This window comes from Coregonus clupeaformis, chromosome 5 (genome assembly GCF_020615455.1).
Source record: "Coregonus clupeaformis isolate EN_2021a chromosome 5, ASM2061545v1, whole genome shotgun sequence".
Classification (NCBI taxonomy): Eukaryota; Metazoa; Chordata; class Actinopteri; order Salmoniformes; family Salmonidae; genus Coregonus; species Coregonus clupeaformis.
Window position 1 is genome coordinate 11,157,378 of NC_059196.1, and position 66,923 is coordinate 11,224,300.

General features: G+C 44.9%; 2 protein-coding genes across 2 annotated transcripts; both read left to right on the forward strand.

Moving 5' to 3' along the window:
- Nucleotides 1-1,174: 1,174 nt before the first annotated feature.
- Nucleotides 1,175-35,134, forward strand: LOC121567056 (galaxin-like). The gene is made up of 8 exons (XM_041876998.1): nucleotides 1,175-1,366; nucleotides 7,255-7,286; nucleotides 7,899-8,041; nucleotides 12,099-12,199; nucleotides 13,020-13,249; nucleotides 33,745-34,073; nucleotides 34,324-34,380; nucleotides 34,535-35,134. Exons 1-8 carry the CDS (start codon nucleotides 1,196-1,198, stop codon nucleotides 34,846-34,848), a joined length of 1,377 nt encoding a protein of 458 aa, XP_041732932.1. The 5' UTR covers nucleotides 1,175-1,195; the 3' UTR covers nucleotides 34,849-35,134.
- An 11,205-nt stretch (nucleotides 35,135-46,339) lies between these two features.
- LOC121560363 (calmodulin-1) lies at nucleotides 46,340-55,675 on the forward strand. The gene is made up of 6 exons (XM_041873371.2): nucleotides 46,340-46,752; nucleotides 51,847-51,877; nucleotides 52,299-52,442; nucleotides 53,655-53,761; nucleotides 54,701-54,836; nucleotides 55,500-55,675. Exons 1-6 carry the CDS (start codon nucleotides 46,750-46,752, stop codon nucleotides 55,526-55,528), a joined length of 450 nt encoding a protein of 149 aa, XP_041729305.1. The 5' UTR covers nucleotides 46,340-46,749; the 3' UTR covers nucleotides 55,529-55,675.
- The last annotated feature ends 11,248 nt before the right edge of the window (nucleotides 55,676-66,923 follow it).

The following is a 66,923-nucleotide window of genomic DNA, read 5'->3' on the forward strand; positions in this document are numbered from 1 at the left end:
GTTATTTTTTTACCTGGAACCAAAAGGTTTCTACCTGGAACCAAAAATGGTCCTTCAAACGGTTCTCCTATAAGGGCACAGCCAAATAATCATTCTAGATAGCACCTTTTTTTTCTAAGAGTGTATGTGCTGCACATAATGCCTTCTAGACATGAAGATGAGCCTCTGCCTTGCAGGTCTCCCAGAGATCACCTCTGCGGCGGGCTGAAATTTGACATTCTAGATTTCACCTGCTGTGAAGGAGTCTGGCATAAGGGGGCGGGGCTGTCCTGCTGTGGAAACAGGGCCTTTAACCTCACCCAGTCTTCCTGTTGTGAAGGTGAGATAGACAGAGTCATGTCTCCTAGCAGTATCCCACTGCATCTATTTACTTAAACCTGGTAACTGTGAAAACATTGTTTTTCTCAGCACCTCCCAAGTTTGTTTTGATATTCTTGATATGTGTTTATCTGTGACCATTTCTTGCAGGTCGACTGACTCTGAATGTGAGCCAGCTGGTGTCAGATTGCTGTGGTTATAGAGCCTATGACCCACTCAACCAGTTATGCTGTGACTCACAGATCCTAACCAGGACCCGTCCCCATGTCAAGTGTTGTGGAAAAGGTAAGTGAATCATCGTTGATTATGTAGTTGTATTGTTTTACTGTTTCCCATCCAGGCTCTGTCAATGCCGGCCCCGACCGGGAGACCCATGGGGCGGCGCACAATTGGCCCAGCGTCGTCCAGGGTATGGGAGGGAATGGCCGGCAGGGATGTAGCTCAGTTGGTAGAGCATGGCGTTTGCAATGCCAGGGTTGTTGGTTCGATTCCCACGGGGGGCCAGTATGAAAAAATAAAAATAAAATAATGTATGCACTCACTAACTGTAAGTCGCTCTGGATAAGAGCGTCTGCTAAATAACTAAAATGTAATGTAAAATGTCTGTCTACTCCGAAAGCTGTTTGTGAGATGTTTCCCAATTCTCTCATGCTAAGTCCCTGTGACAGCCTAATTTCCCACCTGCAGCTCATGGCTCCTATGCTCACTCATTACCTTTCACAATGTCAAGCTTGTAACACTTGACCTGAGCACTTGAAAAAGTGCTTTTAAATGATAAATCTGATAAATTGTTATTACCTGTTCCACAGAGCTTTACAATGAAGACCACCAACTTTGCTGTGGAAATGTCATTAAAGGAAGGAAGGTCCTGACCAAAATGTCCATCCACCACCAGTGCTGTGGAGACAACCAGTTTGATCAGCAAAGCCACTGCTGCTGCCTCGTCTCTCAACCATCATACAAACTCATCCCTGAGCCTCTCAATGCAAGCTGCTGTGCTCCTGCAATCCAGAAAGCGCTACAGCCTCCCCCAGTGCAAACTGGTCAGGTACAAAAACAAATTTGTGCCACACGCACTGACCCTTAGGGGCATGGGGATGAACTTACTCATTTGTGAACATGCAATAGTGAACTAACTGTGAAATGTAACTAACTGTGCAATATGAAAGGGAGATTATAGGGACGTGCAATATGGAGGTACTTTGGATATTAAGGGGATGTGTAATATTGTGTCACGACTTCCTCCGAAGCTGCCTCCTCTCCTTGTTCGGGCAGGCTACGGTGTTCGTCGTCACTGGCCTTCTAGCCACTGCCACTCATCATCTCATCATTCCATTTGTTTTGTCTTGTTTATTACACACACCTGGTTCATATCCCCTCATCAGTACCTGTATAAGTATTCCCTCTGCCCCCCTTGTCTTTGTGTGTGATTGTTTATTGTGGAGGTTACTATATCTCGGTGGAGCTATTGTATTTTGTATCGCCGGGATATTCACCCGTCTGCCTTGTTTTCTCCAGTGCACCGTATTTACCGCACTGGAATGTTTTACGCATTGCTACGTACCGCTGTTTATCGAATAAACCATTTATTCTGTGATTTACCCTCCTGCGCCTGACTCCGTCCAAATCACCCGCCACAGAATCACACACCCAAACAGCATGGAGTCAGCAGGAAACTGGAATATGCCTGGAGTCGTGGAGCGGGTCTGGGAGCATTCCAACATGCTAGCCAGCATGGGCGAAGCGATGGATCGGGTTCTCCAGGTCGTCCAACTCCTGGAGAGGAGATGACCCGACCCTTCGGGACCAGCTGAGCGACTGAATCCAGCCACCCACACCCCAGCACCCAGAGGGATTCACCTATCCCGACCGAGGGAGTACGACGGGACAGCGGCCTCTATTTTTCCACCATCAGCCCTGCTCCCTAGAAGTGGGAGAAGGTGTCCGCCCCCATCTCCTGCCTCTCAGGGAAAGCCATGGAGTGGGCCAATGCGGTCTGGAGTGAAGGAGGAGACGCGTTGGACAACTACGGGGTGTTTGCTCGCCTCTTCCGGGCAGTCTTCGATCACCCGCCCGAAGGAAGAGAGGCCAGCGAGCGCCTGGTCCATCTGAGGCAGGGGACAAGGATCACGCAAGACTTTGCCCTGGAGTTTAGAACTCTACCGGCGGAGTCCGGTTGAAACGAACGGGCCCTCATCAACCACTTCTGGTGCAGCCTGCAGGAGGACGTCCGAAGGGAGCTAGCCTGCCGGGATGCCACGTTGACTTTCAACTAGCTGGTGGACATGCCATCCGGTTGGACAACCTGCTGGCTTCCAGAGGACGTCCTGGAAGGGGCCTGCCCGTTTCACCCCCCTGCAACCTGGATTACGTGCTGATGGAGCTGGGTGGTGCAGCGATCCGGGAGAACGGAGGATGACAGATCCAGTGTCACTCCTGTGGCAAGAGAGGACATTCTGCTGCACACTGTCGTCAGCATTCTTCTGGGTCTGGAGGAGGCAGGCAGGGCACTCTCACAAACCCACACTCGTTGAGAGCCCTCTGCTGTGCACTTCACCATACACGGTAAGGCGCTGGTCCATTCAGGCGCATCTGGGAAGTTTATGGACAGGTCTTTAGCTATGTATCACATTGGTTACCCTACCCATTCCATTTCCCATCAAAGCACTTGACAGTCGACCATTAGGGTCATGTTTTGTTAGGGTGGTTACAGCACCAGTCATGATGATTATGCAGGAGACCCATAGGGAGCAAATCACTTTTTATATTATTGAGTCCCCTGATTTCCCTGTTGTGTTGGGTCTTCCCTGGCTCGCACTACATGGCCCCACCTTTTCATGGCTGCAGAAGTTTCTCACAGGGTGGTCGCGAGAGTGTCAGGGTAGGTGTCTAGTTGTTTCCGTTGGTGCAACCACGGTGGAAAGTCCAGACACTACCTCCACCATGCGCATTCCCCCCGAATACCTCGACTTGGTTCACGTGTTTTCCAAAATGCAGGTGACCAAATTACCACCTCATCGGGTGGGGGATTGCGCAATAAACCTCCGGTTAGACGCTGTGCCTCCCAGGAGTCATGTCTATCCCCTGTCGCATGTTGAAACATAGGCTATGGAGACATACGTCTCCGAGTCCCTGCGTCAGGGGTTCATACATCCCTCCACTTCGCCTGCCTCCTCAAGTTTCTTTTTCGTGAAGAAGAAGGATGGAGGTCTGCGCTCTTGCATTGATTACCGGGCACTTAATCAAACTACCAGTCGCTATAGTAACCCTTTACCCCTCATCTCCTCCGTTATAGAATCAATGCATGGGGCGCGCTTCTTCACGAAATTAGATCTCCGGAGTGCGTACAACCAGGTGCGTGTCCGGGAGGGGGACGAGTGGAAGACAGCATTCAGCACAACCACGGGGCATTACGAATACCTGGTGATGCCGTACGGGTTGATGAATGCTCCATCTGTCTTCCAGTCCTTTGTGAACGAGGTGTTTCGGGACATGCTTGGTCGCGGTGTGGTGGTCTACATCGATGACATTCTGGTGTATTCCGCTACGCGCGCCGACCATGTGTCCTTGGTTCGCAGAGTGCTGGGCCATCTGTTGGAACATGACCTTTATGCCAAGGCAGAAAAGTGTTTGTTCTTCCAGCAGTCCGTCTCCTTCCTCGGATACCACATCACCACCTCAGGTGTGGAGATGGAGGGAGACCACATTTCAGCCATGTGTAATTGGCCGACTCCAACCATGGTAAAGGAGGTGCAGCGCTTTATTGGCTTTGACAATTACTATCGTAGGTTTATCCGGGGCTTTGGTAAGGTCGCAGCTCCCATCACCTCTCTGTTGAAGGGTGGGCCATCCCGGCTCCGCTGGTCTGCTGAGGCTGACAGGGCTTTCAGTAACCTGAGGGCTCTGTTCACCTCAGCCCCGGTACTGGCCCATCCCGATCCATAATTACCGTTCATAGTGGAGGTGGATGCGTCCGAGGTAGGGATAGGCGCTGTCCTTTCTCAACGCTTGGGCACGCCACCCAAGCTCCACCCCTGTGCCTTCTCTAAGAAGCTCAGCCCGGCAGAGCAGAACTACGACGTTGGTAATCGGGAGCTGTTGGCTGTTGTCAGAGCCCTGACCACGTGGAGGTACTGGTTCGAGGGGGCTAAACACCCTTTCCTCGTCTGGACTGACCACCGTAACCTAGAGTACATCTGGGCAGCGAGGAGGCTGAACCCTCGCCAGGCCAGGTGGGCCTTGTTCTTCACCCGGTTTGATTTCACATTGTCATACATACCAGGTACTAAGAATGTGAAGGCAGACACACTGTCACGGCTGTACGACACAGAGGAGAGGCCCATAGACAACACACCCATACTCCTGGCCTCCTGCATTGTGGCGCCGGTAGTGTGGGCGGTGGACGCGGACATAGTGGGCGTTACGCACAGAGCCATCTCCACCTCAGTGCCCAGCTGGGCTGCAGTACGTGCTGTCTCTTGTCCGTGATTGTCTGATCTATTGGGCACACACGTCCCCCTCCTCTAGTCACCAAGGTATCGGCCGTACAGTGCGCTGCCTGACCGGGAAGTACTGGTGGCCTACCTTGGCTAAGGACGTGAGGGTGTATGTCTCCACCTGCTCGGTGTGCGCCCAGAGTAATGTACCTCCCAGCGGGTAAGTTACATCCCTTACCAGTTCCACAATGGCCGTGGTCCTACTTGTCAATCGACTATCTCACTGATCTTCCCCTCTATTAGGGAAACACCACCATCCTGGTCGTTTTGGACCGCTTTTCTAAAGCCTGCCTCCTCCTTCCTCTGCCCGGTCTCCCCACGGCCCTGCAAGCAGCAGAAGCCCTGTTTACTCACGTCTTCCAGCACTACGGGGTGCCAGACGACATAGTGTCTGACCGGGGTCCCCAGTTTACATCCAGGGTCTGGAAGGCGTTCATGGAACGTCTGGTGGTCTCGGTCAGCCTGACCTCTGGGTTTCACCCCGAGTCTAATGGGCAGGTGGAACGGATAAATCAGGACATGGGTAGGTACCTGCGGTCCTACTGCCAGGACAGGCCGGGGGAGTGGTCGGTGTTCTTGCCATGGGCCGAATATGCCCACTCCTCCACTAACCTAACTCCCTTTCAATGTGTCTTAGGGTATCAGCCAGTTCTGGCACCGTGGCATCAGAGCCAGACCGAAGCTCCTGCGGTGGACGACTGGTTTGGCGCACGGAGGAGACGTGGAACGCTGCCCACGTCCACCTCCAGCGCACCGTACGTCGCCAGAAAGCCAGCGCTGACCGCCACCATAGTGAGGCCCCGGTCTTTGTACCGGGTGATCGGGTCTGTCTCTCGACCCGGAATCTGCCCCTCCGCCTGCCCTGCCGGAAGCTGAGCCCGCGGATTGTGGGGCCGTTCAAAGTCCTGAGGAGAATAAACGAGGTTACGTATAGGTTACTACTCCTTCCTGATTACCGTATTAACCCCTTGTTTCATGTGTCTCTCCTCAGGCCGGTGGTGGCTGGTCCGCTCCAGGAGTCTGAGGTGTGGGAGGTCCCTGCGCCCCCTCGATGTCGAGTACATCGAGGGTGCCCCAGCGTACTCCGTCCGTTCCTTCCTTGATTCAAGGAGTCGGGTGGGGGCCTTCAGTACCTCGTGGAGTGGGAGGGGTACGGTCCGGAGGAGCATTGCTGGGTCCCGGTGAGGGATGTCCTCGATCCCTCCCTGTTGCGGGATTTCCACCATCGGATCGGCATCCGGCTTGCCCTGCTCTGCGTCCTCCTGGCCGTCCCCAAGTCCGGTGTCGGCGCGCTGCTGGAGCTGCGCGTAAAGGGGGGGGGGGGGTTTACTGTCACGACTTCCTCCGAAGCTGCCTCCTCTCCTTGTTCGGACAGGCTTCGGCGTTCGTCGTCACCGGCCTTCTAGCCACTGCCGCTCCTCATCTCATCATTCCATTTGTTTTGTCTTGTTTATTACACACACCTGGTTCATATCCCCTCATCAGTACCTGTATAAGTGTTCCCTCTGTCTCCCTTGTCTCTGTGTGTGATTGTTTATTGTGGAGGATATTATAGCTCGGTGGAGCAATTGTATTTTGTATCGCCGGGATATTCACCCGTCTGCCTTGTTTTCTCCATTGCGCCATATTTACCGCACTTTAGTGTTTTACGCATTGCTGCGTACCGCTGTTTATCGAATAAACAATTTATTCTGTGATTTACCTTCCTGCGTCTGACTCCGTCCAAATCACCCGCCACATATTGAGTATAGGGGGGGTTTATGTTATGGGGAAAGGAGGTGAAAGTCCTTACAGAGGCAATCATCAGTTGCTACATCCATTTTTGGACTTATACATTTATGATACGTATCCATTGATTCTTGAAGAATGTAATTTATAAATGCCTCAACTGTCGTACCCCATCAGAACCCAAAATATAAGATTGTTTTACTCCAATGTTTGTAAACAAAGAAAATGTAAACAAACACTATATAGCCTCAAAACATGGTTAAAATTATAATGTTGATATCATGGATGGTCAATCCTTGCATCCATAGCTCGGTCTATGAATTTGAGAGCGATTACATTTCTCCAGCCCCATCCCTCAGCTTTTTGCTGAACTAGGGGTGGGGAGACGGCTTTGTTATTTTTTCTACTGCTTATTGCCGCTTTAAGCTGTCATTTCAGTTTTGTTTTTCATGAGTTTGTATGTTTGATGTTATGTCTAGCATATGCTATGTCTCTCTTTTTGTAGTGAATCTTTTCTCATCACAGTGCCTTTTCTTGTACATAAAGCAAATATCTGTGAAAAACAGAAAATTAAGAAATATCTAATCTAATCTAAACGGACAATGTTTAATGTTAGTAAAAGGCAACCTACTAGTTTTGTATGGTTGTAATGAAACTTCACATTATGATAGTTTGTCATTTTTGTGTGTATTTTGTTCTTTCTTTTTTTCAGCCCAGGAGAATTTCTCAGCGTTCTACAAACTGGTAAGGTTGCTTTTGGCCTTCAACCATATACTGAACCTCATCATGTATCACTTTCTTTATTCAATGTTCAAGTCAACCATTTCATTTACAGTCAGGTTTTAAAATAATACTTTTTAATGTCCAATGGCTCAAAGCCACAATGGGGGTGGCATCCATTTTAAATAATGCAATATCATTTATTTTTTTAACACCCACTACTTATCAGCATTTCTGAAGGTTCTATAATAGATTTCAAATTAACTGAACATCTGTAGGTGTCAGAAATTATTTTATTTTCCTTGAGGGTTTTGGCTTTTGGCCTAGGCCAGAGACATTGGAATGGTCTGCCAACAAGCACATTGATACTGTGATATGTGGGCCTTTTAACTATAAACCGTTGTCTGAGAGTGGTGGAATAATTAAAAACATAGTTATGGATAATGTAAAAAAACTAAACAAAGTAACTGAGCTTGTGCATGTGTATTTGTGTACATATACAGTAAATATGTTTATGGTTTGTTTCTGTGTCTTTATGTACATGTTTGTTATGCATCTAATTGTATGTGTGTGTGTGTGTGTGTGTGTGTGTGTGTGTGTGTGTGTGTGTGTGTCTGTTTCTCCACATGCCTCCAGTATGCCTGGGGAGAAACCCTGTGGTCAAGGTTCCTGCTTTAACCCAACAACAGAGCGTTGCTGTGTGAACCCTACATCTCGCCAGGGGCAGCGTTACTCTCGTGACCAGACCTACAGTGAGGGAACACTCAGCCACACCCCAGGTAAGACAGCACAAGGTGTACTACTAATCTCTAGTGTGTGTGTGTGTGTGTGTGTTTGCACTATAATAAACTGTGGAAAGTATTTTCCCTATTTTTCAGACTGGGAATGCATCTTTGCGAGTCTGAGAGACATGTGGATGTAAGTGTGTGTGTGTGTGATGTCTTGCGTGAAAGATGAGGTCCTCTACCACCAAATAAGATATTGAAGTAATGATAAGTATTTCAAAAGATAAATCACTTTCATTTAGCCACTCTTGAACTGTTTCTCGAACCACTTCAAATCTCTAGCCATGTGTAATTATACTGTGCGACTCCAGGTTACAGGCTAAAATGTTAAGAATAGTTGACTGAACAAATATCTAAAATAAATGTTATTACCAGACCATTACCCATGCATGAATCAGCACCATATTGTCTCTGAAACATCCCTTCATATGAAACATGGTGCAACTCTAGTGTTAGAAAGGTCACTGGTGTGTACCTTAATCTTCTAGGTAATGATCTTATCCCCCCTGGGAAGTCTGGTAGGGTAGGCGATGGTGTAACGGTAACAAATTAAAAATAGATGTATCATGATTCTAAAAATGTTAAAGTATGAGAGGTGGTCACCTTCCTGAATATAATGAAAAGAGCTGTTTTGATTGGAAATCACGTGTTGAGGAATTTAGAATGGAATGATTGTCTAACCACCATCAACCACCTCTACACCTATAACACATGGGAGGAAACAGCATTAAACATCCATGTTTAAACATGTTTCTCAAACTTCAAATGACGAAGTTGTTCCAAACGTCAAATTTCAAAGTGTTTAAGGTTAAGTTTAGGCATTAACTCCGAATTCTTATGGTTAGGCATAAACTCCGAACGGTTAAGGTAATGGTTAAGGTTTGGGATAGGCTTAAAAAATTAATAATCAAAATCATGCAACCTTTGGAACCAGAGGCAGATGCTTACACGCCCACCTGCTATCCCTGTCCACAACACCTTAGCAAAACCGAAACCTACTTGATGGTAACAGCGCTCACTGTTGCCCCTAGTGGCCCATTTCCACGTCATCTCCCGACATCCTTAGACATGGATGGACGTCGAAGACTGACTTGTATCACAGGTGACCTGCCTGTGCAAACAAACCGCTGATGAACCCCTTTGGAACATCTACATTTAAAAAAAAAGTATAATGAATCCATTTAATACACACCATCACAATAAATCCATTATTTATTTTAGGCAGGTCTAAACATTATATGAAGAAAATGTATTTCAGAAGAACAGAATAGCATATTCTGAGTTGGCCTACTGTATGTTATCTGGCTATGCACCATGCCAATGGCAGCTTAGGCTGTAGGCTAGTTCATTTAGCAGATAAGATATGCTTATAAATCCTGTGCCGTTATTTAATATCATATGATTTTATAGTAAGAAGAATATAATTGAACTTAGCTGAATAAAATAACAAGGATATTATTCCCTTTCCCGAGCGAGTGTGCATATGAAGTGGCTATGTTGAGCATAAAAGTAGTCATTTGAAAAGGGTCCTATACTCTTAATTTAGAGTTATTTCACAACTTTAGAATGTCTTAGAAATTAAAGCATTTATGTGCTGCATGTTGCAACTATATTGATGATTTGAAAACGAATTTCACATATGAAATGTTTTCCTTGCCTCAGGCTGCACATGCTGTTTTCTCATCAAGTGATATTCTCACCCATCAGTCTATTCTCAATTTAAGCTTGTCTTTACTAATATGTGAAATTTGTTTTGGGTTAGAATGGGCCATTATGAAATGGGCAGGAACCCGGGCAGGGGGGAAAAAAACCATGTCACCCATATGAACTGGAATAGCAAATGGGGGCAGCGCTTTCCCGCAATTCCTTTTTAATCATGCCGGGTAGGCTATATGACAGGTTTTCATTGAAATTCTAAATGCCTTGATGCGTTTAAAAAGTGTTCCAGAAAAGTGTTTAGTTATGTGTTCAGATCCTAAACCCTTGCTTTTACAGTGTATAGAAATGTCTGGGCTTATAAGCAGTGGTGAAGCGCAGTTTCGCAAAGGTCAGAGCAAATCTGTTCGGGAACGTCGATAGTGTCACGTGATGATTAAAAGACAGGCGCAAGAATACGTATCAGGGGTTTTATTTTCTCCACCCAACACAATGTATGTCATGAAAAACGACAGGGACGAATCCCGAAACAAACTTTTGACTGGTACAGCATGTATATTTTTTCTGTATGCAGACGATATGGTTATGTATGCCATTGCACCAACTGTTGGTCAAGCTATGTTAGAGCTGCAATCTGATTTTGTTGCATTACAGAAAGCCCTTGTTGATTTAAAACTTGTACTTAATGCAGGCAAAACTAAACATATGTTGTTCTCTAATTCACGGAATAATGTCTCAGATGGGCTACATATTCACTCGTTGGATGGCTCTCTCATTGAGCGGGTTGCCGCCTATAAATATCAGGGCATTTGGATTGATAAAGATCTAACGTTTAAAAAACATACGGATGAGCTAGTTAAAAAGCTATGATTTAATGTGGCCTTCTTTTTAGAAATAGATCTTGCCTCTCCATGAACAGCAGGAAGCAGATTGTGCAGTAAATTTTCCTGCCAGTTCTTGACTGGTGACACCATTTACCAGAATGCAGCAGCCACTACTCTTATACCATTGGATGCCATCTACCATAGCGTCCTTCGCTTTATTACAGGTGACAGTTTTAATACTCATCACTGCATCCTGTTTCAGAAGGTCGGCTGGACCTCACTAAAGTCCTGTAGATCATTTCGTTACTCCCTTCATGTTTACAAAGCTCTGCTCCACAAGCTTCCAACAAAGCTCACTTCCCTGTTGAAAATATGAGATACCAAACCTGTTGCAGGGTTGGTTAACTCTTGAGGTCCCGTTTGTCTCCACAAAGTTTGGTAAATCTGCATTTGGTTTTAACGCACCACAGTTATGGAATACCTTACAAAACAAATTACACCTGGATTACCTGGTGCCGATAGGGCAGTTTAAAACTCTGTTGTTAAATGAGTTTACTGAAGTGTGCAATTGTTTCAATTGACTATTATAACTTGTTGTAATAACCTGATGTAGTGTATTTATAGCTGTCTTGTAGTTTTTATATTTTGTTGTTGTGTTGATGGAATTTTTGTCCTCAGGGCAGCATTGCAAATGAGACACTGGTCTCAATTGGGCTCCCCTGAATTAATCAAAGTAAATAAAAATAATGGTCGTTAGCGAGATGGGGACTACCAACGCATCAGCGCCATTCATGTACAGAGTTAATAGGAGGAGATTACTGCAATGGTCACGTGGAATTTGACTGCGGTCATGACTCATGGATCCAGTCACATATAACCAGTGGTGGGAAAAGTACCCAATTGTCATACTTGAGTAAAAGTAAAGATACCTTAATAGAAAATGACTCAAGTAAAAGTGAAAGTCACCCAGTAAAATACTACTTGAGTAAAAGTCTAAAATTATTTGGTTTTAAATATACTTAAGTATCAAAAGTAAAAGTATAAATCATTTAAATGTCCTTATATTAAGCAAACCAGATGGCGACATTTATTTTATTGTATTTATTTACGGAAAGCCAGGGGCACACTCCAACACTCAGACATCATTTACAAATGATGCATGTGTGTTTAGTGAGTCCGCCAGATCAGAGGCAGAAGGGGTGACCAGGGATGTTCTCTTGATAAGCACGTGAATTGGACCATGTTCCTGTCCTGCTAAACGTTCAAAATGTAACATGTACTTTTGGGTGTCAGGGAAATTGTATGGATTAAAAAGTACATTATTTTCTTTAGTAGTGAAGTAAAAGTAAAAGTAGTCCAAAATATAAATAGTAAAGTACAGATACCCCAAAAAACTACTTAAGCAGTACTTTAAAGTATTTTTACTTAAGTACTTTACACCGCTGCATATAACAACCAGAACCTCTTTCATTTAGCCCTCTCTTCCTGGCAGCTGCTGGAAACAATGTAGCCGATACGTTTTTCCTTTCTTGAACATCACTGTCCTCCCTCCTTCCCATCTGTCTGCCCAGGTCACCACCATGGTGCTAGCTGTGGCTCTCAGGTTTACAATCCAGACATCAAAATCTGCTGTTCCGGGAAGCTGTCCAATAGGGTGCTTGGAAAGAACCTGGTGAGTCCATTAGCCCACAGACCTAAGGCCTACAACTAAAGCTTACTTCACTGAACCTCCTCCGCTACATTAGGTTTAGTTCTCCTCATGTCAGTCAAAGTCAAGTAAAACAGCTTAATCATCCATCTGCCTGTTGAGTAGTTGTTGGTCAAGGCATAAAGACAATGCTGTACAGTACAGGGATGTACAGTATCTGTCTATTTGTACATATTTAAAATGGTCAAAATAACTAAAAGTGGCAATGTAAGACAAGGCTGACACTATACGTTTTCCACAGACCCATTTCAGTCCACTCAGAATGTTTAGACAGGGAATCAGTGGGAAGTGGGTGTCCTATACTCATTGCCAATGTTCTAGAGTGCTGCCTGTCTATCAGGGAGAAATACGCCCTATGATTTGCCAGTAACAATGACTACTTATAGTGGTATTTACTTTACTTGGGCTGTATGCTGTACTATGTCAGTTTGACTGTAAGGTTAGTTATGTAAGCCCCACCCTGCAACCAGTTAGAGTAGAGCAGCTCCTTTTCAGTGTGAGAGTGTGTCAGACGACGGATAACGAGAGCTCTCTTTGGGTCTCTTTTATATCGCTTGGCACTCTGTTGGTAGAGAAGGTGTGCACAGGTCCCCTGGTAAGAAAGTTAGACTCTCTTTTCTAGCATGTGAACTTTTGTGATTGTGTGTGAATTTTGTGTATGTGCATGCTATGGTGTGTCTGCGTGAAGCTGTCTGTATTAATGTCTGTATGTGTGTCTGTTATTCATGTTGTGTGTGTGTGTGTGTGTGTTGATACCCTGCTGACTGGTGTGTGTCTCTCCCAGTGCTGCGGTACAACTCCGTATGGTGTAGAGGACCGAGGGGTGCTGTGCTGTAACCAGACCTTGCACCATGTGGTGGAGAATGGGTACCAGTGCTCCCCAGGTGGTCACTTGTATCTGCCATCCCGTGAAATGGTGTGTGGGTCACACGTTCATCTCAACGATCCAGGCAAACACTGCTGTGGAGAGGAGACATACGACCCTCAGGATGAAATCTGCTGCAATGGACACAAGTGAGTTGCTCTGTAGGGTGGAAACTGTAGGTAGTTGAACCTAGCCAGGTGGTTTATCCCAAAGATGTGGGGTTATCACTGTCTGCAAACACAGTTCAGAGTGCCTAATGGTTAATGATTAGATCACTACATCTTCAGCAGAATGTATCCAGCCTCCTTGTCTGTTGAAGAGTTGATGCAATGTCTTGAAATGTGTGAGCGCGTGCGTGTTTGTACTATAACTAACTGTGGAAAGTATTTTCCTGCTGTCTGAGACTGGGTGTGGATTTATGTATGTTTATGTCTGAGAGACATGGATGTATGCAATTGTGATAAAATAACAGTCCCACTACCTCAGACGTTGGAGAATTCTGTGGGCGGCCACTGCTTTATTGAATGCACCACATCATACAAACTACTGCTTCCCAGACATATTTCAAAGGGTGTCTACCGCTGAAGCCAAATGTCTAAGCGTACCCTCCCGTTAACTTCCCTTTTTCCAGTCAGAGGCATTCAGACAGTTAGTCAGCCAGACATCTCCTAAGAGAGGTGGTATGTGTGCTTTGGAGTCTCTAGGATAGGCGTCAGACAGTGTGTCCAGTATTTCTGTGTACTTCGCCCTGTTGTGTGACTTGTGCTTGGCCTCAGTGTCTGACTCTAGGAGGAAGCTGGTTGATTCTTGTTTGTGATTTGAGGAATGTTACTAATGTATGTTCCAGGTAAATGTTGTTCATTATTGACTGAATTCTGTTTATTGGGAATACAGAAAAATGTACCATGTCTGAGGGCACACCTGACACAGTCTGGAAGGACTTTTTTTAAAAGCACATTAATCTACTTATGTTTTGACTCTGTATAGTGTTGGTGAAACCATAATTAGGAGAGGGAGTACAAACCATCGACGCTAGACAGAGTGGAATTAGGTTTAAGCAAAAGGCAGTTTATTAAAACAGAGATAGCTGGTACTGTTAAGCTACATGCATGGACCCAACCAATTGCCTCTTAAGGAGACAGTTGAGAAGGGCCCTTAAAAAGAGTTTACAGCATTACTTTATAGAATGTAACATAAAGGAAGGGGTCCTTCTTCTAGTCCCTTGATTGGTTCCCGAGGCGTAGGAGGCGGGTCTGCTCTGTCCAGAGCAGATGCCCCATTGGTGCACGGCAGAGTCCTCTGCCCTTGGCACCCGACCAGTAGAAGGGGAGTTGAGAATGAGTGTGCGTCCACAGTGAGATGTGTGTGTGTGTGTGTGTGTGCGTGCGCGTCTCAAGGGAAACTCGTGGGGAGCAACAAGTGATTGTGGCCTGTGGCGTGGGTGTTGTCCTTGGCCACCTGGTGACAAGATATGGTCCTCTGTCCATTGTTCTTGCATAGGAACAGCATTTATTGAAAACAAGCTCCTGATACAAATGGGTCTTTGCACAACATTTTAGTCAGACCAATCTATAACATTTTATATTTACTACGACAAATTATATTTACTATGACAAATCCCCCTCTTCACGTCTTCTAGACGTGATCCATTAATTATGTTGGCATTAAGCATAGTTGAATCAGTCTTAAAAGAAAAACAATAATGCAGGAAAGAAAACAACACATGATAACGCATAATGCAATGGTAAAAAACATTCAACCCCTCTAGCATACTAATTATATGGGCAGTTAATTAAACAATGTTAGTCCCCCTCTAGTGAGTGATTATATGGCTAGTTAATTAAACAATGTTAGTCCCCCTCTAGTGCACGATTAAATACATCAAAGCTGTTATTCAAATTCTATTTCATCTTCATTTTGGTGTCAAATTTTGTTTTTTTCTGCTCAAATCAGCCCTGACTTCTGTCAGTGATCTAGAAGGAGTGGGGGCTGGTGTGCAATGAGTTAGATGGTGCCAGGGTGCGCCTGATTTACCTCTGACCTGGACTGAGTGTGAAGTAACCTCCTTCACTTCGTACGGTCCAGTCCACCCGGGTTCCAGCCACTTTCTCTTGTGGACTTTTACCCTCACCCAGTCTCCCACTTTTACCTTCAGTGGCAGCGTACTTCCCGACAGCTCTCCCTCTTGGGCCTTCTGCACCTGAGAAGAGAGTGCTGCAGAAAATTCCGTCAATTTCTTCACATAATCAGTCATTTCTATCTGTTGTACATCAAGGGAGGGCATATGACCTCCCTCCCTTGGTGGACCTATGTTAATTTTGTTCCTGCACAACCTTTGTTATTTTAGCTTTAAATGTTTGGTTGGCACGTTCCACGAGTCCCTGGGACTGTGGATGTTACTGAACCGAATCCGTGCATGATTCCGAATCTTACCTCCACCTTTTTCAGGTGTTTTTTGCTAAAATGTGTGGTTGTCAGATCTCATCTGCCTTGGTATACCGTACCTGGGTATTAATTCAGTTTGTAGCCACTTAATGACTGACCTAGCATCCTCTTATTCTGTAGTTTCTGTAGGAATTGCCTCTACCCATTTTGAAAACCTGTCTACAGTGTCTGTCATGTGAGGGTGCCACCAGATGTGTGAAACCTTTTTGGAGGGTCTTAAACTTCCCCTCATGTGTGGGCCCGTGAGCTTCACTCAACAGTTCTGGGCAGAGTCTAGCTGGTGCTACTAATCTTCCATCATGGCACCTCCAGAGTTCGTCCTGTCCTCTGCCGCCCCCTCCTGGGCCCAGACTGAGTGTTCATAGGGTCCTGCTGAGCTCTGTAACTGTGCTATATCGCCCTGGTTGAGTTCAATCTGTGATGTCGGTGGTAGTAGTATTGGATGAGGATCACGCCTTCGGGCACCTGGAGTTCAGACAGGTGGGTCTATGGTTGTTGTGGGGGTCCTCCCTTTCCTCTACAGTCTCTTTTAAAATGTCCAGTTTTTCCACAGTTGTAGCACAGGTAGTTCCCTCTTCTAGGAGGACTTGGTGGAGTGCCTTGCTGAGGCCATGGTTGTGGTTGTGGGCCAAAAGTCATGGTGCCTTTTAGGCTGTATAGTGAGGTGGGGCCAGGAGTGGTGCTGGTGTCTGGGGCGACTGTAGGAGACCCTTTCACACACATTGTGTCAGATTTTTTAGGTTGCACCCTCCTACTCTCCTCTATTTCCCATGTCCCTACTCTCAACTCTCCCTCTGCTCTCTCTGTCATTCGTTGTTCTAGGTATTCATTAAATTTGGGTATGGTTGGGTTTGGCCCTGCCATTTTGCTTTACTATCTTTATACACTTATCCCGTCCCTGGTGTTTTATTTCCAAGGATGTATTGTATGACACCCTCGTATATAAAGGGTTAATTTATATAATTTGTAATGCAATCATTATCATAAAAAATCAGAATTCCAGTCACATATACCAATGCAGTAATTTCCACAACACAGCACACACCACGCTTTAGTTATCTCACACTTGTTCTAGAATCATGCACAATTCCAATATCAGCCTCCCCAGTCCCTGGTTCCTGAAACCCTAGGTCAAATTCACTCAATTCCACAGATTGATTTTCAATGTCATAGGTCTCACTATTACTTCCCGTCCTCCATCACACGTTTAAGATATAACACAGACACGTTAAAATATTAAACACAGCAAATTCCACATAGATCTATACTATGATTCCACTATGCCTTCACATAGATTTAAATTCCACATAGATCTATACTATGATTCCACTATGCCTTCACATAGATTTAAATTCCACATAGATCTATACTATGATTCCACTATGCCTTCACATAGATTTAAATTCCACATAGATCTATACTATGATTCCACTATGCCTTCACATAGATTTAAATTCCACATAGATCTATACTATGATTCCACTATGCCTTCACATAGATTAATTAATATAAATCACAGTACGAGATATCTCCTTTAATATCTGAATTCAATTTAGGATGGAGAATTATTTAACAAGTATTCATACTCACACTCAGTACTTCTGATCAAAATTTGGTATTGGTCTATAATACAATATGCAAGATTTCGTTTTAACAGGCTCTGCATACCTTTTTAGAAGAGCGCTCTGATCAGGTTCCTGAGGCAAGACGAATAGTTGATGTCTCCTGGATTTCAGGTCACTCTTCCGTCTGTTTTTAGATCGATGATTTGCCTTTTCCTCTCGCACCAACTCTTTAGATCGAATTAGAAACCATCCTCTGCTACCAATTTGTTGGTGAAACCATAATTAGGAGAGGGAGTACAAACCATCGACGCTAGACAGAGTGGAATTAGGTTTAAGCAAAAGGCAGTTTATTAAAACAGAGATAGCTGGTACTGTTAAGCTACATGCATGGACCCAACCAATTGCCTCTTAAGGAGACAGTTGAGAAGGGCCCTTAAAAAGAGTTTACAGCATTACTTTATAGAATGTAACATAAAGGAAGGGGTCCTTCTTCTAGTCCCTTGATTGGTTCCCGAGGCGTAGGAGGCGGGTCTGCTCTGTCCAGAGCAGATGCCCCATTGGTGCACGGCAGAGTCCTCTGCCCTTGGCACCCGACCAGTAGAAGGGGAGTTGAGAATGAGTGTGCGTCCACAGTGAGATGTGTGTGTGTGTGTGTGTGTGCGTGCGCGTCTCAAGGGAAACTCGTGGGGAGCAACAAGTGATTGTGGCCTGTGGCGTGGGTGTTGTCCTTGGCCACCTGGTGACAAGATATGGTCCTCTGTCCATTGTTCTGGCATAGGAACAGCATTTATTGAAAACAAGCTCCTGATACAAATGGGTCTTTGCACAACATTTTAGTCAGACCAATCTATAACATTTTATATTTACTACGACAAATTATATTTACTACGACAATAGCGGCTTCACACGCTGATCTAAAGTCTCTATGTGGAAATATGTGGTCGAACACATCATTAACAAACACTGCTCCAATGTTAAAGGCTCTAAACATGTCAATCAAACTGTGGGACACGACTCGTAGTGCGGTTCCCAGGAAGTTGCATGGCAGTCTGAATTTATACAGATGCCATTACTCAATACTTTGACCATGAATCAAGCGAGAAGTCTGTGAGAATAGTGCAGTTGTTGTGAGTGATGCATTTTAATCTATTTTCCTTTTGAATCCAGTGGTGGTCGGTGCCGTTGTAGCTCAATTTTCTACATTGTAGAATAATAGTGAAGACATCAAAACTATGGAATAACACATATGGAATCATGTAGTAACCAAAAGAGTGTTAAACAAATCAAAATATATTTTATATTTGAGATTCTTCAAATAGCCACCCTTTGCCTTGATGACAGCTTTGCCCACTCTTGGCATTCTCTCAACCAGCTTCACCTGGAATGTTTTTCCAACAGTCTTGAAGGAGTTCCCACATATGCTGAGCACTTGATGACTGTTTTTCCTTCACTCTGCGGTCCGACTCATCCCAAACCATCTCAATTTGTGGAAGCCAGGTCATCTGATGCAGCACTCCATCACTCTCCTTCTTGATAAAATAGCCCTTACACAGCCTGGATGTGTGTTGGTTCATAGTCCTGTTGAAAAACAAATGATAGTCCCACTAAGCCCAAACCATATGGGATGGCGTATTGCTGCAGAATGCTGTGGTAGCCATGCTGGTTAAGTGTGCCTTGAATTCTAAATAAATCATCGACAGTGTCATCAGCAAAGCACCCCCACACCATAACACCTCCCCCATGCTTTACGGTGGGAAATACACATGCTGAGATCATCCGTTCACCCACACTGCATCTCACAAAGACACAGTGGTTGGAACCCAAAATCTCCAATTTGGACCGGTCTAAAGTCCATTGCTAGTGTTTCTTGGCCCAAGCAAGTCTCTTCTTCTTATTGGTGTCCTTTAGTAGTGGTTTCTTTGCAGCAATTCGACCATGAAGGCCTGATTCACACAGTCTCCTCTGAACAGTTGATGTTGAGATGTCTGTTACTTGAACTCTGTGAAGCATTTATTTGGGCTGCAATTTCTGAGGCTGGTAACTCTAATGAACTTATCCTCTGCAGCAGAGGTAACTCTGGGACTTCCATTCCTGTGGCGGTCCTCATGAGAGCCAGTTTCATCATAGCGCTTGATGGTTTTTGCGACTGCACTTGAAGAAACTTTCAAAGTTCTTGAAATGTTCCGTATTGACTGACCTTCATGTCTTAAAGTAATGATGGACTGTTGTTTCTCTTTGCTTATTTGAGCTGTTCTTGCCATAATATGGACTTGGTCTTTTACCAAATAGGGCTATCTTCTGTTTCATAGTTTTGATGTCTTCACTATTATTCTACAATGTAGAAAATAGTAAAAATAAAGAAAAACCCTTGAATGAGTAGGTGTTCTAAAACTTTTGACCGGTAGTGTATACAAAAGCATATGGACACCCCTTCAAATTAATAGATTTGGCTATTTCAGCCACACCCTTTGCTGACTGGTGCATAAAATCAAGGACACAGCCATTGAATCTCCATAGACAAACATTGGCAGTAGAATGGCCTTACTGAAGAGCTCAGTGACTTTCAAAGTGGCACCGTCATAGGATGCCACCTTTCCAACAAGTCAGTTTGTAAATGTTCTGCCCTGCTAGAGCTTCCTCGGTCAAGTGCTGTTATTGTGAAGTGGAAACATCTAGGAGCAACAACGGCTCAGCCGCGAAGTGGTAGGCCACACAAGCTCACAGAACGGGACCGGCGAGTGCTGAAGCGCGTAGTGCGTAAAAATCGTCTGTCCTAGATTGCAACACTCACTACTGAGTTCCAAACTGCCTCTGGAAGTAACGTCAGCACAATAACTGTTCGTCGGGAGCTTCATGAAATGGGTTTCCATGGCCGAGCAGTCGCACACAAGCCTAATATCACCATGCGCAATGGAAAGTGTCGGCTGGAGTGGTGTAAAGCTCGCCACCATTGGACTCTGGAGCCACGCTTCACCATCTGTCAATCTGATGGACGAATCTGGGTTTGGCGGATGTCAGGAGAATGCTACATGCCCCAATGCACAGTGGCAACTGTAAAGTTTGGAGGAGGAATAATGGTCTGGGGCTGTTTTTCATGTTTTGGGCTAGGCCCCTTAGTTCCAGTGAAGGGAAATCTTAACGCTACAGCATACAATGACATTCTAGACGATTCTGTGCTTCCAACTTTGTGCCAACAGTTTGGGGAAGGCCCTTTCCTGTTTCAGCATGACAATGCCCTGTGCACAAAGCGAGGTCCATTCAGAAATTGTTTGTCAAGATCGGTGTGGAAGAACTTGGCTGGCCTGCACAGAGCCCTGACCTCAACCCCATCGAAAACCTTTGGGATGAATTGGAACGCCGACTGTGAGCCAGGCCTAATCGCCCAACATCAGTGCCCGACCTCACGAATGCTCTTGTGGCTGAATGGAAGCAAGTCCCTGCAGCAATGTTCCAACATCTAGTGGAAAGCCTTCCCTGAAGAGTGAAGGCTGTTATAGCAGCAAAGGGGGTGTCACGAGTTGCTAAGCCAGAACCCAGAAGCAGACCAGGACAAGGTAAGTTGAAACGAAGGTGAGTGTTTATTACAAATTCAAGAGTGATGCTGAATAATCCAGGGAACAGAGCGGGCGGCGTTGATTAGTTGTTGGGGGTGCAGTGGTTGATCCCATCCTGGGTCGGCAGCCGCCGACCACCAGGCAGAGGTTGGATGAAGGTTCCGGACGGGTGATGTTCATGGCTAACGATCCGGCAGGGACTGGATGTTAGGCCAGAGCCTAAGAAGGGTGATGATCAGGACCAGGTGTGCAGATTGCTGATGGGATGCAGGTGCGGAAATCAAGAGAGCTCCCCGGAGCGTTCCCGAACCCTCGGGAAACTGGAGATCACGAACAGAAAAACTAGTCACCAGACAGGACCCGACTCAGACTGCCGGGATCGTTACAGTACCCCCCCTCCGACGAACGCCACCGGGCGGACTCCCCGGAGCGCCAGGATGGAGGCGGTAGAAGTCACTGATGAGGTCAGCATCTAGGACCTGTCGCCGCGGAATCCAACTCCTCTCTTCAGGACCATACCCCTCCCAGTCCACGAGATACTGGAAACCCCGGCCCCGCCGTCTGGAATCCATGATGCGACGCACCGTGTAGGCAGGACCACCTCCGATCATCCGAGGAGGAGGAGGAGGAGGCGGAGGAGGCAACAGAGGACTGAGGAAAACAGGCTTGAGGCAGGAGACATGAAAGGTGGGATGGACTCTGAGCGTCCTCGGTAGTTTGAGTCGAACTGCCACTGGATTGATCACCTTCTCCACCACAAACGGACCAATGAACTTCGGTAACAACTTCCTAGACTCAGTCCGTAACGGAAGATCCCGTGTGGCCAACCAAACCCTATCTCCGATGGTATAGGTGGGAGCGGGGATCCGGCGACGATTCGCCTGGAGCTGATACCGGTCCGAAACTCTAAGGAGTGCCTTTCTGGCCCGATGCCAGGTCCGGTGGCAACGACGAATATGGGCCTGAACAGAAGGCACTGAGAGCTCCTTCTCCTGAGAAGGGAACAGGGGAGGTTGGTAGCCATACAGGCACTGGAAGGGAGACATCCCAGTGGCAGATGTAGGGAGAGTATTGTGGGCATACTCAACCCAAGGCAACTGAGAGACCCAGGAGGTGGGGTTGGAAGAGACCAGACAGCGTAGCGTGGATTCCATCTTCTGGTTGGCTCTCTCCGCCTGACCATTGGATTGGGGGTGAAAACCAGATGTGAGACTGACTGTAGCTCCAATGGCCAAACAGAAGGACTTCCAGACAGCAGAGGTAAACTGAGGGCCACGGTCGGAAACGATATCACTGGGCAAACCGTGGACCCTGAAAACCTCCCCTAACCAGGATCTCGGACGTCTCCGAGGCAGAGGGAAGCTTGGCAATTGGCACAAAGTGGGCGAACTTGCTGAATCTGTCCACGATAGTCAGAACGACCGTGTTCCCCTCAGAAGCGGGCAACCCAGTGACGAAGTCCAGGGCCAGATGCGACCATGGTCGCCGGGGAATAGGAAGGGGGTGAAGTAGTCCAGAGCTGGGCCGATTGGTACTCTTATTCTGCGCACACACTGGACAGGCAGCAACAAAACCCCGAGTATCCTCGGCCATGGCAGGCCACCAAAACGTCTGCGAAGAAACGCCATTGTCCGAGCCACGCCAGGGTGACAAGCCATCTTGCTGGCGTGGGACCATTTGAGGACAGCAGGACGAACCGACTCAGGCACAAACAACCGACCGGGTGGACCGTTACCGGGACCGGGCTGAGTCCGAAGGGCCGCCAGCACCTCCTCCTCAATCTTCCACATAACTGCTCCCACGACGCAGTTCCGGGGGAGAATTGTCTCGGTCTTGGACCCACTCTCCTCCGTCTTGGAGAACATCCGGGACAAGGCGTCCGCCTTGCCGTTCTTAGATCCAGGTCGGAACGTCAGGGAAAAACTTGAATCGTCCGAAAAACAACGCCCACCTGGCCTGACGGGAGTTGAGACGTTTAGCCGATTGCACGTAAGCAAGATTCTTGTGGTCAGTCCAAACAATAAACGGTTGCTCCGCCCCCTCCAACCAGTGGCGCCACTCCTCCAAGGCAAGTTTCACCGCGAGAAGCTCCCGGTTACCCACATCGTAATTCCTCTCCGCAGGCGAAAGGCGACGAGAGTAGTAGGCGCAGGGATGGAGTTTACTGTCCGTGGAGCATCGCTGCGACAGGATGGCGCCAACTCCCACATCAGACGCGTCCACTTCAACGACGAACTGACGGGCCGTGTCCGGTTGAGAGAGAATCGGTGCGTTGGTGAATCGCCTCTTCAAATCCAGAAACGCTCGATCCGCCTCCGGATTCCACTTGAAGGTCCTGATACTGGAAGTCAAGGCAGTTAACGGAGCGGCCACACGGCTGTAATCCCGGATGAATCTGCGGTAGAAATTCGCAAACCCCAAAAATCTCTGGAGCTGCAATCTCGTACCGGGCTGGGCCCATTCCAGAACCGCTCTAACCTTCTCCTGGTCCATCCTAATCTCTCCCCTGGAGATGATGTACCCGAGAAAGGATGTCGTGTGGGCGTGAAACTCGCACTTCTCGGCCTTCACGAACAGGCGATTCTCCAACAATCGCTGCAGAACCTGCCGGACATGCTGGACGTGGTTGGAAGGTTCCTTCGAGAAGATCAGAATGTCATCCAGGTAAACAAACACAAAGAGACCGATCATATCTCTCAGGACGTCGTTCACCATACTCTGGAATACCGCTGGAGCATTGGTCAGTCCAAACGGCATCACCTGATACTCGAAGTGACCCATCGGTGTATTGAAACCCGTCAACCACTCGTCCCCCTCTCTGATCCGGACCATGTGATACGCATTGCGTAGGTCTAGCTTGGTGAACATCGTAGCACCCTGTAAGGAGTCGAAGGCAGAACTCATCAAGGGCAGGGGATACTTGTTCTTGACCGTGATGTCATTCAACCCCCGATAATCAATACACGGTCGAAGAGAGCCATCCTTCTTACCCACAAAGAAGAATCCTGCCCCCAGGGGTGATGACGAGGGACGAACGAGACCAGCAGCTAGGGACTCCTTGATGTAGGTCTCCAAAGCCTCACGTTCAGGTCGGGAGATACTGTATAACCTTCCCTTGGGGTAGACAGCTCCAGGGAACAGGTTGATGGCACAATCATATGGTCGGTGGGGAGGGAGTGACAGAGCCTTCTGCTTACTGAAAACTTCCCCCAAATCGTGATATGTCTCGGGAACCAGGGACAAATCTGGGGGTTTAGCCTCAATCACCTGACTGGGAACCGAATGGGGGCAGGCAGTCTTGAGACAGTTAGCATGACAATCAAGGCTCCAACTCGTTACCTTGCCCGTCACCCAATCGAACGTGGGATTGTGTTCCTTCAGCCAGGGGTATCCAAGGACCAGAGGAACATGGGAAGACGGCAGAATGAAGAATGAAATCATCTCAGAATGATTCCCCGACAACCGCATCTTAACCGGTTCAGTCCTCATCGTGATACGTGCCAGACTACTGCCGTTCAGAGTGGTCGCTTCAATGGCTTCCGGCAATTGCTCCTTGGAAAGCCCCAGCTGTTCCACCAACTCGGCATCAAGAAAGCTTCCATCGGCACCTGAATCGATAAAAGCGTTAATCGCTAAGCTCTGATTCCTGTTCACAAGGGTAGCCGGAAACGGGGTCTGACAGAGGTACTGAGAGGTTGAAACTGGCTCGCTAAAAGTCCTCCCAACTTTAGCGAGCCGGGCAGTTTGACGACCGCCGGGAACAAGTGGAGATGTAATGTCCCGAGCTACCACAGTAGAGGCAGCAGTTGGTCTTACGTCTATGTTGACGCTCCTCCTTGGTTAACCCGTGCCGCCCCACTTGCATGGGTTCAGAATCGGGAGAGAGGACCTCTCCACTAATCCTTTGTGGTGGAGAATGATCGACGTGTTCTGGTCCACCACCCGACCCGACTGGGAACTGAGAAGCTGATCGATTGGACGGACCCCATTGCTTCTCCCTCCTTCGCTCTCGGACTCGATTATCCACCCGAATAGACAAGGCTACCAAGCTGTCCAGGTCACTAGGCTCCGGATAGGAGATCAACTCATCCTTGAGCTGCTCCGACAGACCCTGGTAAAAGGCCGCTTGCAGAGACTCCTCGTTCCACCCACTCTCCACAGCCAACGTCTTGAACTCGATCACGAAGTCGGCCACGCTGCGAGTTCCTTGGTGAAGCGAAAACAGGCGCCTAGCTGCGTCCCTCCCTCGGACGGAATGGTCGAAGAGCTTCCTCATCTCGGCCGTGAACCCCTGGTATGAAGCCATGCAGGGGTCTTGTCGTTCCCAAACGGCTGAAGCCCACTCCAGCGCTCGACCACGCAGCAACGCAATCACAAAGGCTATCCTAGCCTTGTCTGTGGCATAAGAGTAGGGCTGTAGATCGAACACTAATCCACACTGCATAAGGAAGGAACGGCATCTTCCCAGCTCCCCCTCATATTTATCCGGCGTCGGAACCTTGGGCTCACGGAAGGACACAGCTCCAGAAGCGGCAGGCGAGATGGGTGAAACCGGTAGTGGATCCTCCACCGGAAACTTGCGTTGGTTCTGGACCTCCGTCAGACCGGTAGAAAGGTTCCGAACTGACAACGCGATCTCCTGTAGTACCGTGCTATGATGGCCCAACATCTTCTCCTGATGGGTAATGGCATGGCGAACAGAGTCCAGGTCCGCTGGGTTCATTACTGGCCGGATCGTTCTGTCACGAGTTGCTAAGCCAGAACCCAGAAGCAGACCAGGACAAGGTAAGTTGAAACGAAGGTGAGTGTTTATTACAAATTCAAGAGTGATGCTGAATAATCCAGGGAACAGAGCGGGCGGCGTTGATTAGTTGTTGGGGGTGCAGTGGTTGATCCCATCCTGGGTCGGCAGCCGCCGACCACCAGGCAGAGGTTGGATGAAGGTTCCGGACGGGTGATGTTCATGGCTAACGATCCGGCAGGGACTGGATGTTAGGCCAGAGCCTAAGAAGGGTGATGATCAGGACCAGGTGTGCAGATTGCTGATGGGATGCAGGTGCGGAAATCAAGAGAGCTCCCCGGAGCGTTCCCGAACCCTCGGGAAACTGGAGATCACGAACAGAAAAACTAGTCACCAGACAGGACCCGACTCAGACTGCCGGGATCGTTACAGGGGGGACCAACTCCATATTAATGCCCATGATTTTGGAATGAGATGTTCGACGAGCAGGTGTCTACATACTCTTGGTCATGTAGTGTATGTGTCCGTTACAATCTTTGCAAGAATCGGAATGCATGATTTGTTACCAGTACTTGAAAACGTGAATAAAACTGTAAATACATTATGCTGCATACATACATACATACATACATACATACATACATACATATATACATACATACATACATACATACATACATACATACATACATACATACATACATACATATGGTGTCCTACAGTAGAAATGATAACACGATATACAGAAACTATAATGATAACGTAATAAGGCACTTACTTTGATAGGAGTGCACGCATGTCCAAAGTTATTATTAGTAAGGAAAACAACAATGAAGGCAATTCGGGTGCCAGCCGGAAAATGTGCCAGGTGGGAATAAAGTTAGTGCAAATTCTGTCTGACTGGAGATGCACAAATGTCTGCATACTTGATCTGGGGAAGTGCTTGGGCTCTCGTCGAAGGTAGAAGTTTGTCCGACTTAGTAATGCCTCAAATGTAAATTGTCTGCAACAGTGAAATGGGCTACTTCTATGTAAAATTAATGTTAGAAAATAAAAATAATTAGAAATTGCCAAGTTGAAACATAGCCTACAGATCATTAGCAGGCAGCGAGCCTTGGTTTGAGGGCAGCGTGGGTTAACTGTCCTTTTGACTAACAATCACATTTTAGAACAAAGTTAGTGCATTCTGACATCACACGCATAAAATAACTCATGTTAGGGTGACCATAAGAGATATTTGGAACTCACTTGTGAAAAGGTTGAGGGATGCAGAAGATTTTTCAAGGTAGAAGTGGTCAGTTAAAAGATTGAGCCAGTGCAGTATGGAGAGCTATATTCTATCTTTCCAGTTTTGTAGTAGCATTTTTTTTGCAATTGTGAAGGGAAAGTACTATAAAGTTTCTGTGTTGAGGGGTATTTGTTATGGACAGTTCACCAAGGAGGGAGAGGGCAGGGGAGATAAGGATGCTGAGGCCAAGGGTCTCAGACAACTTGCTCATGACCCCTGACCTGAATGATTGTATGATTGGTTTGCAGGCCCAAACGGCATGGGGTTGTCTGTTTGATTGGGGCAGTGCTTACACTTATTGGTTTCTGAGAACCCCATGATATGTAATTTATGATTGGTGATATGTGAACAATTAAGAATTATGTACTGTATGAGTTGGGTTCTCGAATTGCCAGTCATAGAAAATGTGTTTTTACAGATTGTTTGAGAAAGCTTACGTTTTTGAAAAAGCGAGGATAGCTGATTGTTGTAATGATTGATATAAATGTTCTTCTTTACTCCCTCTAATTGAAGATATTGAAAATTGTATTTGTTTGGTATGTTATGTACACTGAACAAAAATATAAACGCAACATGCAACAATTTCTATTGATTTTACTGAGTTACAGTTCATATAAGGAAATCAGTCAATTGAAATAAATTCATTATGGATGACTGGGAATACAGATATGCATTTGGTTGGTCACAGATACCTTTAAAAGAATAGTAGGGGTATGGATCAGAAAACCAGTCAGTATCTGGTGTGACAACAATTTGCCTCATGCAGCGCGACACATCTCCTTCACATAGAGTGGATCAGGCTGTTGATTGTGGCCTGTGGAATGTTGTCCCACTCCTACTTCAATCGCTGTGCGAAGTTGGCGGGAACTGGAACACGCTGTCGTAAAAGTTGATCCAGAGTATCCCAAACATGCTTAATGGGTGACATGTCTGGTGAGTATGCAGGCCTTGGAAGATCTGGGACATTTTCAGCTTCCAGGAATTGTGTACAGATCCTTGCGACTTGGGGCCGTGCATTATTATGCTGAAACATGAGGTGATGGTGGCAGATGAATGGCACGACAATGGGCCTCAGGATCTCGTCACTGTTTCTATGTGCATTCAAATTGCCATCAATAAAGTGCAATTATGTGTTTTTGTCCATAGGTTATGCCTGCCCATATCATAACCCCACCGCCACCATGGGGCACTCTGTTCACAACATTGGCATCAGCAAACCGCTCGCCCATACGACACCATATACGCAGTCTGCCATGTGCCGGGTACAGTGAAGAGCACACTTCTCCAGCATGCCAGTGGCCATCGAAGGTGAGCATTTGCCCACTGAAGTCTGTTGCGACGCCCAACTGCAGTCAGGTCAAGACCCTGCTGAGGACGATGAGCACGCAGATGACCTTCCCTAAAATGGTTTCTGACAGTTTGTGCAGAAAGTCTTTGGTTGTGCAAACCCACAGTTTCATCAGCTGTCCGGGTGGCTGGTCTCAGACAATCCCGCAGGTGAAGAAGCCGGATGTGGATGTCCTGGGCTGGCGTGGTTACACGTGGTCTGCAGTTGTGAGGCCGGTTCGACGTACTGCCAAATTCTCTAAAATGATGTTGGATGAGGCTTATGGTAGAGAAATGAACATTCAATTCTCTGGCAACAAGTCTGGTGGATATTCTTGCAATCAGCATGCCAATTGCACGCTCCCTCAATACTTGAGACATCTGTGGCATTGTGGTGTGACAAAACTGAACATTTTAGAGTGGCCTTTTATTGTCCCCAGCACAAGGTGCACCTGTGTAATGATCATGCTGTTTAATCAGCTTCTTGATATGCCACACCTGTCAGGTGGATGGATTATCTTGGCAAAGGAGAAATGCTCACTAACAGGGATGTAAACAAATTTGTGCACAACATTTGAGAGAACTACACTTTTTGTAGAAATTAAACATTTCTGGGATATTTTATTTCGGCTCATGAAATGTGGGACCAACACTTTACATGTTGCATATATATTTTTGTTCAGTATAGTTTGTAACAAGCTATCTCTGAATAAGTTATCCAGGTGTTACTCGTCTTTGTTTCCAAATGGAGAATAACAATGTTTTTTTTATGGACCTGTCTATGAAGGGGAGGTCTTTGATAGACAGCTCCACACACACTGTTTGTTCAATGACAGGCCACAATGAATGTGTTTGATTTGTCCAATGAGAAATATATTGCAGTTGACTTGTGAGGAAATAGTGAAAGAAATCTGGTGCATCAAGGCTTCCAAGATGTTTACTGTAAGTTTCTGGAGAGTAGTCTTATTCTGGGATTTTAGTTTTTCCAGTAGAATTCTGTGATTATGGAAGGAGATATACTAGGGTCATAGAGAACAGATAATTGATTCTGGGGAGAATTTTCATTTTTACTGTGGAGATCAAAGTTAAAGAATGGGAGTAAATCAAATTTAAAATGCACTTTAAATAAACATTTATGTTCTTTAACTTTGATTGTTGTTTGAAATTGAGACGTGAATCCAACATATCAATTATTAATTTGTAGACTTTGTAATTAAACCCAGACGACCCACTGGGCATAGATGTCAATTAAACGTATATTCCACGTTGGTTCAATGTAATTTCATTGTAATGACGTGGAAATGTCACGACTTCCTCCAAAGCTGCCTCCTCTCCTTGTTCGGGCAGGCTTCGGCGTTCGTCGTCACCGGCCTTCAAGCCACTGCCACTCCTCATCTCATCATTCCATTTGTTTTGTCTTGTTTATTACACACACCTGGTTCATATCCCCTCATCAGTACCTGTATAAGTGTTCCATCTGCCCCCTTGTCTTTGTGTGTGATTGTTTATTGTAGAGGATATTATAGCTCGGTGGAGCTCGATTATATTGTGTATCGCCGGGATATTCACCCGTGTGCCTTGTTTTCCCCAGTGCGCGGTTTTAACGCACTGGTGTGTATTACGCATTGCTGCGTCCCGCTGTTTATCGAATAAACCATTTATTCCGTGATTTACTCTCATGCGCCTGACTCTGTCCTAAATCACCCGCTATAGGAAACAACGTTGTTTCAACCAGTGTGTGCCCAGTGGGTAAATCAGTGGCAAGATACATCTCCTTCAAATTAATAATTGATATGTTGTATTCACGACTCCAACTAAAAAATGTAAGTTAAATAATAGGAATAAGCCAGTGGCTCAGATGAAACTATCCAAGAATTATATATATTTTAAATGTTCATATTTGGTTGCGATGTCAACCAAACACAACTCAATATTACTTTTGTAATACAGGAAATAGCCTAAAGTTAATGCTCTTACAAACTAATGTAACATTATTTATTCAACCTTAAAATGAGTAACACATCCATGGCCACGTTTTGAGGTTAGCCTACTGTAACTATAAATGCCTTATGTAATCATAGAAAGCGTGCACGTTAAAGATGGCAGGTCTGTGGAGATCTTCACAGTTGCTATAATAACTTGTGAAGAATATCGAACAGCATTGATATTATTATTTATTTTATTTTTTACATTTTAGTCATTTAGCAGATGCTCTTATCCAGAGTGACTTACAGTTAGTGAGTGCATACATTCTTTTTTTATTTTTCATACTGGCCCCCCGTGGGAATCGAACCCACAACCCTGGCGTTGCAAACACCATGCTCTACCAACTGAGCTACATCCCTGCTGGCCATTCCCTCCCCTACCCTGGACGACGCTGGGCCAATTGTGCGCCGCCCCATGGATTCGAACCAGGATCTCTAGTGGCACAGCGGCCTTAGACCACTGCGCCACTCGGGAGACCCACCTATGTACTTTTAATGTAATCTCAACTGCTATCCAAGTCATTTAGTTGTGCTATTAGATCAAGCACGGTGATAGTACATTAAGTTGTATGAATAAAAAAATTTTTGACACTGGATTCCCATTTGAACTTTTGTGCTTATACAGTGCATTCGGAAAATATTCAGACCCCTTGACTTTTTCCACATTTTGTTACGTTACAGCCTTCTTCTAAAATTGATTGAATTGTTTTTTTCCTCATCAATCTACACACAATACCCCATAATGACGAAGAAAAAACAGAAAATATCACATTTACATAAGTATTCAGACCCTTTACTCTACTTTGTTGAAGCAACTTTGGCAGCGATTACAGCCTCAAGTCTTCTTGGGTATGACGCTACAAGCTTGGCACACCTGTATTTGGGGAGTTTCTCCCATTCTTCTCTGCAGATCCTCTCAAGCTCTGTCATGTTGGATGGGGATCGTCGCTGCACAGCTATTTTCAGGTCTCTCCAGAGATGTTCGATCAGGTTCAAGTCCGGGCTCTGGCTGGGCCACTCAAGGACTTGTCTCGAAGCCACTCCTGCGTTGTCCTGGCTGTGTGCTTAGGGTCGTTCTCCTGTTGGAAGGTGAACCAACAGGACAACGAAAACCGCTCTTGAGCAGGTTTTCATCAAGGATCTTTCTGTACTTTGCTCCGTTCATCTATCCCTCAATCCTGACTAGTCTCCCAGTCCCTGCTGCTGAAAAACATCCCCACAGCATTATGCTGCCACCACCATGCTTCACCGTAGGGATGGTGCCAGGTTTCCTCCAGACATGACGTTTGGCATTCAGGCCAAAGAGTTATTGGTTTCATCAGACCAGAGAATCCTGTTTCTCATGGTCTGAGAGTCCTTTAAGTGCCCTTTGGCAAACTCCAAGTGGGCTGTCATGTGCCTTTTACTGAGGAGTGGCTTCCGTCTGGCCACTCTACCATAAAGGCCTGATAGTGCTGCAGAGATGGTTGTCCTTCTGGAAGGTTCTCCCATCTCCACAGAGGAACTCTGGAGCTCTGTCAGAGTGACCATCGGGCCCTGACCAAGGCCCTTCTCCCCTGATTTCTCAGTTAGGCCAGGCGGCCAGCTCTAAGAAGAGTCTTGGTGGTCCCAATCTTCTTCCATTTTAAGAACGATGGAGGCCACTGTGTTCTTGGGGACCTTCAATGCTGCAGACATTTTTTTGTGTACCTTTACACAGATCTGTGCTTCGACACAATCCTGTCTCGGATCTCTACAGACAATTCCTTCGAGCTCATGGCTTGGTTTTTGCTCTGACGTGCACTGTCAACTGTGGGACCTTATATAGACAGGTGTGTGCCTTTCCAAATCATGTCCAATCAATTGAATTTACCACAGGTGAACTCCAATCAAGTTGTAGAAACATCTCAAGGATGGTGTTACGAACCCCGTGGCTTTTAAACGTCTAGGGTGACGGACATGAGACCCGTAACATAAATTCATGCAAATTATAAGTGTAGTATGGAACAGTGAGAACAAATAGGACACAACTACCATGAACTACCGTCAAACACACATGGTTTATTTCAGAACACACGGTAAGGGTTTGGGAAAAAGGGCTGAGCAGGACCCAAGAAATGAAACAATAGTGTAAAACCCCCTAAACTGATCTTGCCTGCCTCAAGAACCGCTAGGCTACTGCTACCATACAAAAATACAGTGGGTGGTCCGCTCAGGTCTAACTGGTGTTTATAGACAGATTTCTTCCTACGGGTAATGTACGCCCAAGGGCATCTAGCTTAAACTCCCCTTTTCCCAGAAACACACAAAGCTACTAAACAGGGTAATCAGCAATTAAATAAGTACACAGGATACAACAGTATCCACACTCAGGTAAATAAATATATTCTAATAAAGTTACCTATAGGGTAACCAACAACTTAGTGAGTACACACTACACAGGACACCACCGTGTCCACACTCACATAAAGAAATAGCTTCTAACAAAGTTACCAATAGGGTAACCAACAACTTAGTGAGTACACAACACACAGGACACCACCGTGTCCATACTCACATATGGCAAAAATCTCTCTCTTGCAACAAACACAAGTCTGGTTTTTATAAAATGGGATGTGTGATTGAACAAACAAGTAACAGGTGGTGCAATTCACAGGAATGTTCACTGATTGGTCCAATCAGCAGACACCTCAACGACCACCAATCAGGAACATACAGGACACCTGTGATTAGGGCAGAAAGAGTAGAAACACACAAAAACACAGGATACCTGTATCCGTAACAGATGGTCAATGGAAACTGGATACACCTGAGCTCAATTTCGAGTCTTATAGCAAAGGGTTTGAATACTTATGTAAATAAGTATTTTAAATTTTTTATAAATTTGCAAACATTTCTAAAAACCTGTTTTCGCTTTGTCATTATGGGGTATTGTGTGTAGATTGATGAGGGGGACAAAATAATTTAATCAATTTTAGAATAAGGCTGTAACGTAACATAAGATGGAAAAAGGGAAGGGGTCTGTACTTTTTGAATGCGCTGTAAATGGTTGAAAGCACAGTAATAACACATTTAGATGAAAACCAAAGAAGAAATCTGACATTGTTTTTCCATTGGAATTTGGTTGTGCTTTTAGATGGTTGAAATCATAGTGATAAAACAAAGGGAATTCAACAAACTTCTGGCTGGCTTTTTGAGTGGGTAAATAAAGGTTGAAATCTCATTGATCAACATCTTAACCAAATATGACCCCAATTTCCTCGTTGAAATGACTTGGTGTGCCCAGTGGGAGGGCATGTTGGTAGGGGCTGTTTTGGGATTCACTGAATGATGCACAGCTGCTTCAAGACGCTGATCTAATTTAAAAGTTTAAATACACTGTCCTAACCAAAAAAAGAATCTAAAAAATAGATTTTGGTTATGGATTTATCTTAATTGATTAGCTAAATGGATGGCCTTCCCTCTTGGGGACTGCAGTGTCTTCTAGTTTTGGTCATCTCTCTGCGTTGCTTAATCAATTGATTATAGTAATCAATGGGTTAAAACTCTTAAATCTTATAGCTAGACTCTGCAGATTGCATTTCCTTCAGTGCTATATTCATTGCAATAGAATGGGTAAAATCCATACAATGTTAAATGATCTGTACATATGGAGTTCACCCAACATGACACCACAATAGCATTAAAGAAAGGCAACAAATTATGAGAGATGATGTGGGCTCTCTTGGTTTTGGGAGGTAAAATAATTTTTCTCTGCACAGACACCACATGTTGGGAAATGTGTCCTGCTGTGGAGGGAAGGCCTACGACCCCAGCAGTGGACAGATGAAGTGTTGTGCAGGGACTCTGTACAACCTGCAGGTTCAGGACAGGATCTCAGAGGAGGCCCAGTGCTGTGGGAGTGTCCTGATGGAGGCCGGCTCCATCCAGACCTGCTGCTCTGCCCCAGGGCTAGACCTGCTCTACCCTACCCAGCCAGGGTTCACCTGCTGTGGGCATCGCTACCCCAACGCCTCCCTGTGGTCTTGCTGTGCGGGGGTCCTGCACCCAAGGCCTGAACCACACAACACCAGCAAGAACATGATTCCAGGTCAGTGGGAACAGGATACAATATAATCTTGATCCCCATTTTTCATCGATCCATGATTTATGTCACAGTTTGAGTTGCGTCTGTTTATCTCTGAATGGTCTCCGAAAGACCAACCTACAAGTCAGACGAGTGATATGAAGATTCTATGTGTAGTCAATATAAGATAAAGGGGGTGTCTTTTGATGGGTCCCTCCCTGGAGTCTGTCTCTGTCTCAGCCCATTTGATTAAACTGATTTCCGTTATCCTCAGGACCCAGGCTTCTACCACTGGGGGGTTTGAAGACGGAAGTCCTGTGTCACACCGAAGGTAAGGCCTCCAGTTTAAAGCACAGAATGAAAGGAAACATTACTCAATAATTTGATCTTTAGCAAGAACAGTGGGAAACACTTGAATCTACTTTGACTCTTTGATGTACAGTGGCTTCACAACGCTTATCTAAATTGTGTGTGTGTGTCTCCAGTTCTGCTAGGGACAGTCGAGAGTGTGTCTGTGAAGATGAATGAGCGGTCCATCGTGATGTTGAACACCATGTCTGTGCAGGCCTCGCGTGGCCATGTCAACGCCCTGCCTTCCCCTCACTACGTCACATTACCCAACCACTGCAGCTCCCCTGAACTGGTGCCGGGCAACACTTACATCTGGGTGAAAATACCTTTCTCAGACACCATAAGATTAATCTCTGATCTCCTCGATCATTCCTCCCCTCTCCATTCCATCCTTTCCAGGTGCTCAACCTTTTTCTTGCCCAGAGAAAAGCCCTACACAATGTTTTAAAGCTTTACAGTGTTTGGTTACAATTACAGTGTTAACAAACAATGGCGTAATAAAAACCTTATCTTGGGTTCTGATGGTGTACGACAGTTGAACTAAGCTCATGAGGCACAAGTTATATTCTTCCAAAATCAATTACATTTACATTTGACATTTTAGTCATTGGTATATATCGTTCATTTAGTCCAGAAATGCATGTTGCTTTCACAGATTGCCCCTGTAAGCTATCAGTAGACATTTAAGGCATGTTTGTGAAATGATTGTATCACATTGTGCAAGGACAGGAAATAAAGCCTATTTTTAGCCAAGCATTTGTGTGTAGGTGTGTGACTTCACCATACATCAATTAATGTTTTTTTTTTTTTTTTTGGGGGGGGGGGTTGCCTTTATGCCATCCACATATGATACGTACCACATTATCTGACACTTGATCACAGGAAGAAGCATGGAAAGAATGTTGTTTAAGATTAAAGGATCAACAGGAAACGGAAGGTCGTTACATGCTCGCCCACTCCTACAACTTGCCTCTGAGACTTGAATGAAGCAATGCAATAACATCCTAGGGCACTGAGTCTTTGGCTGCGTTTATGAGCAGAGTAAGATTATGAATAGAATATTGTAAAACTGATATATATATATACAGTGGGGAGAACATGTATTTGATACACTGCCGATTTTGCAGGTTTTCCTACTTACAAAGCATGTAGAGGTCTGTAATTGTCAGATGGCGACGGTGAAATGCGGTAGGCGAAGTCAAACGCAGGACACAGAGTTTACTGGAAACGTACTTTACTTGAAAGTAACCAGAGAAGAAAACCATCTCCATACAAGGAGGAAAACAACCTGCACACTAACACTGCCGAAGACGAATCCAATAACACACAACACACAATGCACGACAGAGGGTTAAATAGGGGAAACAATACAACATAATGGGGAACAGGTGTACACAATCAGGACAAAACAAGTCAAACACCTAAACATAGATCGGTGGCAGCTAGTACTCCGGGGACGACGAACGCCAAAACCTGCCCGAGCAAGGAGGAGGAGCAGCCTCGGCTGATTCCGTGACAGTACCCCCCCCTTGACGCGCGGCTCCAGCCGTGCGCCGACCCCGGCCTCGGGGACGGCCAGGAGGACGTGGAGCAGGGCGAGTCGGATGACTCCGGTGGAAGTCCCTCAACTTGGAGGGATCTAGAATGTCCCTCCTGGGGACCCAGCACCGTTCCTCCGGACCGTACCCCTCCCACTCCACGAGATACTGCAGGCCCCCCGTCCGACGCCTCGAATCCAAGATGGAATGGACTGAGTACGCCGGAGCCCCCTCGATGTCCAACGGGGGCGGAGGAGCCTCTCGTACCTCATTCTCCTGGAGTGGACCAGCCACCACCGGCCTGAGGAGAGACACATGGAACGAGGGGTTAATGCGATAATACCTGGGCAGTTGTAACCTATAACATACCTCGTTCAATCTCCTCAGGACTTTAAAGGGCCCCACAAACCGCTGACCCAGCTTCTGGCAGGGCAGGCGAAGGGGCAGGTTTCGGGTCGAGAGCCAGACCCGGTCTCCCGGTGCATACACCGGAGCCTCACTGCGGTGGAGATCGGCGCTCGCCTTTTGACGCCTGATGGCCCGCTGCAGATGGACGTGCGCAGCGTTCCAAGTTTCTTCCGAGCGCCGAAACCACTCGTCCACCGCAGGGGCTTCTGTCTGGCTCTGATGCCAAGGTGCCAGAACCGGCTGATACGCTAACACACACTGGAAAGGCGTAAGGTTAGTGGACGAATGGCGGAGGGAGTTTTGGGCTATCTCTGCCCAGGGAATATATCCCGACCACTCCTCTTGCCGGTCCTGGCAATATGACCTCAGAAACCTACCCACATCCTGGTTAACTCTCTCCACCTGCCCATTACTCTCGGGGTGAAAACCTGAGGTAAGGCTAATCGAGACCCCCAGACGTTCCATAAATGCCCTCCAGACTCTAGAGGTGAACTGGGGACCCCAATCAGACACTATATCCTCAGGCACCCCATTGTGCCGGAAGACGTGTGTAAACAGGGCCTCAGCAGTTTGTAGGGCAGTAGGGAGACCTGGCAGGGGAATGAGACAGCAGGCTTTAGAAAACCGATCCACAACGACCAAGATCGTAGTGTTCCCCTGGGAGGGGGGAAGGTCCGTGACAAAATCTACCGATAGGTGAGACCACGGCCGTTGTGGAACGGGTAGGGGTTGTAACTTCCCCCTGGGCAGGTGTCTAGGTGCCTTACACTGGGCGCACACCGAGCAGGAGGAAACATAAGGCAGTGCACTGTCCGACCAATACCCGGATGACCAGACGAGGGTGACGTGTGAGCCCAGTATATCAAACGTCGCGAACCTCGAGCGGCACGTTGTTCCGACCCTCTGGACACTGTGGAGGAGTAGGGTCGGAACGTAACGCCCGCTCGATTTCCGCATCCACCTCCCACACCACCGGTGCCACTAAGCAAGACTCCGGGAGTATGGGAGTGGGCTCAATGGACCTCTCCTCTGTGTCATATAGTCGGGACAGGGCGTCTGCCTTAGCGTTCTGGGACCCTGGTATATAGGTGAGCTTAAATACAAAACGGGAAAGAAACATTGACCACCTTGCCTGGCGAGGATTCAACCTCCTCGCTGCCCGGATGTACTCCAGGTTACGATGGTCAGTCAGAATGAGAAAAGGGTGTTTAGCCCCCTCAAGCCAATGTCTCCACACCTTCAGGGCTTGAACCACAGCCAGCAGCTCCCTATCCCCCACGTCATAATTGCGCTCCGCCGGACTGAGCTTCTTAGAATAGAAAGCATGGGGGCAGAGTTTAGGTGGTGTACCTGAGCGCTGAGACAGCACAGCGCCGATCCCAGCCTCGGAAGCATCCACCTCCACCTGGAATGCCAAAGAGGGATCCGGATGCGCCAGCACCGGAGCCGAGGTAAACAGGTCCTTCAGACGTTTAAACGCCCTGTCCGCCTCAGCTGACCACTGCAGGCGCACCGGACCCCCCTTTAGCAGAGAGGTAATGGGAGCTGCTACCTGTCCAAAGCCCCGGATAAACCTCCGGTAGTAATTGGCAAAATCCAAGAAGCGCTGCACCTCCTTTACCGTGGTGGGAGTCTGCCAATTACGCACGGCAGAAACGCGGTCAATCTCCATCTCTACCCCTGACGCGGACAACCGATGTCCCAGAAAGGAGATGGACTCCTGGAAGAACAGACATTTCTCCGCCTTCGCATACAGGTCATGCTCCAACAGTCTACCAAGCACTCGACGCACCAGGGACACATGCTCGGCTCGTGTAGCGGAATATATTAGAATGTCATCAATATATACCACAACACCCTGTCCATGCAAGTTCCGGAAAATCTCGTCCACAAATGATTGGAAGACTGAAGGAGCATTCATTAACCCGTATGGCATGACGAGGTACTCATAGTGACCCGACGTGGTACTAAATGCTGTCTTCCACTCATCTCCCTCCCTAATGCGCACCAGGTTGTACTAGCAATCAGAGGGAGAGGATAGCTGTATTTGATGGTGATCTGATTTAGACCACGGTAATCAATACACGGGCGTAAACCCTCATCCTTCTTCTTCACAAAAAATAAACTTGAGGAAGCAGGGGAAGTAGACGGCCGTATGTAACCCTGTCTCAAAGATTCGGTGACGTAGGTTTCCATAGCGGCCGTCTCCTCCTGAGACAGAGGATACACGTGACTACGTGGAAGCGCAGCGCCTACCTGGAGGTCTATCGCACAATCCCCCTGTCGATGAGGTGGTAATTGAGTCGCCTTCTTTTTACTGAAGGCGAGAGCCAAATCGGCATACTCAGGTGGAATATGCAAGGCGGGAACTTGGTTCGGGCTTTCCACCGTCGTTGCCCCTACGGAAACGCCTACACACCGCCCAGTACACTGATCAGACCATCCCTGGAGAGCTCTCTGCTGCCATGAAATGTTGAGGTCATGAGCTGTTAACCAGGGAAGCCCCAATACCACGGGAAACGCAGGAGAATCAATCAAATACAAACGTACTATCTCCTCATGACCCTCCTGCGTTTTCATCCGGAGAGGCGCCGTGACCTCCCTAATCAACCCAGACCCCAACGGGCGGCTATCTAGGGCATGAATGGGGAAGGGCTCATCAACAGGTACGATAGGAATCCCTAACTTATAGGTGAACTGGCGATCAATGAAATTCCCAGCTGCGCCTGAATCTACTAGCGCCTTATGCTGGGAGTGAGGAGAAACCTCGGGAAACACCACTTTAATACACATATGATCAGCAGAGAGCTCTGGGTGAGTTGGGTGCCTACTCACCTGGAATGACTCATCAGTGCATCGCCCACTGCCTCGATTCCTAGGAGACCCTCCCCAGCACCGACCAGCAGTGTGTCCTCTGCGGCCACAGTTGGTGCAGGGGACGGCCTCCCTCCTGGTCTCCCTAGCACCAGCACCCCCGAGCTCCATAGGGGTCGGCTCGGAAGTGCTGGGGGATGGAATGGACGGCCCCGAATCCGGGCGTCCGCGGGTAGCCAACAGGGTATCCAGGCGAATCGACATGTCCACCAGTTGGTCAAAGCTGAGGTTGGTGTCCCTGCAGGCTAATTCCCGACGCACGTCCTCCCTCAGGCTGCATCTGTAGTGGTCGATGAGGGCCCTCTCATTCCCTCCCGTGTTGGCTGCTAGCGTCCGGAAGTCCAGCGCGAACTCCTGCGCGCTCCTCCTCCCCTGTCTATGGTGGAATAGACGCTCACCCGCCGCTTTACCCTCTGGGGAATGATCGAATACTGCCCGGAAGCGGCGGGTGAACTCCGCATAGCTGACCGTAGCGGCGTCTATCCCACCCCATTCGGCGTTGGCCCATTCCAGCGCCTTGCCGGACAGACAGGAGATGAGGGCGGACACGCTCTCATATCCCGAGGGCGCCGGGTGAATGGTTGCTAGGTAGAGTTCAACCTGGAGTAGGAAACCCTGACACCCGGCCGCGGTGCCATCATAAGCCCTCAGGAGCGAGAGCCGAATCCCACTGGACTCCGGAGATGGACCAATGGGTATGGCTGATGGTGGTGGTATCGTAGGATGAGGTGTGGGCAAACCTCCACTCTCCCATCGCCTCAAGGTGTCCATCACCCCTTGGATGGTGGTACCCAGGTGCTGGATCACGGCCTCTTGTTGGGTTACACGCTCCTCCAGTGCTCCCCTGAGCGCGGACGATCCTGCTGACTCCATCGGAAGGTGTGTTATTCTGTCAGATGGCGACGGTGAAATGCGGTAGGCGAAGTCAAGCGCAGGACACAGAGCTTACTGGAAACTTACTTTACTTGAAAGTAACCAGAGAAGAAAACCATCTCCATACAAGGAGGAAAACAACCCGCACACTAACACTGCCGAAGACGAATCCAATAACACACAACACACAATGCACGACAGAGGGTTAAATAGGGGAAACAATACAACATAATGGGGAACAGGTCTACACAATCAGGACAAAACAAGTCAAACACAGAAACATAGATCGGTGGCAGCTAGTTCTCCGGGGACGACAAACGCCGAAACCTGCCCGAGCAAGGAGGAGGAGCAGCCTCGGCTGATTCCGTGACAGTCATTTTTATCATAGGTACACTTCAACTGTGAGAGACGGAATCTAAAACAAAAATCCAGAAAATCACATTGTATGATTTTTAAGTAATTAATTTGCATTTTATTGCATGACTTAAGTATTTGATCACCTACCAACCAGTAAGAATTCCGTCTCTCACAGACCTGTTAGTTTTTCTTTAAGAAGCCCTCCTGTTCTCCACTCATTACCTGTATTAACTGCACCTGTTTGAACTCGTTACCTGTATAAAAGACACCTGTCCACACACTCAATCAAACAGACTCCAACCTCTCCACAATGGCCAAGACCAGAGAGCTGTGTAAGGACATCAGGGATACAATTGTAGACCTGCACAAGGCTGGGATGGGCTACAGGACAATAGGCAAGCAGCTTGGTGAGAAGGCAACAACTGTTGGTGCAATTATTAGAAAATGGAAGAAGTTCAAGATGATGGTCAATCACCCTCGGTCTGGGGCTCCATGCAAGATCTCACCTTGTGGGGCATCAATGATCATGAGGAAGGTGAGGGATCAGCCCAGAACTACACGGCAGGACCTGGTCAATGACCTGAAGAGAGCTGGGACCACAGTCTCAAAGAGAACCATTAGTAACACACTACGCCGTCATGGATTAAAATCCTGCAGCGCATGCAAGGTCCCCCTGCTCAAGCCAGCGCATGTCCAGGCCCGTCTGAAGTTTGCCAATGAACATCTGGATGATCCAGAGGAGGAATGGGAGAAGCTCATGTGGTCTGATGAGACAAAAATAGAGCTTTTTGGTCTAAACTCCACTCGCCGTGTTTGGAGGAAGAAGAAGGATGAGTACAACCCCAAGAACACCATCCCAACCGTGAAGCATGGAGGTGGAAACATAATTCTTTAGGGATGCTTTTCTGCAAAGGGGACAGCACGACTGCACTGTATTAAGGGGAGGATGGATGGGGCCATGTATCGCGAGATCTTGGCCAACAACCTCCTTCCCTCAGTAAGAGCATTGAAGATGGGTCGTGGCTGGGTCTTCCAGCATGACAACGACCCGAAACACACAGCCAGGGCAACTAAGGAGTGGCTCCGTAAGAAGCATCTCAAGGTCCTGGAGTGGCCTAGCCAGTCTCCAGACCTGAACCCAATAGAAAATCTTTGGAGGGAGCTGAAAGTCCGTATTGCCCAGAGACAGTCCCGAAACCTGAAGGATCTGGAGAAGGTCTGTATGGAGGAGTGGGCCAAAATCCCTGCTGCAGTGTGTGCAAACCTGGTCAAGACCTACAGGAAACGTATGATCTCTGTAATTGCAAACAAAGGTTTCTGTACCAAATATTAAGTTCTGCTTTTCTGATGTATCAAATACTTATATCATGCAATAAAATGCAAATTAATTACTTAAAAATCATACAATGTGATTTTCTGGATTTTTGTTTTAGATTCCGTCTCTCACAGTTGAAGTGTACCTATGATAAAAATTACAGACCCCTACATGCTTTGTAAGTAGGAAAACCTGCTAAATCTGCAGTGTATCAAATACTTGTTCTCCCCACTGTATCTGTGACAAACAGGTGTATATCTGTATTCCCAGTCATAGAAAATCCATAGATTAGGGCCTACTGAATGTATTTCAATTGACTGATTTCCTTATATGAACTGTAACTTGCATTTATATTTTTGTTCAGTATACTGTATATACACTTTACTTACGGGTGGTCCCAGGAATCGAACCTGCTATCTTGTCATTGCAAGCGCCATGCTCTACCAACTTAGCTACAGAGGACCACTCTAGGTAGAAATGAAAGGGAATGCTTATTATGGAGTTGATAACCATCAGCGTGACAAATTAGAGACTGGATCAGCGATGACCTCATAGACAGAAGATTACGTTGCCTGAACAAGCAATTTTTTTAGCCATGAGCCATGCTTTTAATCAGGGTACTCCTTCACACACAGAGGTCAAAAAGGCATCAGTGTTTTTGAGCCTTTTTTCTGAAATTGGTATGTTTTTTTACAAAGCACACTTGTCAGAAAAGACGGAGGAGCATCTGTCAACAGGTTGTACTGCTGACAACATCTGAACAGAAGGTAATAATGTGCTGCACTTTGAGAAACACTCTGTAGTACAATGGACATGTTTACCATCCTATTTACAGTACACACCACATAAATGGACTGAAATTCACAACTTAAATGGATAAACATATCAAGAATATTAATTTATCGGACTTACATAGATACCTACCGTATCCTGACAATACTTGCTATGTGTGTTTGGTAAGCTACATGACACTACATCACTATTTATTTATTTAAGAACCTTGCTGCTTCTCTCTCCTACTTGAGATAAAGATAGATCTTTGGATAAGGCTTAACAACTGTTTAAATCAAGGCGTCATTCCTTCCTGCAGAATCTAAATACAGGCTGACTATTGTACATTGCTGGGTGGAAGGCCACAGCCATGCTGGCATCTGCATGATAACAGAACTACTGTGTCGTGATGTGACTTTCATTTAATATGATGACTGTTACTTATCGAATCAACTAACAATGTTTATCGTCCACTACCATCCTCAGTAATTTTCCATCCAAGTTGTCATACCCAGGTGGCTTGTCACTTTACGGAATTCAAAATGACAATGCTTGTCTTTCATAATTTGGTCAGTTATACATGGATGTGTAGGTTAAGAATTAGTTGTTGGCATGTCATGTCAAATTTGCTAATCTGTGACAATGAACAAATCATTAAATTAGTTGGTAGTATCAGTGGGTTTTGTGATGAATGAAACATCTGATTCAATGAATGATGTAGTCTAGTTAGCCTTTTTGCCCAAAAATATTATTTAAGGTGCTCCAACGCTTTTTACTATCATTCTTTATGTCATTTATCTTTGTTACATAGTACAGTTTATTCTTATTTTTATTCAGTTTAGTCACATGATTTCTCAATTTACAGTTCGTTTGCCAATCGGCTGTGCAGACACTTATTTGAGCGTGAATAACCCAGCAGCGTTGCAGTTCTTAACACACTCAACACAGTGCGCCTGGCACCTACTACCATACCCCGTTCAAAGGCACTTAAATATTTTGTCTTGCCCATTCAGCCTCTGAATGGCACACATTCACAATCCATGTCTCAATTGTCTCAAGGCTTAAAAATCCTTCTTTAACCTGTCTCCTCCCCTTCATCTACACTGATTGACGTGGGTGTTGTTATATCTACTGTAATGACTACAGGGTCTCTTCTCGGGTATGTGCATGACATAACAGGTATAGAAATGTGAAAACCCCAATAGGTAATAATAAAGTTAACATTTTATATACAGTAGAAATAACAAATAAATATGAAAGGAGAGAGACCATTTAGAAACCTTAGTTGCAGAGGTACAATCATAATTTTACAGCCACACTACCAATGTCTTATTGCACTGTCCACTGTGTCACCACAGAAACGGTGGGAGCAGTTGACACAATCGACTGTGGATCAATTTCCATTTTCAACAGCCTACATATTTACCACCAGTATGTGCTCATTTCATGGTGTGATAGATGATGCTTGTAGGCAAAGACATTAGTACCATGTTCAACATAGTTTTACACGTGAACGTTTATGTTTGATGACAAAATACAATCGCACAACCCTGAAATGTTTTGACCTCTTACTCAAACAATTGCCTCTACACGGCAGATTGGAATAGTGTGATTTTTTTAGATTAAGTTTTAAAATCGTATCAAAATGACCTGACATACAGTATAATAACAGAGATCATGTCTGAAATTTGATTTCTCTCACAGATTAAACTCTCTCTCTCAGTCGCTCTCTCTCCGTCTCTCTATCTCTCTCTCTCTGTTTCTCTCTCGGACAGAGGGCAATGTCCTCCTGGTAATCTACGGCCTGCTGGGCTGCTCTGACACCATCCTCTTCTTCAACCTCTTCCTGGAGAGGGTCATCACCATGTTGGGCTTCCTCATGCGATGGTGCCACCGGAGGAGAACACAACATCAGGCTAGGGGGCAACAGCAACCAACCCGAGGGTGGAGGAGAGGAAAGAGACATGGATGGTGGGAAATAGGGGTGGAGGCCCTCTGTGTATTCCGTCACTCTCATGCTGTTCACTGCTGCCCTAGTGTTGGCTTGTGGTGCTTCCACTCTCTGCTCAGCCATGGAGGGCTGGAGCTACATCGAGTCCCTGTACTTCTGCTTCGCGGCCTTCAGTATGGTGGGCTTCGGGGGACATGGTGAGCAGCCAGGAAGTGTCCTAAGGAGGAGCCCCCAGCGGAGGCTAGCAGGTGGCTAACTGCTTCCTCATGCTCCTGGAGGTATGCTCTACCTACACCATCTTCAATGCCCTCTTTGTCATCATAAACAGGGGCTGAACTGGATCCTGAGTCAGCTGATCCATCTGTGTAGCTGCCTGTTGCCCATGTTCTTGCTAAACCTGGTGGATAAATGCTTGTGTGCTGATGCCACAGTGGAAACTTGAGCACCACCAAAGCCAGAGAAATGGGGCAACACAGATGCAGGCTTCCCGGAGGGGATATTATACTTGTCGGACTACCATGACTGGCACGACAGCTCCTGACTGGAGAGACACTGGCTACAAAATATCTGGCATGGTTTGCCTGCATATAGACAACACTGATAATTGAAGGTATATTTTTTTGTAATTAAGTTATTGGAACCTTTTGTTCATCTTACATTTTTTTTTGGTACTGTATCCTTAATGTACTCAATGTATCGTGAAACCAGTTTTACTCTCCCCATAAAGTGCATTAATAATAATATAATAATAATATGCCATTTAGCAGACGCTTTTATCCAAAGCGACTAACAGTCATGCGTGCATACATTTTTACGTATGGGTGGTCCCGGGGATCCAACCCACTACCCTGGCATTACAAGCGCCATGCTCTACCAATTGAGCTACAGAGGTCTGTGATGATGGTTGTAGTGCAGTCCTTAGAGTTTACCATGTACACTTGTTTGTGGTTTCATGATGCAATTTGTCTCCACAAGAGGGATAAAGTCATGTGGATTTTTTTGGGGTGGACTGCATATTCTACTGATCCAACCTTTTCCAACTGTTGTCCTGACTTTTTTTGTGTGCAAATAAATGAAAGACAGAAAAGACTAGACACTCCAGCAAATTCCCTCTGACGTTTCCTCCTCCTTGCCTCTCAATAACTGGTCCAGGGTCTGTTATGTCGATGACTATGATACAAGATCCACAAACAGAAGTGTTAGTTAGGTCTGACTGAATATTGGAATATGGCACACAAACGCAATTAAGAATTATTGATATATCTCTACTTTTATGTACACAAAGGAGCAGTTATTATAGACCCATGCCATGGTTCCATTTGAATGTCATTAGTATTGAGGTGAAAAATATGATCAACATCATAAATATCTACGAAGTGTGAGAGGGTTGTTTTCCTTATCATATAGGCCTACATGATGTCAGACTACTAGCCTACTGCAACGGTTTACATATTGACCAATTAGTCATATTTGAAATCAGCATATTCATAACCTATAATAGCACACAGCGAACGATTTATACAACAGAAAATTAAAAAGTCATTAGTTCTGCAATGGATAGATCAAATTTGGCGCAATGCAGTTTACAACCAGCCAATTACAAAACCGGGTACCTTTATACCCGTGTCTCTGGACCAATAAGGATATGCGTTACATTGACCAAGTTGAAGCTCTTATCATTACACCAATGTGGTCATACTTGATCAAAAATAATAGCGATCAAATTGACAATGTACAGTATATCCATTTCAAATATTGGCTATTGTTCACCGCTTCGATAGACTGAAATAATGGGCGTGTCTGCTTCTCATCAATGCACGAGTAGCGCAAGAAGCTTGAACAGAATCCTGCAGTATCTCTGCGCGAATCGTGCAAATAGTACAATTACTTTCTTTTTTATTAGGAACAGGGGACGTTCTAGGCAATTTCAGTGAGTGCAGTGGTCAATACAAGGTGAATAAATTATTATATTCTGACGCATTTGTGGTGTGCAGTTTTAAGATTGGCAGGTTCGTGGGGGGGCGAAAGATGTCACTTCGCGGAGTGATACAGTGCAAATGAGGCCACATCGGCAGTGACGCGGTCTCTAGTGTTCCTGGTCAACTTCGCAGAGAAGGGACTGAAGCTATACGTCTATCGAATAATTTTCCAGCACTAAACAACGATACATACGTTGACTACAGTTATTTTGCCAGTCACGAGGGGGAACAGTGACTATTTAGTAATTCATATTTTCCAAGTTCGAAGACCTAACATAATAAAATGGTGAGTATAGCCACCTTTTTTCTAGCTAGCTAATTTACACTCATTCAACCACAGACATCATGCCACAAAGCCAAGCGTATGCTGTAGACGGCTAGCTACCGTTACCTGACTGTCATATAAATTCGCTAGCTTGTCGTGTAGCTAGCTAGTTATCTAGCTAACATGAATTCGTATTGGGTACGAGCAACGTCTATGTAGTTAAAACTAGATATCTGTCCGTAAACTAACTAGCTAAATAAGGTGTGACTGTGACAAAGTTTGTCGGTCTGGCAGCTCAACTGTTGATATCACCGCCGGGCTGTTGGCGTTGAATTGCAATAACCAATCAATGGCAGTTGGAAAACCTCATAAGGACTCAGTGGATGACGGACAATAAGGAAATGCTTGATTGTGGGCACGTATTGTTTGCCAAGTCAACGCGTACGTGGCATGACTATCTGATCAACGTTAGCCATGGCTAATTTTACATACGGCTAGCTAGCTAAGGTCATTCATTGGTTTCATTCGTATCGGAGATAGCTAGCTAACGTTTGGGTACTTGTGAGTGGGCGTTGTGGTTAAGACAGAAGCATAGCGATGTTTGATGTAATAATAACCAAACACTGCATATTGAATGAACTTACTCGATAGTATTAGTTGGCTGGTTAGCTAGCCATTTAAATGAGCTAATTTATCTGGTGAAAAAGTTATGTAGACTTGAGCCAGTTGTTTTGTATTTTGCAATGAACAATGCCCAGATTGTACCGTGCCAAGGCAACTGATAGCGTATGCGGAGCAAGCGAACTTGTGTGTCTGTCATGTTTTCAATTACATAGTTAGCTCGCAATATGATCTAGCTAGTAATACTTGTTGTGCATCGTGTTGTTGCGCAAATTGAGATTTCAATAACCACGCGACATTTGAGGCTTTCCTCATGGTGCTGTTGTGTATTGCACCACGTTGATCCGCAGTCTGGTGTTCGTGGATGATCTTCGTTACCACCCCTCCTTCCTCCCACTGCATTGAACCACATGGTTGGTGCAGTATACTGACACGGGATCCGCAGTGCATGCTTTGCAAAAATTGGAAATGAGACTAAAAGACCCTGCGTGACAAACGAAGGCATGTGCTCCGCGCTATCCCCCTAAATCGCTCCGCTTTATCCCCCTAAATTGCTGTTTTGGGGGATGAAAGTGAGTCCTTGGTGCTAAGTCTGTATTATTCATGGTAGTTTGTTTTGCGCCAAAGGATAAGACGCAATTGAACATCTGTTAAAGATCTTGCCATCTGCCCAAAAAAACGAGAATGCACTACTTTACCACCTCACAGTGAATACGATATTAACAGCCTTTAACCAGGACTGTACAGCATGGCACATGGGATCACAATACTGCTCAAAGGCAACACTGTTTTCCTGAGACATTTGGTGCTTGACACTGCCTTGTAAATGCTAAAACCCAGGCACTAACTGAATCCTCCTGAACCACTGCTTGCTTCCTCAACCCGCTGCGTGGACAGAATATGCAGCAATCTGCTTGCTTCCCTTTCCTTCTTCCTCTCCTCCTGATGACTCACTGAGATAGAGCAGAGCACATGTCTTGGGCTAAATTATTTCTTAACTGTAATGAACATGTGCAAAACGCAGAATCATATGATGCAAAATGCATCATATGGGGATGATTTCCGTATTTTGATAACTTGAGTGCTGACAAGCAAAACATTTTGAGACTGTCAACAATGGACTAATTAAACAAATTCAAAAATAGTTTTTGGGTGGAATTTTCCTTTAACTGTAATGAACATGCGTTGATATGTCAGTGTGCCCCTTGCTTTCTGTCGGTTACGTGCACACAAACCTGTTCCCTTGGTGTTTTCCAGGGGACATGCACACTTTCACAGGTGTGCACACTCACACTCAAGCAATACTTATGACAACAAGTCTGAAGACCCACAAAAAGTAACAGAGATCGTAATAGTCAGTGTGCTACATTGGCGACCCTGTTCGTGCCGCTCTAATTATAGCAGCCGTACTGAGGTGTATTTATACCCATCCCTCATCACACTTCCTCAGCCCAAAGTGTGCTGGCTGACTGACTCAGACAGGCCTGATAAGACCTCGTCCTCAACTGATGGGAGGGAGAATAAAGCCTCAGAGCATTCTCCTGGTGGAAATGGAGAAGGCGCCGACAGACACGGTCGCCTAGTTTCTTACACCATTTTATTTATATATAACTCAGCAAAAAAAGAAACGTCCTCTCACTGTCAACTGCGTTTATTTTCAGCAAACTTAACATGTGTAAATATTTGTATGAACATAAGATTCAACAACTGAGACATAAACTGAACAAGTTCCACAGACATGTGACTAACAGAAATGGAATAATATGTCCCTGAACAAAGGGGGGGGGGGGTCAAAATCAAAAGTAACAGTCAGTATCTGGTGTGGCCACCAGCTGCATTAAGTACTGCAGTGCATCTCCTCCTCATGGACTACCAGATTTGCCAGTTCTTGCTGTGAGATGTTGCCCCACTCTTCCACCAAGGCACCTGCGAGTTCCCAGACATTTCTGGGGGGAATGGCCCTAGCCCTCCGATCCAACAGGTCCCAGACGTGCTCAATGGGATTGAGATCCGGGCTCTTCGCTGGCCATGGCAGAACACTGACATTCCTGTCTTGCAGGAAATCATGCACAGAACGAGCAGTATGGCTGGTGGCATTGTCATGCTGGAGGGTCATGTCAGGATGAGCCTGCAGGAAGGGTACCACATGAGGGAGGAGGATGTCTTCCCTGTAATGCACAGCGTTGAGATTGCCTGCAATGACAACAAGCTCAGGCCGATGATGCTGTGACACACCGCCCCAGACCATGACGGACCCTCCACCTCCAAATCGATCCCGCTCCAGAGTACAGGCCTCAGTGTAATGATTATGGAGGCCAGGTCATCTGCAGCTCAATCACTCTCCTTCTTGGTAAAATCGCCCTTACACAGCCTGGAGGTCATTGGGCTGTTGAAAAACAAATGATAGTCCCACTAAGCCCAAACCACATGGGATGGCATATTACTGTAGAATGGTGTGGCAGCCATGCCTGTTAAGTTTGCCTTGATTTCTAAATATATCACAGACGGTGTCACGAGCAAATTACCGCCACACCATAACACCACCTCCTCCATGCTTTACGGTGGGAAATACACATGCAGAGATCATCCGTTCACCCAAACTGCGTCTCACAAAGACACAGTGGTTGGAACCAAAAATCTCACATTTGGACTCCAACCCAAAGGACACATTTCCACCGGTCTAATGTCCATTGCTTGTGTTTCTTGGCCCAAACAGGTCTCTTCTTATTGGTGTCCTTTAGTAGTGGTTTCTATGCAGCAATTCGACCATGAAGGCCTGATTCACACAGTCCCCTCTGAACAGTTGATGTTGAGATGTCTGTTACTTGAACTCAGTGAAGCATTTATTTGGGCTGCAATTTCTGAGGCTGGTAACTCTAATGAACTTATCCTCTGCAGCAGAGGTAACTCTGGATCTTCCATTCCTGTGGTGGTCCTCATGAGAGCCAGTTTCATCATAGCACTTGATGGTTTTTGCGACTGCACTTGAAGAAACTTTCAAAGTTCTTGACATTTTCTGTATTGACTGACCTTCATGTCTTAAAGTAATGACGGACTGTGGTTTCCAAACCACATGGGATGGCATATCACTGTAGAATGCTGTGGCAGCCATAGCGCCCCCCCCCACCTTGTCACAACACAACTGATTGGCTCAAACGCATTAAGAAGGAAAGAAATTCCAGAAATTAACTTTTAAGAAGGCACACCTGTTAATTGAATTGCATTCTAGGTGACCTTCTCATGAAGCTGGTTGAGAGAATGCCACGCTGTCATCAAAGCAAAGGGTGGCTATTTGAAAAATCTGTTTAACACTTTTTTGTTTACTACATGATTCCATATGTGTTATTTCATAGTTTTGATGTCTTCACTATTATTCTACAATGTAGAAAATAGTAAAAATAAAGAAAAATCCTTGTGAGTAGGTGTGTCCAAATATTCCTAATTTGAAGTTAATATGGGTTAATTGGAATAGTAACTGAAATATGAACACTGACTGTAGGCCTAGAACCTCTCATAAAGTATGCACCCAAGATGAACTGAAGACTAATAGATTTCTCAGCTTTTCATTTCCTTAAAACCGGGTCAAACTGATTTACATTTTGCACAGGACCAGTCTTTCCACTATTTTGGAGTTATTGTGTTGTGTCCTGGTCCCTAAACGAAACAGACAACTTTACCGGTGTTAACTAGATTACTAATGCATTCATTCTATCGATGTAGGACATTATTCTGGTGAGTATTTAGTCTTCTGGGCAAGAAGTTAGGCTATGACAGAACAGAAGCTGCATGTATCTAACTATAGTTGACAAACAAATGGCCTACCAAATGTTGGAAATGATAATATGGCTTACCAAATGTCAGAAATTATAAGCAGAAATTTAGGGGTGAAAGTAGCCAGTAGGCTATGTGGTCCAATACAGAATATCAGCAAAATAAATTATGGTGGATCGAACTGCGCAGGTAGCCTACCTTTTTGAAGTGATTTGTTTGACAGTCAGATGAAAACATCATTTAACACCCATGATATACAAAACTGAGCCTGTGCAGACCGCGAAAAACAACAGTAAATGGGATAAGATGTTTACTTGTCACAGTATCCCGTCTAAAATCAGCATATCCCAGGCAGCTTATCTGGGTTTCTCTTAACCAGGATACAAGCTTTTTCGGGTTATTGTAAACCGGATATGTTTATATGCGTCAACTCAAAAAAAGAATACTTGAGTATTCCGAATAATAATGGGATATCGGTGTGCATGTAAATGTGGTCAGTGTGTAGGAACAACGTTATCCTACTCCTGTGAGCACTGAGGTTATAGGGATGAGAGTATCACTGCCATGTCAACTCATCTGGTCTCATGCGAATCCAATGGAGCAGGTGTGGTTACACACAGGAGTAAAAGAGCAGCCATTAGGTGATTGTTGCTTAATTTACCTCAATTAGGCTATATTATGGCAATGGACAACTCTCACGCTTGCTTCCTCTCGTCTTCACAGGCCGACCAACTGACTGAGGAGCAGATTGCTGGTGAGTACTAACCCTGAAAGGTGAGGTTCTGTCCAATCAAAGCTCTTCAATCTAATCCCAGTTAGTAGAAGTGACGGAGTTCATGTCGGTTGGCAGATAATGTGGGTGCTTAGACTCATGGCTCCTCATGGTAGTGACCAACATTTAGGCTACTCTGCCTGTTAGTTTGTACAACTGCTGCTAATCTTGTACTAACCATTCTTAGTATTTGTAAGAGTTTTCTTCATCTGCACAGATCTAAACAATTGGGTGAAATCAATATGTTGAACGCATCCTGGAAATTTGCCCTTACCTGTCCAGTTCTCTCACATCAGTGCAGATGAAGGAAAGGAGACAAGGATAGGAAGACCATTTAGACTATTGACATACCCAATATAGGCATTTCCACGAATCCCACACTGTTCCCTGTTTGCGTAATCAGAGTTCAAGGAGGCGTTCTCACTGTTCGACAAGGACGGCGATGGCACCATCACCACCAAGGAGCTGGGCACTGTCATGCGCTCTCTGGGACAGAACCCTACTGAGGCAGAACTACAGGACATGATCAACGAGGTAGACGCTGATGGTAAGATTAGAGAGATGTGTACAATGACACACACACACTGACGTACTCATTGACACGTGCTGACACGCACGCACGCGTATGGTCAGAACGCAACAAGGCTGACCCTTGTACATGATTCACATGGTGGATGAATGGTGACACACAAACACTGCATAATTACTGGCCCAATGCTCTTAACTGCTAGGCTACCTGCCACCTCACCTGGATGGCACCATGGCTCTGGTTTCAAGGTGGATCACATTTCAAATATAAGGTTTCCACCCACAACAGAGGCTCGCCCGTAGAGTTGGAGGACCCTAGATGGATAAAACCTGTTTTTGTCATGGACATAGAGCTCGCCAGGTTGTAGTCCTCAACCCGGAAATGAGTTACCTTTGGTTCGTTCAGCCATTCGTATGGGGGAAATTAATGTGGTTTTGCCGATAATAAGGGCTGAGGTTAACACGGGCTTAGGAGATCTTATGCGTTTTGTTCTATAAGATAATATCAGTCAGTTAACATGACCATTTATAAATTATGAAGCCTGTGTGTGCTTGTTTTGATTTCATAAATGCGTCAAAATTCACAGAAAGTGACATTAGCTGATGAAGATTATCTCATGGAACAAAACATGTAAGATCTCCTAAGGCTGTGTTTACCACATACCTTATTTATGGTGTTTATCCAGAAACCCTCCAAAACACCCATTAATTTCCCCATAGGCCTTGGCCAATGAGCCATGGCGGAGTTAGTGCCTACAAAAAGACGCCATTTCAATTGCTCTCTCTTGCCATTGAGGGCTTCCACCATTTTAAAGTAGTCAACTGGGTGGGACTTCCTATGGGTTAAGGAAGGATCACATGATTCCATCCGGGTCATCAGCAGGGATCAGCCAATGAATTATACTCGTGAGCAAACATTCCATAACTGTAGGTGGCAGTAAATTGCCAATCATGGCTTTATATCTGTTCAAACAACACACTAGGTGGTAGTTTGCACCCTTTCAGTTTGTTTGCCAACAAGAATAATAATAATAATGGACTACTTAAAAATGGAAATTGCCACAGTGGTGCGGCCCATGCACTCAGATGCAAAGATGATATCTCTCTCTCTTTGGGCTTATTCCAAAATGTACCAACAACATTTGAACACTGCTCATTCTGAAATAAAACAAGTCTTTGTGTGTGTGTGTGTGCACAAACGTAAAATAAAGACGGTGCTGTTTGTCCTTAGGTAACGGGACGATCGATTTCCCAGAGTTCCTGACAATGATGGCAAGGAAGATGAAGGACACAGACAGCGAGGAGGAGATCAGAGAAGCCTTCAGAGTCTTTGATAAGGTACGCACACTCAACACCATCTCCTTTGATTGTTGTACTCAGTCAATTGGAAATGTGCTTAGTGTTTTGAGACATGAGCCATTTATGTGCTTAAGAGTTGTGAAAATGTACCACATACTTGTGAAAATTGCACCAAAGTGATAGAAAAAAAACCCCAACACTTCATGTTCTAAGAATGTGATGTTGAAAGTGTGATGGACTACGGCGCCACTGCTAGTGTGCGTGTCTCTGCAATCCTGATGTTGTGTAATCCAGTGTTTGTCATCATGGATATGTCTAAACTGTGTTGCTGAGAGGAGGGCTTTGTTTGTTGACAGGCAGTGGAGTATAACATTACCCGCAGGCAGGATAGGGGCTTATTGCAGTGCAGAAATCTAGGTCACAAGATAACAGGGAGAGCTCATTGGCTAGGCTTATATTGCCTATTGCTTCATGCAGCATGGAACAGAGCCATGTGATTTAGGGAATGTGTGTGCACGTAAATTGTGTGTATTGCTGTTGTTTGTTTGCAGCCTCTTTGACGGATCGTTGTGAGTGGTGTGATTTGTGTAAGTTTGTTTCTGTGGGACGTTTGTGCAACTGTCCTGAAGAAGCTTGGTTACTGCTACGGTGCCAGTCTGCTAGGACGCCAGTCTGTGTCAGCATCCCCCAGCTCTGTTTATTGGCGAGCTAGAGCCAGAGATAACGCCAGGCTGGGGCTGGGTGAGCAGACGTACCAGAGCCATGCATATCTCTGGCTGTCACATAGATGGGGCAGCCAGGGACCATGTTCATGTGCCAGCAGACCAGATATGCCCGGGCTGTAATCAGGAGAGGGAGATGTCACTGATCGTTCAGATAGAAAACTCTTGTTTAGACCTGATCTCATTCTGACCGGTTAAAGTACTGTATGTAGAACCTTCTCTCTTTACATATTGAATGAGCCTGTTCTCCCTGTAGGATGGGAACGGCTACATCAGTGCGGCAGAGCTGCGGCACGTCATGACCAACCTCGGGGAGAAGCTCACAGACGAGGAGGTGGACGAGATGATCCGCGAGGCCGACATTGACGGAGACGGACAGGTCAACTATGAGGGTGAGCTCAACGTCCTTCCGCTCTCCCACACGTGTGTTTGCAGATATAAAGGAAACGGATAGGTGGAATCAAAATGGTGGAAGCTCCCCTTAGTAAGCCCATTGCGAGCCAAGGTGGAGCTATCACCGTATTTCTTAGACTTCCCTGGTACCTTCCGATCTGCAAAAATCAGAGGTGTAAGTAAGGGCTAAGGATTCTCTTAAAACCGGGCATTCTTCTCTCTCCTCCTCGTCCTCCTTTTTCCTCCCTCTTCCTGCTTCTCCTCTCATATCTACTGTGAGTTTACTGAAGTCAGTGTCTTTCCACTGTTGCCCAAGTCAGTTATGCCAGGACAAGGCCTGTATTTACACTGTGAAGCGATGCTTCAGGCTTTCCTCTAGTCCTTGGTGAGAGACAAACTGGTTTTGTGTGCCTTACTTCTCTTTGCTTTGATGCTAAAAGGAAAGGCCATAAAAGGACTGGGTTTATACATGACATAGTCACTCACAGCTTAATGAATTACTGTTCATTGAATTTAAAATAGTATTGAAGATATTGATTCCTCATGTTACTCTGTTCCAATCTTATTAGTATGCCTTGTGATGTTATCATTGTTAACAGAATGCTCTTTATTCTTGTGGATTTCTTCTAATTTCTTTCTCCCTGTTTTGTTCTTCCTTGCAGAGTTTGTGCAGATGATGACAGCCAAGTGAAGTGGACTGTGCTCTCACACATTTCTCTCTCTTACATTGCTTGTCCTCCTAAGATCACTCTGTCTTTAAGAAAACAAACCAATAATCAAGCCAAAATGTACAACTAAAAAAAATGATTAAATGTATAAAATTCTTTAATCAAAATAATCCAACTACTTCTAGGGTATCTGTTTTAAGAGCAACTGCAGATGAATCCCTAACAGAAGTTAATGGACTAAGCTTTAACGAGGCATGAGACCCTTACTCCGGAGTAAGATCCTTGGGAGGCTCCCAGATGCCGACTAAATTTGAGGAAAGGGCAACATGGACGAGGCAGAGGGATAGGAATCCATGCCAGAGATGGCTGTCTTTTTCTCATAGAGAGAAGCTTACTATTTTGAGTGTTTTTCCACCCTGAAAACAATTTATGCTAACTGCGCACTCACAAATCGCAGTGCTGATTTCTAATATTGAATTGGGTAACTGCCTTCTTGCATGCACCCCTTCTGAGACAGTTTCATGTCACAACAAGGTGGTTCTGATTCCATCAGAGATTGTGGATTGTATACACACTGGAGGTATATACAAATATATAGCTATACACTGGATGTATATACATAAATATATAGCTATACACTGAGCGTACAGAACATTAGGAACACATTCCTAATATTGAGTTGCATTTTGCCCTCAGAACAGCCTCAATTTGTCCGGGCATGGACTCTACAAGGTGTCGAAAGCATTCCACAGGGATGCTGGCCCATGTTGACTCCAATGCGTCCCACAGTTGTCAAGTTGGATGGATGTCCTTTGGGTGGTGGACCGTTTTTGATACACACACAGGAAACTGTTGTGTGTGAAAAACCCAGCAGTGTTGCAGTTCTTGACACACTCAAACCAGTGCGCCTGGCACATACTACCATGCCCTGTTCAAAGGCACTTGAATCTTTTGTCTTTCCCATTTAACCTCTGAATGGCACACACAAGCCATGTCTCAATTGTCTCAAGGCTTAAAAATGGTTCTTTAACCTGTCTCCTCCCCTTTAACAAGTTCCATCAATAAGCGATCATAGCTTTTACCTGGTCAGTCTATATTATGGAAAGAGCAGGTGTCCCTAATGTTTTGTACACTCGGTGTGTGTGTGTATGTATGTATGTATGCGTGTGTGTGTGTGTGTGTGTGTAATATAAATATATACACATATAAATAAATAAATAAATTGTCACTAACGGTTGGTGCAAGAATTACAGTGGAAGAGGTTGCATTGGTGCTAGGTTGAGGAGAGACTTCTCCCATCCCTAAGGGGATGTGTGAAGTTGTTAGAATATCACTGGCTGGTTGGTTTTAAGTCTTCTTTTTTTCATTGTTTGGGCAGGCTGTTGTCTTTCGTTCTCAAACAAGGCTTTTAATTTCCCAGCACCACTGACCTATGGCATAGGAGTACGTTGATGTACAGTTTCAGGACGTTGATTATGGTAACACACTTTGAGAGCATTGCTGTAAAGATATTTTATCTGCTAACATATATCCTGATACAAATATAAATGTTATACTTTTTAAATGTGTTATCAAATATTAATGTATACATTAATTAAACAATTTGGTCACAAATATATATTAGTGCATCGTAAACTTTGCATGACCTATTGTTGATCTAGTATGACCTGAGATGTTTTATCCTTGGTTTTTAAATGTGCCATAATACTCTAAAGCCTCAACCTTCTTGCAAGAGCAATTATTAAATTAGAACATATTATGAATATACAGTATAAACTATATACAGTACGTACCTATTTGCACTTTGGTGTAAACCGTATATTTGAAAAGGTTCTGTAAAAAAGACAATGTTGCTGCTGCTAGAACAACTCATTTTGTCTCTTGCTCCTGTGGATTTGTCAGATCCTCATGTTGTCGTCAAGTGTTCACATCTTTTATCCGTGCTCCGCTTGCTGTTCTGCTGAACAAAGTATATATTCACTAATATATTTATTTTTGTCAGTGAGTTGAAAAAATTAATATTTCAGACTGGTATAAATGAGGGGTTTAAAAATGTATTATTTAGGGTTGAATGACAGGAATGCTAGCAGAGGTACTGAATCGTTGCTTAAAAGACACATTCGGGACTAAAACAGTTTCTGGCTAGCTTTTACTGGTTTGTTAATTTTGATTCAAAGGTTGGAAAAGACACATGGTTAAGGACTGTTAAACCTCTGGAGGTAGCATACAAATTTAAAGATATGAAATATTAATGTTTTCCATGAATAAATAAATTGACTGTACTTCACTATATGAGTGTCTCCTTGTCTTGCGTAATACTTTATATGCAATTTCTATTGCAAACTTTTTTTGTACAAAAGAAATGCACTGCCATAAGCTAACTTTAGCATGTACTGATGGCAGTTATTTGGAGTGTGGATGGAACTTCAACTCTGTTCAGTTAGTGTGTGTATCTCTGGCTGCCAGTCTCTTTGCAGTCTTCATAATGTCCTTTACAAGACACCCTCTGAGATTGGGTCAGAGGAGGCCTCTGTAAAAGGAGCTATCCCTGGCTGCACAAGGCTATATTTGGTGGTTTATGGGATTGCCACAGGAGCCTCTGGTAATCTGGTTCATGACATCTCACCCCTTTAACTCCAAATGCCTCCAAGTCCAACCCACACATGCCTCTGCGGTGACGGGCATGGACAGCCAATGAGATCAATCATATCTTGGGCCGGTTGGATGTGATGGATTATTTTGTTATAGTACAGTAAGTAGCTCAGGTACATAAATTAGGAACCTGAGGACCTCGCTCAGCTGGTAGATTATGACCCCCTTTACTGTACTTCAACTGCCTATGGTTGTCTAATTATAGTCTATGGCGGTTGTATATAACACATGATCATGACTGGGCAGGGTGCCTGTGTAAGGGGAGTAAACTACAATTTATGTAGAGATATTACATTACTGTGCTAGTGTAAGAAATTCAATATAATCTGTGGTGATATTTTGGAGCAAACTTGTTCTTAAAGCTTGTTCAGTGAATTTACAAGGTATTGGTTTGTTGCATTAGTGTGCCTCCCCTACTGATAGTAGAAGAGAATAGCCTCTGTTCACATGACATGCTTACAACTACAGCAGATCAAAGGGAACCTAATAACTGACAGATCGCTGGTTCGATTACCCGAGCCAACAAGGTGTAATAATAAACAATAAAACATCTTTATTTTTTACTGCCACCTAGTGTTTGCTCATGAGTATAATTCAATGGTTGATGACCCAGGTGGAATTAATGTGATTCTTCCTTAACACATAGGAAGTCCCACCCACTACTTTAAAGTGGTGGAAGCCCTCAATGGCAATGTCCATGCATGCCAAAGCGGGTGTCTATCCATACAGAGTCGTCTATTTAACCAAATGTGTTGTCCTCACCTTTTCAAAGTTGTGTGGAGGCTAAAATGGCCTTATGTGATGCTCTGCTCTGGGTGTAGTTTCACATATCCTCACTAGATGACGCTGTATCATTGTCTTGGAATCTGCTCAGAAGCCTTTGTCAGCTGACAGTTATAGAATGTGTCATCACTGTGTGTTTATTGCATGAAAATAACTCAACATATATTTTTATAATTTATTTCCCTGAGCCTCCTTTTGCCATTGAAATGCTCAGTCTGATTTTGTGGCCGTGTTGATACAAATGTAATTATATTTACATACACAGCCATTGATTTGCGGATAGGATTGTCTAGAGTCTAGAGCCTACCCGCTTACCCTTCACAGTAATATTCAGTGGTCAGAGTAATCAGATCAGATTGTGATGTCATACTGAACAGGCTGAAATTCCAGGCGTTTTTTGTTTTGTTTTTAAAGCTCTTACACTGCTCTTATGCCTGTGATTGGTTCAGCAGACCAGTCCCTTGAGGACTGAAAGATATTTGGTATTTGGTATTTTATTCTGATCCCCATTAGCTGTTGCAAAAGCAGCAGCTACTCTTCCTGGGGTCTACACAAAACATGAAACATGACATAATACAAACATTAATAGACAAGAACAGCTCAAGGACAGAACTACATACATTTTTTTAAAAGGCACACGTAGCCTACATATCAATACATACACACAAACTATCTAGGTCAAATTGGGGAATGTCGTTGTGCCGTGAGGTGTTGCTTTATCTGGTTTTTGAAACCAGGTTTGCTGTTTATTTGAGCAATATGAGATGGAACGGAGTTCCATGCAATAATAGCTCTATATAGTACTGTACACTTTCTTGAATTTGTTCTGGATTTGGGGACTGTGAAAAGACCCCTAGTGGCATGTCTGGTGGGGTAAGTATGTGTGTCAGAGATGTGTGTAAATTGACTGCAAACAATTTGGGATTTTCAACACATTAATGTTTCTTATAAAAAGAAGAAGTGATGCAGTCAGTCTCTCCTCAACTCTTAGCCAAGAGAGACTAGCATGCATAGTATTTATATCAGCCCTCTGATTACAATGAAGAGCAAGACGTGCCACTCTGTTTTTGGCCAGCTGCAGCTTAACTAGGTATTTCCTTGCAGCACTGGACCACACGACTGGACAATAATCAAGATTAGACAAAACTAGAGCCTGCAGAACTTGCTTTTTGGAGTGTGGTGTCAAAAAATCTCTTTATTACAGACAGACCTCTCCTCATCTTTACAACCATTGAATCTATATGTTTTGACCATGATCGTTTACAATCTAAGGTAATGCCAAGTAATTTAGTCTCCTCAACTTGTTCAACAGCCACACCATTCATTACCAGATTCAGCTGAGATCTAGAATTAGGGAATTATTTGTACCAAATACAATGCTCTTAGTTTTAGAGATGTTCAGGACCAGTTTATTAGTGGCCACCCATTCCAAAACAGACTGCAACTCTGTTAAAGGTTTCAGTGACTTCATTAGCTGTGGTTGCTGATGCGTATATGGCTGAATCATCAGCATACATGGACACACATGCTTTGTTTAATGCCAGTGGCAGGTCATTGGTAAAAATAGAAAAGAGTAGAGGGCCTAGAGAGCTGCCCTGTGGTACACCACAGTCCAGCATAAGCCTTATTGTTCATTTAGGTATTTGTTGGTCTGTCTCTGTCTCATTGGTAAGATAATATAAATATCTCCTGACATTAATCTTAGTGGGGAAATCTAACACAATCGATGTACCCTCTCTAATTATCTTGCATTTCATGACTCAGTTATTGTTTGCAACCCACATTTATTTCATAAAATCAAAAGTTATTGAAGTTGAGAGTTCTGTAAGTACGGGCCATTGGTGTGCTACTACTGTACCACATATCAAATGTAGCAGAACTGGTTTGAATTCATCACTCAAATTAATGTATTACTCATTGTAAATTGCAACATCACACACATTGCAGTGCTCGACAAAACACACGATGAGTGAGCATATTATAATCTGAAACTGTTGCAAAACTCTGTGGGTAATATGTGTGGCCAAACCGATTCTGTAGAGGTCTGCAGATAAGTTGCAGAGATACAGTACCAGTCAAAGGTTTGGACCCACCTACTCATTCAAGGGTTTTTCTTTATTTTTTACAATTTTCTACATTGTAGAATAATAGTGAAGACATCAAAACTATGAAATAACACATATGGAATCATGTAGTAACCAAAAAAGTGTTAAACAAATCAAAATATATTTTATATTTTATATTCTTCAAAGTAGTCACCCTTTGCCTTGATGACAGCTTTGCACACTCTTGGCATCTATGGCATCAGGAGTGTACTTTGAATGGGGGGGCACACAAACTCATACATACACACCAGCTGTGAAAATGTTGATAAAAAAGTCAGTTTATCCCTAGTCACTCATACATTACCCATGATTCACACTAAGACACAAGCAAACATTACGTACAGACAGACAAACATGGAAATAATGGGGGAAACATCTATGGTAGGTCTCTATTCACTCTCTCACTCAGAGTTCTCACACTTTAACCTGGTGGGTAGGGCCAGATCTAATCTGTAGGAGCAAAATGTTATCTTTATTGGAATTCAATCAAATCAAACCAAATATTGCTACAAAAGATCATTAGCTGCAATTGTATTTATGTAATAGGTTAATGGCAGTATACAGTGGGGGAAAAAAGTATTTAGTCAGCCACCAATTGTGCAAGTTCTCCCACTTAAAAGATGAGAGAGGCCTGTAATTTTCATCATAGGTACACGTCAACTATGACAGACAAATTGAGAGAAAAAAATCCAGAAAATCACATTGTAGGATTTTTAATGAATTTATTTGCAAATTATATGGTGGAAAATAAGTATTTGGTCACCTACAAACAAGCAAGATTTCTGGCTCTCACAGACCTGTAACTTCTTCTTTAAGAGGCTCCTCTGTCCTCCACTCGTTACCTGTATTAATGGCACCTGTTTGAACTTGTTATCAGTATAAAAGACACCTGTCCACAACCTCAAACAGTCACACTCCAAACTCCATTATGGCCAAGACCAAAGAGCTGTCAAAGGACACCAGAAACAAAATTGTAGACCTGCACCAGGCTGGGAAGACTGAATCTGCAATAGGTAAGCAGCTTGGTTTGAAGAAATCAACTGTGGGAGCAATTATTAGGAAATGGAAGACATACAAGACCACTGATAATCTCCCTCGATCTGGGGCTCCACGCAAGATCTCACACTGTGGGGTCAAAATGATCACAAGAACGGTGAGCAAAAATCCCTGAACCACACGGGGGGACCTAGTGAATGACCTGCAGAGAGCTGGGACCAAAGTAACAAAGCCTACCATCAGTAACACACTACGCCGCCAGGGACTCAAATCCTGCAGTGCCAGACGTGTCCCGCTGCTTAAGCCAGTACATGTCCAGGCCCGTCTGAAGTTTGCTAGAGTGCATTTGGATGATCCAGAAGAGGATTGGGAGAATGTCATATGGTCAGATGAAACCAAAATAGAACTTTTTGGTAAAAACTCAACTCGTCGTGTTTGGAGGACAAAGTTGAGTTTTTGGACTGTTGGACTGAGTTGCATCCAAAGAACACCATACCTACTGTGAAGCATGGGGGTGGAAACATCATGCTTTGGGGCTGTTTTTCTGCAAAGGGACCAGGACGACTGATCCGTGTAAAGGAAAGAATGAATGGGGCCATGTATCGTGAGATTTTGAGTGAAAACCTCCTTCCATCAGCAAGGGCATTGAAGATGAAACGTGGCTGGGTCTTTCAGCATGACAATGATCCCAAACACACTGCCCGGGCAACGAAGGAGTGGCGTTGTAAGAAGCATTTCAAGGTCCTGGAGTGGCCTAGCCAGTCTCCAGATCTCAACCTCATAGAAAATCTTTGGAGGGAGTTGAAAGTCTGTGTTGCCCAGCAACAGCCCCAAAACATCACTGCTCTAGAGGAGATCTGCATGGAGGAATGGGCCAAAATACCAGCAACAGTGTGTGAAAACCTTGTGAAGACTTACAGAAAACGTTTGACCTGTGTCATTGCCAACAAAGGGTATATAACAAAGTATTGAGAAACTTTTGTTATTGACCAAATACTTATTTTCACCATAATTTGCAAATAAATTCATTAAAAATCCTACAATGTGATTTTCTGGATTTTTTTCTCTCATTTTGTCTGTCATAGTTGACGTTTACCTATGATGAAAATTACAGGCCTCTCTCATCTTTTTAAGTGGGAGAACTTGCACAATTGGTGGCTGACTAAATACTTTTTTCCCCCACTGTATGTGTAGAATAGCAGGAAATTAGCTGTTTCCACCCCAAAAAAGACCACTGCTCCTTCCTGCGGTACACCACTGCTCCCTCTGCTAAAGCTACTGACTGCCTTTCCGAGCTGCCTTTACAACCAGACATATGAAGTTGTGAAAGACCATCAACCATGGCCTGCTAGATCCCTACATTTGTTTTTGTTTTCAAAGCAACTTTGAGATTCTTGTTTGTAATGAAAAACACTATACAAAATACATATATTATTATTATTATTATTATTATTATTATTATTATTATTATTATTATTATTATAACCTGGAAGGCATAGAGACCCATTGGGCACACACTGGTTGAATCAATGTTGTTCCCACATAATTTCAATGAAATTACGTTGAACCAACGTGGAATAGACGTTGAATTGACGTCTGTGCCAAATGGGTAGCAATAGTAATGTCGTCTTTTTATAGGCACTAACTCCGTGTCACGAGTGTCAGTGTAATGCGGTGGATAGAAGTCAGGCGCAGGACACAGAACTCTAAGAAACGTACTTTACTGAAATAAGTAAAGAACACAACACAGAATACCTCCACACAGGGAGGAACTAACCCGTTCACCAACGACACACGTAACAACAAACAATAACACACAAAATACCAAATGAGAGACAGGGGTAAATATAGGGAATACAATCAAACATAATGGGGAACAGGTGTAAACAATAAGGCTAAACTAGACAAACACCGAAACATCGATCGGCAGCAGCTAGTACTCCGGGGACGATGAACGCCGAAGCCTGCCCGAGCAAGGAGGAGGAGCAGCCTCGGCTGAATCCGTGACACTCCGCCATGGCTCATTGGTCAAAGCCTATGGGGAAATTAATGGGTTTTTTGTAGGGCTTTTGGATAAATGTCGAAAATAAGTTCTGTGGTAAACACAGGCTTAGGAGATCTTATAAGTATTGTCCTATGAAATAATCTTCATCAGCTAACGTAACTTTTGGGGGAATTTTTAAGCATTTATGTACTCAAAACAAGCACATAAAGTGCATAAAGGCTTCATAATTCATGAAGGTCATGTTAACTGACTGATATTATCTCACATAGAACAAAATGTATCTTCTAAGCCTGTGTTAACCTCACACTTTTTATCTGCGTTTATCCCAAAACCCCATTCTGAAAGCCTGTCAGGGCAATTCCTTTGATAACTGCAACCAAAGAGACACAAATCTGATATGATTTTCCCCAGCTACTCCAGAGAGCTTCTTGGGCCATTGGCCATTGACCCTTAGGGCTGTAACACTCTCTGTGTCTCCCTTACTTAGTTTGCAATTACAAATCTAAAGGTTAAAAGAAGGCATTAAAGTCATGACCTTTTATAATGAGGTGTTTGATTCTGTTCTGCAGTCAAGAACAGCCCCAACTGGACAGACATGCACATCTGGAAAAGTGGGATAGCTGTGGTCAGATGGTTCAATCCATTTGCAGAAACTCAATAGTTACTTTCCCTTTAACCAAAAAGCTCTTTGTCAAGGGAAGTGTCTAACCTCTATGCACCACAAGGAGTGATGTCCTCCGTTCCAAGTTACAGAAAACAGATGCCTACCTTTCACTGGAGGTTGACTTATTATCGCTGATGGTCATTAGAATTACTCCATGGGGAGTCATTGCCAGGAGTCATTGCCGGAACTTCCTGGAATGGAACACAATCTCTGTTAAACACATCACCTTTGGTAAACTAGGTAACAAGACGCATGCTGCACAGAGAGCAAGAGTGTGTTGTCCTCAAGTCAGGATATCAGTCTTTGATTTTGCTTTATGTGTTCTCGATCGAAAGTGTCCAATCAGCAATGAGGTATGATATCTATGTGTAAAAGTAGAAAACTAGTATGATTCTCATTCCTGTAAAAGAAATGTCCAGTTGTTTTGATAATCAATCTGGAAATAGCCACCAAAATAAAGTATAACAATCATTCTGGTGTTATTAGAACACAGGATGTTCAATCTGAAAATGCAGATCGTATTTGAAATCAGATTAAATTTGAGTCATACTTGAAATACATAAACAAGGGGCTCCCCATGTAATAACACTTAGAAAACTGTTGTTTGAAAATCACACTTTGGTTCATGTTCTTTCAACATAAATTCCCTGTTAGATCAATAAGTCCGATTGACCCGACATATGCAGCGTTTACCATGAATGCAGTCTCCGCGAACGTGGAAACAATGCCTTTAAATTTCCATCGCGCTGTAGCGCAGATCTTCAGTGCTATAGATTGAATCAAGCCCTTAGTCTTTGTATCTCTCAACACACCCCCAAGCTGAGGAGGTCAGAGGTCAAAGTATGATCACTGTTTCACAGTATAATTTATCAGGAGGAAAGGGAAAGATGTAAACTGAGGGTCTCAGGTGAGGGTCAGGGTTACTGACAGATTAGGTGGGCAAGTTCACCCACTGTAATTAGAATGTGAGAAAGACTGCGAGTTCTGAGGAAGAAAGAAAAATGAAAGAAAGACAGACAGAAAGACAATGAAAGAACGAGAAAATACTAATGTCGTAGTGTGTGTATACTGCTATGTATCAGTCTGGTTCATCTCAGTTCATCACTCACTGTTCTGTTCGTCCATTCTATTTCCATCTGGTTAATCAAGGAACACTTTTAATTACAACCACAGTGAGGGCCAGGACTGCTGTTCATTAGTACTCTGCTTCAGATAAAGATTAATCACTGTCAAGACTCTGGTGAATCACAGATAACCAGAGTGATGGGCTTCCTGTCTGTACAACAGACCAGGGCGCTGTTCCAAAACTAGAGCAAAGCATCCTTCTGATCCTCTGTAGCCCAGTTGGTAAAGCATGGCGCTTGCAATGCCAAGATAGTGGGTTCAATTCCTGGGACCACCTATATGTAAGTCGATTTGGATAAATGTGTCTGCTAAATGGCATATATTATATTACATTATTAATCATTGACTTGTCATGACTAAATTAACAAAAGTATTGTGATACATCAGGGATGACTTCAATGAAGGGAGGAAGGAAGGATCCATTTAGAAAATATTGTAACACTGCCGATGGACCTGGGCACTGCATTTCAGATACCTATTTGTTTATAGGACCGTTATATTATGTTAATGTATTCCTGAGATGTAAAACCCTTCTCCAGACATCGCAAGATCTAATCATCTGTAGTGACCTATGCCAAATGTGTATCTATAATGCTACTGTCTCAAAGGACAGGCCTGCTGTTTTTACAGTCTTGAGCACACACACTACTAAACCATAGTGGTTACATGAAGAATCAGCTATGTAAATAGCCTGTACAAATAACGTTCACCTTGCTCAAGGAGTGTTTGCTTGACAAAGTCTTCGTCATAATGGTGATGATGAAAGACCATGAAGAGAGGCAGAGGGCTTTTTGATGGTATCAGAGCGCCTGTTTCTGTGGTGGCTCTTAGTGATAAATAAATCTGTTGTATGCCCATGAAATATAATCTTGCAAATGAAGGACCATCTTCAACCACTTAGTGGAATCACATTACCGGGGAATATGATATATGGAATTTGTTGCGTTATTATGAATAAAGTGTTTTTGGCTAGCTCTCTCTCTTTCTCTTACGCGCGCACGCACACACGCGCTTATGCACGCACACACACAAACACTGCTGGGAAATTAAGCATCTACATCAGTTTAATATGTCAGTAAAGCTGCGCT

Bases quoted from the DNA above. Each gene is read 5' to 3' on its own strand.
- LOC121567056 (XM_041876998.1), top strand. From the start codon at position 1,196: ATGTCCATCCACCACCAGTGCTGTGGAGACAACCAGTTTGATCAGCAA. The intron at 34,074-34,323 runs GTCAGTGGGAAC...CGTTATCCTCAG, and splicing joins CAGCAAGAACATGATTCCAG to GACCCAGGCTTCTACCACTG. The intron at 34,381-34,534 runs GTAAGGCCTCCA...GTGTGTCTCCAG, and splicing joins AGTCCTGTGTCACACCGAAG to TTCTGCTAGGGACAGTCGAG.
- LOC121560363 (XM_041873371.2), top strand. The intron at 52,443-53,654 runs GTAAGATTAGAG...GTTTGTCCTTAG, and splicing joins CAACGAGGTAGACGCTGATG to GTAACGGGACGATCGATTTC. The intron at 54,837-55,499 runs GTGAGCTCAACG...TCTTCCTTGCAG, and splicing joins CGGACAGGTCAACTATGAGG to AGTTTGTGCAGATGATGACA.